Raw genomic sequence first — 56,555 nt, 5'->3', positions numbered from 1 at the left:
TATTGAATATACCATGGATTGCCAGAAGGAGGCACAATCCTGTTTTGGAAGAAGTATAGCCAGAAAGCTCCTTGGAAGCAAGGATGGCAAGACTTTGTCTCACATTCTTTGGACATGTTATCAGGAGGAACCAATCCCTGGATAAGGACATCATGCTTCGTAAAGTGGGTGAGCAATGTCTGCAACAATGGGCTAAAGCATACCAAAGATTTCGGGAATGGCACAAGTCTGGGCAGTGGTTCATAATATTGTAGGTAGGGTCACTTGAGTCAGAGCTGACTCAATGGCACACAATGATAACACACATTATTATATATTATTAATGTACTATGTTAGCTATGAACCACAGATATAACATTGGTATACTTAAGGAAGTTGAAATATTCCAGCTATTTTCATAGTATCAGTGCAAAGGAATGCCTCTTGTATTCCAACTCAGTGATTATTTTTGTCTTACAATGTGCTAGGTGAAAACTGCATATCACCATGGTTTTTAATTTGTCTTATAAAAACCTTCCAAATCCCAAGTTTATGCAAGAATTCATCTATATTTTCTCCCCATTATTCTAGTAAGATTCATATTTTGGAATGAAGTTTTTACACATTTAATCCTCTCAGGCATATTTTAGCTAAATTAGTGTTAGAGATCTAATATTATCATTATTTACAGCAGAATATCATTTGATCCATTAAATAATCTTTTTCTCACTGAATTGAAATGTCAGCTTCATGACATATTAAATTATCTTAGACATTTGTATTTCAAAGTTTGTCTCTTCCAGTGATACAGCTTCCAGGAATATAACCTGTGATTGCATATATCCATGCAAATTTTATACTTCTCTTCGTAGTGTTGCTTTTTCCATCTTAATAATCATATGACTATTGCCTTACAAAATTAATGTAGGCCCGTTCTCAGAATATTTAACTAGTTACTGTTTAACGTTGCATTGGATACCAAATACAAATGTTTGGTGGATGTGGGAACCTATATTTCTTCTGGTAATCATTAAAATTTTTCTAGCTTTTCTCAAATAAACATGGCAATAGAGCTTATTTTGAGGTAAATATTTTTTTTGTGTATAAGTTGCCTTATTGCTCCTTACTCTGCTTCAAATAGTTTTAAAAAATGACCCTCACCCTCCTTATCTTCCCTGAGTTATGACAGTAATTGTGCAGAATGAGTTGCTTATATTAACTCATCTTATTCTATTTCAAACCTCTGATGAAGTTATTATCTCCGTTTACAGATAAGGAAACTGAGATTTAGGTGTGTGAGCTGTCTCTTCTTTCAAAAGGAAGATTTGACAGTAGCAATGTGGAGAACCTAAAACCACAAGTACCTCCTATTAGTAATATATACTGGATTGAAATGGGGTGAGGTTTAGTATTATGGTTATGGTTAAAGACAATCATTTTAATGCATTTAATAAGAGATGAAGGAAAATAGAATATGCTGGAATTCTAGTTTCCAAATATCAGTATACAAAATGTAAAATTGATTAGATAATACTGTCTCTTTTTTACAAGTCTGAGAGGGAAGGTGGAAAGAGATAGGGAGCATGAGAGAAACAAGAGGGATTATGTGTTTATTCTTATAGGAGGAAAATACAAAATACTTATATCTATAACATGTAATTAAGGTGTTTTGCTACATTTATATCCATTACATTATTTTCCAGATAGGGTACACTGAATATTTATTACTTTTAAATGGAAATGAAGACAATAAGGCAAATAGTAATGATTTATCTTTAATTCTACATGCAAATTTAATTAAGATATTATGATACATCACATAATTATAACATTTAGTTTTCATGAAGTTTTGTGAAAAACAGCATAATGTCTGTTTACAAATGACTTATTTTTCCTTTCAAATTAGGTAACATTTAACTATTCAAGAAATGGTAAAAGCCTGTGGACTAACCACCAAATACAATAAATGTTAGCACTGCTTTGGATCTAAATCTGTTTTAAAAAGCAAAAAAATTACAGATACAGAAAAGTTCTCTTTGTATCACTCCCTAGTCCCATATTCTCACATGAATGGCAAAAGCAACTATTATGACACAAAAATTATATTTTTATAATTTTATTACACAAGAATATGTTCAAAAGTGATATATAGTAATGCTTTATAAGAAGCATTTATATGAATTACATAGTATATGAATACTTTATATGAATTATGTAGTATGTTTTGAAACTTTTTTTACTGCTCATTATCTTGTTGAGCTTAATCCATCTCCATAAATGCATCCTTAGTTTTTAAATCTGTTCTATACATGTTGTTTATGTTGTTGTTAGGTGCTGTTGAGTCAGTTCTGACTCATACTGACCCCATGTTCAATTTCTTCACCAGCCTGCTTATATATACATATTTGTGTGTATGCGTGTGGACATTCTTTTTCAAGAATATAGATTAAGAGGCAGGGCCAAGATGGCAGAATAGACAGATACTTCTGGCGAGCCCTCTTACGACAAAAACTGAAAAAAACAAGTGAAATGAGGATATTTATGACAAGCTAGGAGCCTTGAGCATCAAAGGCAAAGTAAGAAAGTGAACTGAGTGGGAAGGGGAGAAAGAGATGGTTCAGAAGCGGAGAGAAGTTACAGGAACTGAATCACTGGGAGTCCTGGGGCACCACCAGCTGCAGTGGGCCGATACTAGTGTTTGGCCACAGTTTCCTCAGGGAGAAGCAGCCAGCCACACAGCCTACTCACACCTCCGGAACCAGAGAAAAGCACTGCTCTTGGCAAAAGCTACGAACTTGTGTATATTTTACTGCACCCACCACCCCCAAGCCAGCTCCAGTGGCTGTTGATTTCCCTGGGCCTGACTTAGGCACTGTTGACTGCCTAGAGCCTTCCTCCCAGCCTTGGAGAAGGAACAAATTCACAATTAGGGGAAAAGATAATTTGCTAGCTCCACTAAACAGGGGAGCTCAGGAAAGAAGTGGCTCCTGTCCAGGCATAAAGAGTCCGTGGACTTTGAGTACCTTCCCTCCTGCATGGACCTGTGTGGGCCTATTTCAGGAGAATAGGCCCTTCTTGGAAGACTACAACTGTTTCAGCTGTGAGGTGGAGAGCTGGATGTTTGATGTTTGACATGCCGTGTCTATTAAACAGGGTCCTCGCCTACCCACATGAGGGACCTAAGGAATGGTGGCTCCATTCAGGTCACCCAGCCACCTGCGACAGGGGTCCAAGGATAACTGGTACCTCCCAGTCCTGACAAACAAAAACTTTGGGTGCCCATAGTCCATCTGCAGAAACCACCCACCTGTATGCTCTAGGGAAGAGGGACACGCTTTCCTCAGAGACACTTGGGGGATGATTCTCAGCACTCTGCCTTGTTCAGAGTGTGACCCCCTGCTGCAACCAGATACCAGTACCTACACCAATCACCCCTGCCCCTCTAAGACTGTAGGACAGAGCGGGTACCACACACTTGGTGATCAGCTACCTGGACATCTGAGCTGAAGTCATACAAGAAAACTGAATGGACTCGTAGGCTGATAATGCCTGAAAACAGCTCTAGCCATCTGGGGCCAGGAAGTCTGAGCTCCAAAGGCAAAAATTATTAAGGTAGCTCACTCAAGCAACCCATTTGGGCATATCTGAAGAAAACAAAGCAAGAAGCTATGACACAGTAAGCAAACATAAAATAAGTAATGTAATAACTTATAGATGGCTTGGAGACAACAGTCAGTATCAAGTCACATAAAGAAACAGACCATGGTTACCTCAACAAGTTCTCAAAACAAAGAATTTAGGGATTTTCTAGATGAAAGTGCCTTCCTGGAATTATCGGGTGCAGAACACAAAAGATTAATATACAGGACCCTTCAAGACATCAGGAAGAAAATGAGGCAATATGCAGAACAAGCCAAGGAACACAAAGATAAAGTAGTTGAAGAAATTAAAAAGGTTATTCAGGAACATAATGAAAAGCTTAATAAACTGGAAAAATCCATAGATAACAATCAGAAATTCAGAAGATTAACAATAAAATTACAGAAGAAGACAAGTCAGTAGAAAGTCAGAGGAGCAGAATTGACCGAGTGGGAGGCAGAATTTGTGAACTTGAAGATAAAGCACTTGGCACCAACATATTTGAAGAGAAAGCAGAAAAAAGAATTAAAAAAAATGAAGAAAGCGTAAAAATCATTGGGGATTCTATCAAGAGAAATAACCTATGAGTGACTGGAGTACCAGAACAAGGAGGGGTAACAGAAAATACAGAGAGAATTGTTGAAGATTTGTTGGCAGAAAATTTCCCTGATATTGTGAAAGATGAGAAGGTATCTATCCAAGATGCTCATCGAACTCCGCATAAGGTAGATTTTAAAAGACAGGCACCAAGACATATTATAATCAAACTTGCCAAAACCAAAGATAGAGAATTTTAAGAGCAGCTAGGGATAAAATGAAAAGTTCCCTACAAAGGAAAGTCAATAAGAATAAGCTCGGACTACTTGGCAGAAACCATGCTGGCAAGAAGGCAATGGGGGGATTTATATAAACCTTTGAAGGGAAAAAAATGCCAGCTAAGAATCATATACCTAGCAAAACTGTCTCCCAAATATGAAGGTGAAATTGGGACATTTCCAGATAAACAGAAGTTTAGGAAATTCATAAAAAACTACAAGAAATATCAAAGGGAGTTCTTTGGTTAGAAAATCAATAATATCAGGTATCAACTCAAGACTAGAACACTGGGCAGAGCAATCAGGTGTTAACCCAGACAGGGAAATCACAATAATAAATCAAGATTAAAACATGCTCAAAACAGGGAAACAGTGATGTTATTATGTAAAAGAAGACAAAATTAAAACAATAAAGAGTGACTAAGAAATGCAGTCATGGATCTTTCATATGGAGAGGAAGACAAGGCTATACAAATAAATAAAGTTAGGCTTAAATTTAGAAAAATAGGTGTAAATATTAAGGTAACCACAAAGGAGACCAACTATTCTACACATAAAAATAAAATAAAATAAAAAATTAGAGACTCAGCAGAAACAAAATCAACAATGAATATGAGGAAAGGACAATATATAAAGATGATCTACTCAGCACATATAATTAAGTGGGAAAAAGAAATTGTCGACAACACACAAAAAAAGGCATCAACATGATGGCACTAAATTCATACCTATCTACAATTATGCTGAATGTAAATGGAATAAATGCACCTATAAAGAGACAGAGAGTGGCAGAATGGATCAAAAAACACGATCCGTCTATATACTGCCTACAAGAGACACACCTTAGACTTAGAGACAAAAACAAACTAAAACTCAAAGGATGGAAAAATTATATCAAGCAAACAATAATCAAAAAGGAGCAGGAGTAGCAATATTAATTTCTGACAAAATAGACTTTAAAATTAAATCCAGCATAAAGGATAAGTAAGGACACTATATAATGATTAAAGGGTCAATATACCAGGAGGATATAACCATATTAAATATTTATGCACACAATGACAGGGCTGCAAGATACATAAAACAAACTCTATCGGCATGAAAAGTGAGATAGACAGCTCCACAATAATACTAGGAGACTTCAACACACCACTTTCGGTGAAGGACAGGACATCAAAAAAGAAGCTCAATAAAGACACGGAAGATCTAAATGCCACAATCAACCAACTTGACCTCATAGACATATACAGAACACTCCACCCAACAGCAGCCAAGTATATTTTCTTTTCTAGTGCACATGGAACAGTCTCTAGAATAGACCACATACTAGGTCATAAACCAAGCCTTAGCAGAATCCAAAACATTGAAATATTACAAAGCATCTTCTCTGAGCATAAGGCCATAAAGGTAAAAATCAACGAAGGGAAAAGAAATCAAACGCTTGGAAACTGAGCAATAATATGCTCAAAAAAGACTTGATTATAGAAGACATTAAGGGTGGAATAAAGAAATTCATAGAACCCAAAGAGAATGAAAACACTTCCTATCAGAACCTTTGGGACACAATGAAAACAGTGCTCAGAAGTCAATTTATATCAATAAATGCACACATGCTAAAAGAAGAAAGGGCCAAGATCTAAGAATTTTCCCTAAAACTTGAACAACTAGAAAGAGATCAACAAAGGAAACCTTCAAACACCAGGAGAAAACAAATAACAAAAAGTAAAGCAGAATTAAATGAAATAGAAAACAGAAAAACAATTTAAAGAATTAACAACAGCAAAAGCTGGTTCCTGGAAAAATTTAACTGAATTGATAAACCATTGGCCAAACTGACAAATAAACAGCAGATCCCATCATGCTGGTGATCACATATAAACACTGAGAATCAGGGCCCAACGAAGTTGACACACAACCTGACCGTCACAGTCCACCCCTTGTCAACTTGGTACTTCTACACATCTCCCCAAACCATCCATAATCTCTGTGTAAAGACAACTACAAAGTCATACTTGCTCTAAACATGGTACAACTAACATGCATACAACCAAAAACGCACTAGCCCCGTTTACATCTTATATTTTATAAATATAAGAAAAATATTTGGTGCACACATACAAAGCAGAAATTGTCATAACAATTACAGTCCTTGTTTCTACAACTGGTCATGTGAACGTAACTGATATTTAGAAAAACCTTCTTCCACCACCCATTCTGTATTCCCATTGCAAACACCAAGCACCTCAACTAGTTTTGGTTCTTTACCTGGTGGGGAGATCCAACCCTTCATTCCTGAAGGGTCTGGGCCATTAATAGTCATGTAGGAACTGAGTTGCTGTAGTGTTGCATTAGCTTTAGTCACAGTGCATTGTAGTACTTAGAATTTCCTGAATTCCAGACATACTCTTCTTTACCTCCATTAGGTAATATCAATCCAATTTCCTTTTGGTAATCAGGATCAATCACACCAGCCAGTATGGTAACTCCCTTCTGTGCCTATTGATCCAGAGGTGTAAGGAGCCTAAAGTGGCCAGGTGGCATCCTTAGCTTCCAGTTCAATGGAATCAGTGATGTGTCTCCAGGTGGGAGGAGTCCTTCCTTTGGAACTAAGACCTCTAGTTCGAAAGCGTAAAGTCATGAGGAAAGGAAGTAAAAATCTTGCAAGTGGGTTAGTAGCGGTAATACTGAGCAGTGCCACTCCCATTTCCACCCCTTGGTTCCTGGACCCAGGAATCCTGGCTATGGGAGGAAGAGCATCATACATTGAATGATAGCTTAGAGCATATACAGCCTCCTGGAGGGTATTGCCTCGACGCTGCGAGGTATTTCCACCTACCTGGCACCATAATTTTGTCTTTAGGAGGTGATCCCCATCATTCTATCAAGCCAGCTGCTTCGGGATGTTGGGCAACATGATAAGACCAGTGAATTCCATGAGCATTGGCCCACTGCCACACATCATTTGCTGTGAAGTGAGTCCCTTGATTAGATGCAGTGCTGTGTGGGATACCATGACAGTGGATAAGGCATTCTGTAAGTCCACAGATAGTAGTTTTGGCAGAAGCATTACGTGCAGGGAAGGCAAATCCATATCCAGAGTAAGGGTCTATTCCAATAAGGACAAAACACTGCCCTTTCCATGCTGGAAGTGGTTCAATGTAATCAACTTGCCACCAGGTTGCTGGCTGCTCACCTCAAGGGATGGCGCCATATGGGGGACTCAGTGTTGATCTCTGCTGCTGGTGGATTTGGCACTCAGCAGTGGCTGTAGCCAAGTCAACCTTGGTGAGTGTAAGTCCACATTGCTGGGCCCATGCATAACCTCCATCCCTACTACAATAGCCACTTTGTTCAAGACGGGGGTATCTGGCGAAAGAAGATGGCTGGTTTCCAGAGATTGATTCATGCTATCCACTTGATTGTTAAAATCATCCTCTGCTGAGGTCGCCCTTTGGTGAGCATTCACATGAGACACAAATATCTTCACTTCTTTGGCCTGTTCAGAGAGGTTTATCTATATACCTCTTCCCATAAATCCTTGTCTCCAATTTTCCAATCATGTTCCTTTTAAGTCCCTGACTATTCAGCCAAACCATTGGCCACAGCCCGTGAATTGGTATAAAATTTCATGTCTGAGCATTTCTCCTTCCAAGCAAAGTGAAAAACCAGGTGCACTGCTCGAAGTTCTGCCATTGAGAGGATTTTCCTTCACCGTTATCCTTCAGGAAGTCCCAGAAAGGGGCTGTAGTGCTGTTGCTGTCCAGTTTCGTGTGGTGCCTGCATATTGCACAGCACCACCCTTAAACAGGGCTCAAATTTTCTTTTCTTCAGTCAACTTCTCATAAAGAAATCCCCATGGGGCCACAGGTGCAGACTGGAAGATGGTAGGCAACGTGACAGGGGTGAATACTATGGGCATTTGGGTCACATCCTCATGCAACTTACTTACGCCTTCAGGTCCTGCTTGGGCCCAGTCTCGTATATACCACTTCCATTTAATGACGGAGTGCTGCTGTGCACGTCTAACTTTATGATTTTATATATATATATATATATATATATATATATATATATATATGCATAAACCCATTGCTGTTGGGTCAATTCTGACTCATAGCAACCCTATAGGTCAGAATAGAACTGCCCCATAGAGTTTCCAAGGAGTGCCTAGTGGATTCAAACTGCCTACATTTTGGTTAGCAGCCATGGCCTTTAACCAGTACACCACAGGGGTTTCCATAAATATATACAGAGATTTATATCCAGAAAACAGCTCACACGATTGTAGAGGTTGAAATGTCCTAAGTCCATGGATCAGGATAGAAGCTGCTCTTGATTCACATCGCTGCAGGGGCTAGTGAACCAATATCAACAGGTCAGAGGCTAGGGCTCTTTTTCACAGACTGTAAAGACTGATGAATTCCAAGGTCAGCAGGTAAGCTGCTAGCTCAAGTCCCATGGACTGGAGGAAGATGAACAGGAGGCAGCTGCAGGATCCAGATCAGGAAAAAGCCAGAAACTTCATTTATATACAGATGCAGGCCACACACCCGAGGAAACTCCCTTTCCAGTGATTGGCTACTCACAGCAGATCCCGTCACAGGGGTGATCACATATAAGCACTGAGAATCATGGCCCAGGAATGCTGACACACAATCTTAACCATCACAGTGATCCTGCTGGTATTTCAACACTGGTGGCATAGCCTCCAACACCACAGCAACACGCAAGCCCCAAAGGATGACAAACTGACAGACACCTGTTACTCTACATTAACTCTCATTCATTCACACATTCAACAATTTAAAATGTTTCCTATGATTGATTCAAGACAAACAGAAACCTAAAAGAGTTTAATATTTGCACTGAAGCTGCAACACCAAAAATAAAGATTTAAGAAAACATCTGTCTTAGCCTAGGTCTCAGGAAAGCAGAGTCAAAAACAAAGATTTAAATGATGATTGTTTATTTGGGAGGTGTAGGCAGGTACTGAGGATGAGGTATAAAAGGAGGTGTATGAGAAAGAAAAATGTGAAGCAATGTGAGGCAATGTTTTCCTGAGCTCAGGAAGCTGCTCAGAGGGCATGCTTATTTCATGTATGAGGCTTTCCTAGAAAATTTTCAAGGAGAAACAATCCCTCAAAACTGTACATAGAGAAGAAAAAGGAGAGGAGATATATCTATATAGTATCCTTTATTCTCGTGCTTCCTGTGCGCCAGGGTTTGCTTTGCTCTTGTTAGCTGCCATCAAGTTGACCTCAACACACAGCCACCCCATGCACAATGGAACAAATTGCTATTCGGTCCTGCACCATCCCCATGATTAGTTGCAGATCAGACAAATGTGATGCTTAAGGTTTTCTCTGGTTGATTTTTGGAAGTAGATTTCCAGGCCTTCCTTTCGAGGCCGTCTTAGTTTCAAAGCTGCACTGAAACCTGTTCAACATCATAGCAATATGTAAGTCTCCACTGGCAGACAGGTGGTGACTATGCATGGGAGGCAAATTCCCTCCCATTTCTGAGTTTCTTCATCCAATCTCTTGGCATGATGCTAGAATTCCGTGAAGAGAACGACATTTTATCAAGATCAAAAGTAAGGAGATGACATGGTGCAGGTGGGCACTGACCGAAAGAGAAAAAAAAAGGAGGCACTCAAGGAATCTAGAGGGATCACAAGGACTGTGTTCAATCCAAGGCCTAAGTGTGTGAACAGATATATCATTGACACAGACAAGAAGGCTTAATACTGGAAAGATGTTGTCTTCATCATCTAGTGCTGCTGTAACAAAATACCACAAGTGGATGGCTTTAACAAAGATAAATTTATTTCCTCACAGTAAAGCGGTCTAAAAGGCAAATTCAGGCCATCAGCTCCAGTGGAAGGCTTCCTTTCTGTCAGCCTTCTCATCAATCTTCCCCTGGACTAGGAGCTTCTTCGTGCAGGGACCCTGGTTCTAAAGGACACGCTCTGCTCCTGGCACTGCTTTCTTGGTGATATGAGATCCCCCCTCTCTGCTGGCTTCCCTTACCTTTTTATCTCTTGAGAGATAAAAGGTGGTGCAGGCCACACCACAGGGAAACTGCCTTTACATTGGATCAGGGCTCTGGCCTGGGTAAGCGTGTTATAATCCCACCTTAATCCTCTTTAACATAAAATTACAATCATAAAATGGAGGACAATCACACAATACTGGGAATCACAGCCTAACCAAGTTGACATATATTTTGGGGGTACACAATTCAGTCCATGAAAGATGTTAATACTAACGAATATGATTCATGAACTAGCAGTAGGACTTTTTTTTTTTTTCAGAAGCATACCAAACTAATCAATAATTTCAAAGGAAAGTACTAAGAGCTTGAAATACAAAATAGCCAAGATTACTTGAAGGAAAGATACAAGGAAGATAAAGGAGATGCAGTTTTTTATGTTAAGTCTAATTAGTAAATGTGCTTGGATATATGATTTAGTTATATGGAAGGAAATAAAATTCACATATTTGTGGATAAAAGAGCTAAACACAAAAACCTAAGTGTAAGATTTTGTGAAACATTGTAAGAGAAGGTTTTATGACAGCACAAAATCAAAACGCAAAACTTAAACAAAAATTATTTATGAATTTTATTGTTACAAAAAATTTTATATGTGATAGCACACAAAATAAGTGAACACAATGTCAATATGCAGACCTGTGACGAGTTACTCACATAACCAACCAAGAATAATTAGCTATAACATACGAAGAATTTCTAAAATTGTTCAATAGAAAAATGAGCCATGATAACAAAATTCAGTTCACAGAAAAGGAAAACTGCATGGCTAATAAACACAAGAAAAGAAAATTCAACTTCCTTGGTAATCAGTAAATTAGCAAAATAAAACAGCAATGGGATAAAATTTACACTCATCAGGCTGGTTTAAATAAATATTTAAAGTACCAGGTGTTTGTTCTGACATGGGAAAGGTTATTTCTTACATACCACTATTGAGGGTGTAAATTTATATGACCATTTTAGCAATTTGGCAATATTTAGAAAATATGTAAACATTCAAAACTCATGTCACAGAAGTCTATTCTATGTATGCATATATACATATATAAAAACCCATATATACATATGTATATATGAGAGAAACTCTTACACGTGATCACAAAACAAAAAATGCACAACCTGGAATGTTCTGATAAAAAATAACATTGGAAACAACCTGATACCTAAAGAAGGATTCATAGATTATTTGTTCTGCATTCTCTCTTTTTTTTAAATTTTTATTGTGCTTTGAGTGAAAGTTTACAAATCAAGTCAGTCTCTCATACAAAAATTTTTATACACCTTGCTATGTATTCCTAATTGCTCTCCCCCTAATGAGACAGCCCTCTCCTTCCCTCCACTCTCTCTTTTTGTATCCATTCCACCAGCTTCTGATCTCCTCTCATCTCCCCTCCAGATAGGAGATGCCAACATAGCCTCAAGTGTCTACTTGATCCAAGAAGCTCATTCTTCACCAGCATCTTTATGTATCCCATTGCCCAGTCCAATACCTGTCTGAAGATTTGGCTTTGGGAATGGTTCCTGTCTTGGGCTAACAGAAGGTCTGGGTGCCATGACCACAGGAGTCCTTCTAGTCCACTCAGACCATTAAGTCTGGTATTTTTATGAGAATTTGGGGTCTGCATCCCACTGCTCTCCAGCTCACGCAAGGGTTCTCTGTTGTGTTCCCTGTCAGGGCAGTCATTGGTTGTAGCCGGGCACTGTCTAGTTATTCTGGTCTCAGGCTGCTGTAGTCTCTGGTTTATGTGGCCCTTTCTGCCTCTTGGGCTCATAATTACCTTGTGTCCTTGGTGTTCTTCATTCTCCTTTGCTCCAGGTGGATTGAGACCAACTGATGCATCTTAGATGGCCACTTGCTAGCGTTTAAGACTCCAGATGCCACTCTCCAAAGTGGGATGCAGAATGTTTTCTTAATAGATTTTATAATGCCAATTGACATAGATGGCATAATAAAATTGTCCCCTGAAACCATGGTCACCAAACCCCTGCCACTGCTATGCTGGCCTTTGAGGCATTCAGTTTATTCAGGAAACCTTTTTGCTTTTGGTTTAGTCCAGTTGTGCTGATCTCTCCTGTACTGTGTGTTGTCTTTCCTTTCACCTAAAGTATCTACTATCTGATTAGTGAATACCCCCTCCGCCCCTCCCTTCTTCCACCCTCTCATAGCTACCAAAGAATATTTTCTTCTCTGTTTAAACTATTTCTCGAGTTCTTATAATAGTGGTCTTATACAATATTTGTCCTTTTGCAACTAACTAATTTCACTCAGCATAATGCCTTCCAGATTCCTCCATGTTATGAAATGTTTCACAGATTCATCACTGTTCTTTATCGATGAGTAGTATTCCATTGTGTGAATATACCATAATTTATTTATCCATTCATCCATGGATGAGCATCTTGGTTGCTTAGTCTTTTTTCTATTGTAAACAATGCTGCAATGAACATGGGTGTGCATATATCTGTTCCTATAAAGGCTCTCATTTCTCTAGGATACATTCCAAGGAGTGGGATTGCTGGATCATATGGTAGTTCTATTTCTAGCTTTTTAAGGAGGCGCCAAGTTGATTTCCAAGTGGTTGTACCATTTTACATTCCCACCAGCAATGTATAAGTGTTCCAGTCTCTCCACAACCTCTGCGACGTTTATCATTTTGTGTTTTTTGGATTAATGCCAGATTTGTTGGAGTGAGATGGAATCTCATTTTAGTTTTGATTTGCATTTCTCTAATGGCTAATGATCGCGAGCATTTCCTCATGTATCTGTTAACTACCTGAATGTCTTCTTTAGTGAAGTGTCTGTTCATATTTTCAGTCCATTTTTTAATTGGGTTATTTATCTTTTTGTAGTTGAGTTTTTGCAGTATCATGTAGATTTTAGAGATCAGGGGCTGATCAGAAATGTCATAGCTAAAAACTTTTTCCCAGTATGTAGGTAGTCTTTTTTACTCTTTTGGTGAAGTCTTTGGATGAGCATAGGTGTTTGATTTTTAGAAGCTTTTATCTAGTTTCTCTTCTGCATTGTTGGTAATGATTTGTATGCTGTTTATGCCATGTATTAGGGCTCCTAATGTTATCCCTATTTTCTCTTCCATGATTTTTATTGTTTTTAGATTTTATATTTAGGTCTTTGATCCATTTTGAGCTCTTTTTTTGTGCATGGTGTGAGGTATGGGTCTTGTTTCATTTTTTTGCAGATGGATAACCAGGTATGCCAGCACCATTTGTTAAACAGACTGTCTTTTCCCATTTAACTGCTTTGAGGCCTTCATCAACTATCTACTGCTCATATGTGAATGGATTTATGTCTGGACTCTCAATTCAGTTCCATTGGTCTATGTATCTGTTGTTGTACCAGTACCAGCTGTTTTGACTACCGTGGTGGTATAATAGATTTTAAAATCAGGTGGAGTAAGGCCTCCCAGTTTGTTCTTCTTTTTCAGTAATGCTTTGCTTACCCGGGGCTTCTTTACCTTCCATATGAAGTTGGTGATTTGTTTCTCTATCTCATTAAAAAATGTTGTTGGGATTTGGATTGGAATTGCATTAAATGTATAGATCGCTTTTGGTAGAATAGACATTTTTATAATGTTAAGTCTTCCTATCCATGGGCAAGGTATGTTTTTGAACTTATGTAGGTCTCCTTTGGTTTCTTCCTGAAGTGTTTTGTAGTTTTCTTTGTATAGGTCTTTTACATCTCTGGTAAGACTTATTCCTAAGTATTTTATCTTCTTGGAGGCTACTGTAAATGGTGTTGATTTGGTGATTTCCTCTTTGATGTTCTTTTTGTTGGTGTAGAGGAATCCAACTGACTTCTGTATGTTTATCTTGTATCCTGATACTCTGCTCAACTCTTCTACTAGTTCCGGTAGTTTTCTTGAGGATTCCTTAAGGTTTTCTGGGTATAATATCATGTCATCTGCAAATAAAGATACTTTGGTTTCTTCTTTGCCAATCTGGGTGCCCTTTATTTCTTTATCTAGCCTAATTGCTCTGTCTAGGACCTCCAACACAATGTTGAATAAGAGCGGTAATAAAGGGCACCGTTGTCTGGTTCCTGATCTCAAGGGGAATGCTTTCAGGCTCTCTTCATTGAGATTGATGTTGGTATTTGCTTTGCATAAATGCCCTTTATTATGCTGAGGAATTTTCCTTCTATTCCTATTTGGCCGAGAGTTTTTATCATGAATGGGTGTTGAACTTTGTCAAATGCCTTTTCTGCATCAATTGATAAAATCATGTGATTCTTGTCTTTTCTTTTATTTATATGATGGATTAAATTAATTGCTTTTCTAATGTTGAACCATCCCTGCATACATGGTATGAATCCCACTTGGCCATGGTGAATTATTTTTTTGATATGTATTGGCTAGAATTTTGTTGAGGATTTTTGCATCTAAGTTCATGAGTAGCTAAAGTAAACAGAAGAAATGATGAAGTAAAAGCGCAGGAAAGAAAATTTCAAAGGGAGTCTCGAGGAGACAAAGTAAAGTATTATAATGACATGTGCAGACACCTGGAGTTATAAAACCAAAAGGAATGAATGCAACTAGCAGCTGTGGCCTGGATCAGTAGTTTTGTGGGGTCCACAGTTCAGACAAAGCTAGAAGAACTGAAGAAAAAATTCGACCTTCGAGTTGCAATATAGAAGAACTCTGTGGGGAAAATGGAAACCCTGGTGCCATAGTGATTAAGTGCTACAGCTGCTAACCGAATGGTTGGCAGTTCAAATCCACCAGGGGCTGCTTGGAAACTCTATGGGGGTAGTTCTACTCTGTCCTATAGGGTTGCTATGAGTCAGAATCAACTCGGTGGCAATGGGTTTGGTTTTCCTTTTTTTAACGGGGAAAATATTAAACAACACTGAAATAATCAAAAGAAGATAGAAGAAATACACAGAGTCAGTATACCAAAAAGGTATATATGACATTCAACCATTTCAGGAGGTAGCATTGTGCTGCTGGCGAAAAATATTGACTATACCAGAATGCTCCTTAGAAGCAAGATAGCAAGACTATGTCTTACATACTTTGGATATGTTTTAAGGAGAGATAAGTCCCTGGAGAAGGACAACATGTTTGGTAAAGTAGAGGGTCAGTGAAAAATAGGAAGACCCTCAATAAGACAGATTGACACAATGTCTGCAACACTGGGCTCAAGGATAACAACAATTGTGAGGATGGCACAGAACGGGGCTGTGTTTTTTTCTTTGGTGCATAGGATGTTCATGAGTCAGATTTGACTGGACAGCACCTAATAACAAAACAACAACAGTGTGGAGTAGCTGAAATCACTAGAAGTTAAACATCATGGAACACAGTTCTGAATCCAAAAAGTTGCTTGGCCTTAGGCAAATAAATTAACATCTCAGATATCAAGTGTCCTCAACTTCTCATTGGTGTTACTTATACATGTGGCATTACACATGTAGCAGATTTTAAAGATCAAATATGATTAGTATAAAAGTAATATCAACTAAATGTAATTGAAAATGTTTTGTGGTAGAGATTGTTATTGTTGTTGAACATTAGTGATTAATTCAGAGAAATTATATTTAATTGAAAGATAGTATTGAAGTGAGCTATTCAGAAGTACTTGCTGAGAGTTGAAAACTAAGTATTAGAATGAGAGTCTGTTTCTCTGGTAGTTAGAGCTTAGAGCTAGAAAAAGCAATCTAAATTTTCACCCTGTGGGTCTTTTACTTCAACACTGATAAATTATTCTGAGCCCCTAAATGCATTTAACTCGAACTCAGTCATTTTCTAAATGTATTTGGGAGTGAAGTGAGATCAAGTTATAGATAATGAAAGCTTCAGAATAGTTTATAAATCACTAATTGAGCTGTTGATTCTGATTCAAAAGAAGGGCCAATATTTTCAATATTCTGAGTATACATTCCTTAAAGAGCATGTCAAGGGGGAGAGAAAAATTCACTAACCCAGATACCCTCCAATTATTGTGATGCTCTCTAAATCCAACTAAGAAAATTGTTAGCTTAGATTAAGGCCTTGCCTTCTGTGAAAATGTGTCATAGAAAATTGGTCTTATTAGCAGAATATGATGAGAATGAGTTTAACATATTCCATAAGAACTCTACTTTTTGGAAGGGAAGAGGGTCCAACTACTACCCTGGTCCAGAGCAAAAGGTCAACTAAAAATTATTTTGTTTCCTCAAGTATTTGCAGTAGTGGTAATTTAGTGCATGCACTGGTTACACACGTGATAGGGGAACTGAGGAACCACACAGTGCAATGTGAGTTAACCCTGAGATTAGAAACAGCAATAAAACACTACCACCCCTGGGCTGGAGAAGCAAAAGGAATGAAGGTACTAGAATTGCCTCAGGGAAGCCAGAACCATAGTGGCTCAGCCATGGAAACTGGATCAAAAGAGGAGATGCCATTACTGCTAGAGGAGCCTCTCACAGCATAGATGGAGGCAGAAATACACTGGCTTCCCCTTTCTACTTCATTCTGATCTCTTTGCCAGTGTCCCCCATTTAGGAGCCAGTTGATATGATAGTCTAGGCATAGCAACCTTCAGGGGTCAGTCCTCCTGTAACACAAACAGAGCTGGAAAAGGATAACAAATAGGTCTGAGGGCAAATGCAGGACCAGCACATCTGGCAAAAAATTTACCCTATTTTGGCGCTAAAGTTGGAAGAATAGGTTATAGAAGGAGGAGTGTGAAAGAGCCTATGCCACCATTGAATCTAAATGCTTACTATCATGTACTCCATTAGAAAATGTTTTTGGACAGTCTACCCTATGTCCAAATATAAATATTTTTATACTTCAATTATATGTGTGTGTCTTATGCTGGGTTCTCTAGAGAAGCAAAACTAGTAAGTATATAAAAATGTATAGAAGGATATTTATATCGAGGAAATGGCTCATGTGGTTGTACTGGCTGGAATGTTCCAAGCCCATGGGTCAGGATAGGGGCCTCTCCTGATTCACGTATTTGCAGGGGCTGGCAAACCCAAGATAGACGGGTCAGGGAACATGGCTCTTGCTCACAGGCTGTGAAAATCAAAGAATCCCAGGATCAGCAGACAAGACTACAGGTCAGCTGCCAGTGCAAGTTCCAAGAAAGAGGTCAGACGAATAGGAGCCAGCTGTGGAATCCAGAATGAGCAAAAGCCCATGAGCCTTGCCAGGATGTCCACTTATATTTGATGCAGGTCATACTCTCAAGGAAACTTCCTTTCAACCGGTTGGCTACTCAGAGCAGATCCCATCATGGAGGTGCTCACATTGTATCAAATCTCATCATGGAAGTGATCACAATTTCATACAACTGCCAAACTACATCATAACTGCCAAATCACTGAGAATCATGGCTCAGCCAAGTTGACACACAACCTTAACCATCACAGTAAATTATCACTGTAGGCACATGTTTGTACCCTTTGTGGAATATAAACTGAAAGAAAAGTCATAAGATCTTCAAAATAAATGTATATGAAATTTTTAGTATGTTCTTCCTGCTCCCTAATGGATCATTTCGCAAAAATCTTAGGGTACACACCATCTACTTTGGAAACTATTATAAAAATCATTGTCTATTTTTTAAGAAGTAATAGCAATACTGTCTGTCCAGCATGCTTACTTTGTAATATGGTTTACTCTTAAATATTTCTGAAAAGAGGTAATGAATTTGCAATTCTCCACTTTCATACTGGATATCAGAGTTAACTTTCTTCCCATCATTTCTTCTTTCCCAGCCAGTAATTGTGTTTTAACTTCATGTGTGTATACACAGATATGTACATATTTGCAAACATATGTACAACACACAGAAGTTCTATAAGAAGAAACTTTGAAGTAAAATAATTAAAAAATAAATCTATTAAGAAGCTATCAATAAAAAAATAATTTTAATAGCACATGTGATAGAAAGTGGGTGAATGACCTTAACTGTCTTTGCAAGTTCATTATGAGTAGAACTGAAGAACATTATCACTCTTGAAATTTCAACTGTACTTTTTGTTCTGAACACTTTTATAGCAACAATGCAAGTGCCCACATGTGTGTGTTTAGAAAATGGTATAAAATTGATTGCCTTCTAGTAGAAACAGAAGACAAGCCTCTGAGGTTTTTCTCTCTCTAGAGACCTGTCTCCCTCTCTAATATAGCAATGGGAAGTTGTCTAGGAAGGTGAGCTCCAGGGGCATGTGTTGAGTAAATAAGGTGAACACCATCCACTTGAAGACAGTCTGAGTAGAGAGATTACAGGAGAATGTGAATAACAGGTTACTCACACCTGGTTCCTCTACTGCCTGTCCTGGAATTGTGACAGAGATTGAATCTTCATCAAAACCACCAACCCAACGTCCCCATACCTGGATTGTCATTCTTCCTGCAAGGTAACCTTTCTTCCTCATGTTGTCAGAAAAAAAAAGGAAACATTTTTCTAAAATTTGAGGAAATCCAGAGCTTGTTCCCTTTTGAATTGAACAGAAGCTACTTTTCATATATAACCCAGTATTTGCTATATGGAAAATTGACTACCTTCTTCTGTTTGGAAACACGAATCCCCTTATCCTTATCTTGATTAAGAGGAATGCGAAAGGAAAAGGTAAGTATTTTAGGGTGAAGTCTCCTTGGAAAATGCTGGTTCTTTTTTGATATAATAATCCATTTGCCAAAGAATCATGGCAACATAGTTATATGATGCAAAATGTGTCCACATTGTTCTTCACCCAGTAGAAATCTACTCCTTCAACAGTATAGTTCTTTCTCCCTTTACCGTATAGTAGAGGAAACTTAGCCAGCTGAAGTCAATGTCAATCCCAGTGCATTACAGCATTGAGGGTTTTTATCACCAAATTACTTGGTGGGTTAGACAAATGCTAAACAATGTGACCATTAATGTTAGTTTCCTTTTGTAATTATAATTCTGGATGGAGGATTATCTTCCACTCAGAACACATAATAGTTTCACCTTGGCAAAATTTCGGAATGCAATTGATTATTACAATGAATGTCAAAGAAAATGTGTCACATACTCTCTTAATGACCTAGGAGTGTGTGAAGTAAGTTTTTGTTTCATGTTTTCTAGTTAAGATATTTGAGGGGAAATCAGACATTTTTCAAACTACACCTTTGAATTCTACACAATTTATAAAAGATCAGTGGATTGCATACCAAAAACAAAACAAAACAAAAACCCAAACCCACTTCTGTCGAGTCAATTCTGATTCATAGTAACCCTGTAGGATAGAGTAGAACTGCCTCAGAGGGTTTAGCAAGGAGCACCTGGTGGATTTAAACTGTCAACCTTTTGGTTAGCTGCCATAGCTCTTAACCACTACACACACCTCCAGGGTTTACCTGGATTATATAAGGTGACTGAATTCTTTTACTGTTGTCACAAAAGCATCTTAAAGCACGTGGACTATGGGTGTCACTGAGGGGGGGAAAAAAACCTTGCTAATTGGAGACTTGGAATTTGGTTCTTCCAGAGAGTAACATTTATAAAGAGAGTACACGAATGACTCACATAGGGAGATCACAGCAGTTTTTATGGTGCTGGTGAAGAATATTGAATATACCGGGGACTATGAGAAGAACAAACTAATTTGTCTTGGAAGTACAGCCAGAATGCTCCTTAGAAACAAGGATGGCAAGACTTCATTTCACATACTTTCAGTATGTTATCAGAAGAGACCAGTCCCTAGTGAAGGACATTATGCTTGGTAAAGTAGAGGGTCAGAGAAAAAGAAAAAGACCCTCAATGAGATGAATTGATACCGTGCCTGTCACAATGGGCTCAAACATAGCGACAGTTACGAGGATGGAGCAGGATCTGGTAGTGTTTTGTTCTGTTGGACATAGGGTCACTGTGAGTCAGAACTGACTTGACTTCATTGCACCTAGCATCAACAACAACCTTCAGTAGTGATTTTATTCATTGAAAAGCAAAGAAAGAAATGACTATTAGTGGTAGTCGTATCTAACTCTTCCTGTTCAAATATTTCTAACTATTTCTATTCTGTCTTTATGTCTCCAGCTGTATAAAACCTTTCTCATACTCTTGGTCACTCCATGCATCTTTCAGTTTATCTGTTCTACCTATTTCCTAACAATCATGTGTCTATATATGTAGCAAACATTTTATTTTCAAGGTCTTTGCCTTTCCACAGTATATACATTGTCAGTCTATGTAGTTCATCTTCAGGTAGTTTAGTATATATCTCAGATCTGTTTTCATATATGATTCTGATGTTAGTTCTATTTTTATATGTTTTCTTTCAATGCATTTGATGTTTTCATTGCTTTATGCATTTGTCTATCTATATAAAAAATCAATCGCTCATAATTTTTTGCATTATTTTATCTGCTGTTTCTCCCTATATTTACTGTCTTCAAAGCTCAAGTTTTATTTGGTTTCTAATTTTTCCATTGGTTATGATACCCTATTTTCTTCCTGCAGGAATAAAGTAGGGATGACCAAAAAAGGCGATTTGCAATGAAGAAGCCATGAAAGGGACAAATGTTAGCAACCCAGCAGGTTTCATCTTACTGGGTTTTTCTGACCAGCCTCAGTTGGAGATGGTTCTCCTTCCAGTCATCTCCATCATATACATTCTGACATTGATGGGGAACACAGCCATCATACTGGTCTCATACTTGAACCCCAAACTCCACACACCCATGTACTTCTTCCTCTCTAATCTCTCTTTCCTGGACCTCTGTTTCACTACCAGTGTTGTCCCACAGATGCTTTGGAATCTCAAGGGCCCTGAGAAGACCATTAGCTACACTGGTTGTGTGATCCAACTATACATTGCTTTGGGGCTGGGCTCCACGGAGTGTATCCTCCTAACTGTTATGGCCTATGACCGCTTCAGTGCTATCTGTCGACCCCTTCACTATGGTGTCATCATGCACCCCAAGCTTCTTTGGCAACTAGCATCTGTGGCCTGGATCAGTGGTTTCATGGGGTCCACAATTCAGACCATCCTTGTTTTCCAGTTGCCTCTCTGCAGCCACCACATGGTGGATGATTTTATGTGTGAGGAACCTGCCCTTGTTAAAATTGCCTGTGTGGACACAACCTTCCTGGAAAATGAGCTCTCCGTAGCTAGTGTCCTCTTTGTGGTTATACCTCTGGGACTTATTTTGGTCTCCTATGGCTGCATTGTGAGGAGTGTGCTGAGGATAAAATCAGTTGAAGGCAGAAGGAAAGCATCTGGAACCTGTGGGTCTCACATGGTTGTTGTGGTTTTGTTCTATGGGACTCTAATCTCTGTCTACATACAACCCAAGAGCAAGTACACACAGAAGCACAGTAAATTCCTCACTCTCTTCTATACTGCAGTGACTCCCTCACTTAATCCTCTAATCTACACCTTGAGAAACAAAGAGGTTAAGTGGGCTCTGAAAAGACTGCTGGCAAGTGACCCGAGATAGGGAGAAATGTGAAATATCCTTGCTCAGGAAAAGACAACTTTCATGGGAGTCAGTGAGACAGAGGCATAATATCCTGACCATGCTATCTCATTTAAATCTGGATTCTAGACTAACAGCTATATTTTTTGAGAAAAACATGTTTTTCTCAATGGTCAAAATCGGAATGTGAAAACATTTGCCTGGGGGGTCTTAACCAAGTGACTATCTACAGCCCTGAAAATACCAGTATTCCAAAAGAGTGCTGTCTGAGTTCTGGTGCTAGCAAGGTATTTTTTCTTTTTACAAGATAGATTTAAAAAAAAAAAAAAAAGCGTCTTGTGACCATGAATGATATAAGCATCCTGTGAAACTATATGTGATCATTTGCTGTACTATTAATAATCAGTAACCAATTAGACTGTGATTATTATAGCATTCTTTGATTTTCCTGTAATTGCCCTCTCTATTTTTTTTTTTTATGGTTTGACTCCTCTTTTTACCCCCATAAGAACACTTGCATAATGAAACTGCCTCGTTGCATTTTCGATCGGCTATGTGGTTCCCCAATTGCAATTGTTTTAAACTCATAGTAAATCTGTTTTAACTTGAAACAGCATTAAAGTTTTTTTCTCTACAGCATACTCATGTAATTCCTCGGTTACTGGGTGGGAATTTTTAGGTACATCTCATTATGGTTTCTCATTTCATGTAGGAGGAGCAGAGCTAAATCACCTAAATAAAAGAAGGTATGAACTATCCTTTTATTGACATCCTGAAGTTACCTACTCTAAATCCTTCATATTCTCTTTTCTGGAAATGTCATGTGTCTTCCTTTGCTCTACTTTGTAAATAGTCTGTGAAAAAAAATCTATAGGTATGTGCATGTATATATGTTTTGTATACTTTCATAATCCTAGAGTTCTTGCTGTAGGGACTGGCTAATAACATGACTGACGTAGTTATAAATATGCAAACACAAGTTTACATCTCATCATTAAATCTGAATATTTTAATTCGACAAAAGTAAACACATTGCTGTATAAATAATATGCATTTGTCTTTGTCATTTATATAATATTCATTTTTGTTAATATTGTAACTTGATATAATATACAAAGTTGTTTTCATATTGAGCATAACAATTTTATCTCTTCTAATAACATACTTAACACTGGGTAATACTTTACATTTAAAAACATTGGCCTTGTTTTCCATACATTCAAACTAGATATTTATTTACAGAAAATTATCAAGGTTTCTATTGTCTGTAATACTAGGCCCTGGTTAGGCATGCTTGTTGCAGGTTATATTTTACAAATGTAGTTTTTATAAAAAATAAATGCTTTAACAGAGATTATTCCTAAGGGATGACTTTAATACAAATAGTTAACTCTAGTTGAATATAGAATGGAGTTGAATGGGGTGATTAAAACACACACACATATTGGAGAAGAAAATCATGATCTAGTGTGAAGGACATTGTTAAGGTAACTTAAGTTTTGTCTCTGTAGCCCATGTATTTCTCTGTTCACAAAACATGATTCAATTGGCCTCAATAAAAGTGTCATTAATATACTAGTAAATGTGGGCACAATCAAATTAAATTTTTGTTCATTGATTAGGGCCACGAAATGCTTAATAATCAGTACAATTTCCTGAATCAATTGACATCTTCTTATAATATAAAACAAAAAATGAAGAAAATAATAATAATAATATCCTTATACATAGCACCTTTAGAAATAGTTTAATTTTTCAAAATTTACAAAGGATAAAAATTATATAATTTTTGATGAGTGTACTTCTTATTAACTCAAAATTAGAAATTAAATCAAAATCATGTGATTATTTCTCACCTATTTTTCTCTTACAATATTCTAAAATATTTGTAAAACCTTTAGATTACAAGAAGTCCTTCAAAGACGCTTTCCGCTCCTCCCCATTACTTAGCTTAATAGCTTTCTATCCTGATTATTTTGAAGATTTATTCTCTCCCAACCACTGGGAACCAGTTTATAAATTGTAGGTGAGGTTGGAGGCATTTGTCCTTCTCCAAGGTTCAAACCTGAAAGGTATGACCCAAAAGAGTGCCTTAACAGGATCTGAGAATGAGAGTGATCAGAGATTGAAATCTGAAAACATGCCTCTGTGTGTGTGTGTTATTTCAACCCCATAAAAGGATTTTAAAGCTATTTTTCCTTCCTGATATCTTTTCAAATCTGAAATATGAAAAAAAGAAAAAGACCATCAAGTTCTATTTGGAGGAAGAAGAATTCTCTTGGGGAAAATCTTTTTACTTTTGGCAAAAGAGATCAAGAACTTACTCTCCCCTGTATATTTTTCTAATTCTTCTTGTGAAACGAATAATTATGATATTTGAGAAAGATGCCTAGAGGTCAGATGTCAAAAATAACTTCTAAACAGGAATCTGAAGGAGAGACAAAGTAATTTAAGGAAGTAGCTGAATCAGTCAGTGTTGACTAGTGTAATTGCAAGTACCACAAAAGGGAGGAAGACGTGGTGATATGAGAAAATAAAACAGGTTACATACATTCACTAAGTTGCTCCCCTTCTTTCTTTTACCTTTGTTAGAGTGCAGAGAAGATAATTAGTGACTTTAGCATATTAGAGTTTCTACCCTAAAACCAAAATCACTACCCAGTACCCATGAGCTAGGTGAAAGTGATATTCCTTGAACAATAGTCCCTAAAGAAAATCAGATTAAAAAAAAAATGAAAAGTTATAGGTTCTCTCAAGAACTTGAGGATCTGTACCTCTATGTTATTAATTAGCATATGGAGTTGTTTAACGTCCCCAACTGGGCTTTTTCCAGGGAGAAGTATAAAGGAAGGAGTGTCCTAACTGGACATTTCCTGAAGGCCCAGTCAGACAACATTGCAGACAAATTCTCTGACTCACCCTGGCCTCCGTGTATGTTCCTATATTCAATTCTGTGAGTGAAGAAGAAAAAAAAAAGAAAAAGAAAAAGCAATACCTTTCTTATTAGCAGTTAGTTACATAACTGGGTCAATGACACTTGTTATTTTTTTCTAACCAGTTATTTCATTAAAAATCATAAAGATTTTTCCATTTCAATAAATGCTAACAATAACACCAGTGCCTGAATAATGCTTCATTATAAAGATATATCAAATTATTTCAATATAATTGATCATCAGATTTGTTTATAATTTTACTGCTAATGAAAACTGATGTGATTAATAGCTTTATAATTAGATATAATTACACATTATTAGCCCCACGTATCTGTCAATTCATCATACTGTGGAGGTTTGTGTGTTGCTGTGAGGCTGGAAGCTATGCTACCAGTATTTCAAATTACAAGCAGCGTCACCCATGGTGCACAGGTTTCAGTGGAGCTTCCTGACTAAGAAACGTTAGGAAGAAGGACCTAGCCTTCTGTTTCTGAAAAAAAAAAAAAAAAAAAAAAACAGTGGAAACCTTATGAATAGTAGCAGAACATTGTTTGGTATAGGGCCAGAGCCCCGCAGGTTATATGGTACTCAAAATACTACTGGGGAAGTGCTGCCTCCTTAAGTACAGTTGACCTTAATGACATGGATGAAGTTGAGCTTTTGAGACCTTCATTTGCGGAGGTGGCATAACTCAAAATGAGAAGAAATACTTGAAACATCCCTTAAAAATTGGAACATGGATTGTAGGAAGTAAGAATTTAGGAAAAATGGAAATTGTCAAAAGTGATAGCATAATGATTGATATCCTTCGTATTAGTGAGCTGAAATGGACTGGTATTGGACATTTTGAATCAGACAATCATATGGTCTACTATGATGAGAACAACTTAAAGAGGAATGGCATTGCATTCATTGTAAAAAATAACATTTCAAGGTGTGTCCTGAGGTACAATGCTGTCAGTGACAGGATGGTATGCATGCGCTTGCAAGTAAGACCAGTTAATACAAATATTGTTCAAATTTATGCACTCATAACTAATGCCAAAAATGAGGAAATTGAAGATGTTTACCAACTTCTGCAGTCTGGAATTGATCAAACATGCAATCAAGGTGCACTGATAATTAATAATGATTGGAATGTGAAAGTTGGAAAGAAAGAAGAAGGATCCATAGTTGGAAAATATGGCCATGGTGATATAAATGATGCTGGTGATAACATGACAGAATTTTGGAAGACCAATGACTTCTTCATTGCAAATACCTTTTTTTCAAAAACATAAATGGCAACTATACACATGGACCTTGCCAGATGGAATACACAGGAATCAAATAAACTGCATGTGTGGAAAGACACGATGGAGAAGCCCTTATCATCTGAGAGACAAAGGGCAGGGGCTGACTGCAGAACAGACCATCCATTGCTCATATGCAAGTTCAATTTGAAGCTGATGAAAATTTAAAGAACTCCATGAGAACCAAAATACAACCTTGAGTATTCTCTACCTAAATTTGGAGATCATGTCAAGAATAGATTTAATGCATTGAACACTAACGACCAAAGACCAGATGAGTTGTGGAATGACATCAAGGACATCATACATGAAGAAAGCAAAAGGCCATTAAAAAGAAAGGAAAGAAAGAAAAAAAGGAGATGTCAGAAAAGACTCTGAAACTTGCTGTTCAACATAGAGTAGCTAAACTGAGCAGAAGAAAGGATGAATTAAAAGAGCTGAACAGAAGATTTCAAAAGGCAGCTTGAGAAGACAAAGTGAAGTATTATACTGGAGAAAATATTGAATGTTGCAAGATGCATCAAAAGAAGATGGAAGGAATACACAGTGTCACTGTACCAAAAAGAATTGGTCTACCTTCAACCATTTCAGGAGGTAGCATATGATCAAGAGCTGATGGTATTGAAGGAAGAAGTCCAAGCTGCACTGAAGACATTGGTGATAAACAAGGCTTCAGGAATTTGAAGAATACCAACTGAGATGTTACATAAACTGAGGCGCGCTGGAGGTGCTCACTAGTCTGTGCCAAGAAATTTGGAAGACAGCTACTTGGCCAAGCCACTGGAAGAGAACCATATTTGTGTCCTCTCCAAAGAAAGATGATCCAATAGAATGTGGAAATTATTGAACATTTAATCATTAATATCACACATAAGTAAAATTTGGCTGAAAATCATTGAAAATCAGTTGCAGCAGTACATCCACAAGGAACTGCCAGAAGTTCAATCTGGATTCAGAAGAGGATGTGGAACAAAGGATAGCATTGCTGATGTCAGGTGGATCTTGATTGAAAGCAGAGAATACCAGAAAGATGTTCCCCTGTGTTTTATTGACTATGCAAATGCATTGGACTGTGTGGATCCCAACAAATTATGACTAATCTTATGAAGAAAGGAAATTCCAGAACACTTAATTGCGCTCACGAGGATCCTGTATCTAGGCCAAGAGGCAGTCATTCGAACAGAACAAGGGGATACTGCATGTTTTAAAGTCAGTAAAGGTGTGTGTCAGGGTTGTATAGTTTCACCATACCTATTCAATTTTACGCTGAGTAAATATTTCAGAAGCTAGACTATATGAGCAAGAACTCTGCATCAGAATTAGAGGAAGACGTCTTAACAACCTGCAATGTGCAGACGACACAACCTTGCTTGCTGCAAGTGAAGAGGCCTTGAAGCACTTACTGATAAAGAACAGACTATAGTCTTGAATGTAAATCGCACCTCATCATAAAGAAAACAAAAAGCCTCACAACTGGACCATAAGCAACATGCTGATAAACAGAGAATAGATTGACGTTGTCAAGCACTTCATCTTACTTGGATCTACACCCATGGAAGCAGCACTCAAGAAATCAGACAAAAACATATTGCATTCGGCAAATCTGCTGCAAAAGACCTCTTTAAAATGTTAAAAAGCAAGAATGTCACTTTGAAGACTAAGGTGTGTTTGAAACAAGTCATGGTATTTTCAATCACCTTATGCATGACAAAGCTGGGCAATGAATAAGGAAGGCTGAAGAATTGATGCCTTTGAATTATGGTGTTGACAGAAAATTTTGAATATACCCTGGATTGCCAGAAGGAGGAGCAATTCTGTTTTGGAAGAAGTAAAGCCAGAATGCTCCTTAGTAGCAAGGACGGCAAGACTTTGTCTCATATTCTTTGAACATATTATCAGGAGAAGCCAGTCCCTGGATAAGGACATCATGCTTGGTAAAGTGGACCAACAGTGTTTGCAACAATGGGCTCAAGCATAGCAAAGATTATGAGGATGGCACAGGTCAGGGCAATGTGTCCTACTGTTGTACATAGGGTTGCTGTAAGTGGGAACTGACTCAATGGCACCTAACAATAACACACATTATTATACATTGTTTATGTACTCTATTAGCTATGAGCCACAGATATAACGTTGCTATATTTAAGGAAGTTGAAATATTCCAGCTATTTTCATAGTATCAGTGCAAAAGAATGCCTCTTGTATTCTGACTCAGTGATTATTTTTGAGTGATAATCTGCTAGGTGAAAGACTGCATATCACCATGGTTTTTAATTTTTCTTATAAAAACCTTTCAAATCCCAAGTTTGTGCAAGCATCCTCCTGATTATTCTAGTAAGATTCATATTTTGGAATGAAGTTTTTACACATTTAATCTCCTCAAGTATTTTTTAGTTAAGTTAGTGTTAGAGGTCCAGTATTATCATTACTAATAGTTGAATATCATTTGATCCCTTAAATAATCTTTTTCTCACTGAATTGAAATGTCAGCTTTATGACGTATTAAACTATTTTAGACACTTGTATTTCAAACTTTATCTCTTCCAGTGATACATCTTCCATGTATATACCCTGTAATTGCATATATCCACGCAAATTCTATACTTCTTTTCTTAGTGTTGCTTTTTCCGTCTTAATAATCATATAACTATTGCCTTACAAAACTAATGTAGGCCCATTTTCAGAATTTTTATCTAGTTACTCTTTTACATTGCATTGGATACAAACTCCTGTAATTATTATAATTTTTCTAGCCTTTTGCTAATAAACACGGCAAAAGAGCTTATTTTTTTTTAATAACTTTTATTAAGCTTCAAGTGAACGTTTACAAATCCAATCAGTCTGTCACATATAAGTTTACATACATCTCACTCCCTACTCCCACTTGCTCTCCCCCTCTTGAGTCAGCCCTTTCAGTCTCTCCTTTCTTGACAATTTTGCCGGCTTCCCTCTCTCTCTATCCTCCCATCCCCCCTGCAGACAAGAGTTGCCAACACAATCTCAAGTGTCCACCTGATATAATTAGCTCACTCTTCATCAGCGTCTCTCTCCCACCCGCTGACCAGTCCCTTTCATGTCTGATGAGTTGTCTTCGGGGATGGTTCCTGTCCTGTGTCAACTGAAGGTCTGGGGAGCATGGCCGCCAGGATTCCTCCAGTCTCAGTCGGACCATTAAGTTTGGTCTTTTTATGAGAATTTGGGGTCTGTATCCTACTGATCTCCTGCTCCCTCAGGGGTCCTCTGCTGTGCTCCCTGTCAGGGCAGTCATCGATTGTGGCCGGGCACCAACTAGTTCTTCTGGTCTCAGGATGATGTAGGTCTCTGGTTCATGTGGCCCTTTCTGTCTCTTGGGCTCTTAGTTGTCATGTGGCCTTGGTGTTCTTCATTTTCCTTTGCTCCAGGTGGGTTGAGAGCAATTGATGCATCTTAGATGGCCGCTTGTTAGCATTTAAGACCCCAGACGCCACATTTCAAAGTGGGATGCAGAATGATTTCATAATAGAATTATTTTGCCAATTGACTTAGAAGTCCCCGCAAACCATGTTCCCCAGACCCCCACACTTGCTCCCCTGACCTTTGAAGCATTCATTTTATCCCGGAAACTTCTTTGCTTTTGGTCCAGTCCAATTGAGCTGACCTTCCTTGTATTGAGTGTTGTCTTTCCCTTCACCTAAAGCAGTTCTTATCTACTGATTAATCAATAAAAAACCCTCTCCCACCCTCCCTCCCTCCCCCCCGCTTCGTAACCACAAAAGTATGTGTTCTTCTCAGGTTTACTATTTCTCAAGATCTTATAATAGTGGTCTTATACAATACTTGTCCTTTTGCCTCTGACTCATTTCGCTCAGCATAATGCCTTCCAGGTTCCTCCATGTTATGAAATGTGTCAGAGATTCTTCACTGTTCTTTATCGATGCGTAGTATTCCATTGTGTGAATATACCACAATTTATTTACCCATTCATCCGTTGATGGACACCTTGGTTGCTTCCAACTTTTTGCTATTGTAAACAGAGCTGCAATAAACATGGGTGTGCATATATCTGTTTGTATGAAGGCTCTTGTATCTCTAGGGTATATTCCGAGGAGTGGGATTTCTGGGTTGTATGGTAGTTCTATTTCTAACTGTTTAAGATAACGCCAGATAGATTTCCAAAGTGGTTGTACCATTTTACATTCCCACCAGCAGTGTATGAGAGTTCCAATCTCTCCGCAGCCTCTCCAACATTTATTATTTTGTGTTTTTTGGATTAATGCCAGCCTTGCTGGTGTGAGATGGAATCTCATCGTGGTTTTAATTTGCATTTCTCTAATGGATAATGATCGAGAGCATTTTCTCATGTATCTGTTAGCTGCCTGAATATCTTCTTTAGTGAAGTGTGTGTTCATATCCTTTGCCCACTTCTTGATTGGGTTGTTTGTCTTTTTGTGGTTGAGTTTTGACAGAATCATGTAGATTTTAGAGATCAGGCGCTGGTCGGAGATGTCATAGCTGAAAATTCTTTCCCAGTCTGTAGGTGGTCTTTTTACTCTTTTGGAGAAGTCTTTAGATGAGCATAGGTGTTTGATTTTTAGGAGCTCCCAGTTATCGGGTTTCCCTTCATCATTTTTGGTAATGTTTTGTATTCTGTTTATACCTTGTATTAGGGCTCCTAGGGTTGTCCCAAATTTTTCTTCCATGATCTTTATCGTTTTAGTCTTTATGTTTAGGTCTTTGATCCACTTGGAGTTAGTTTTTGTGCATGGTGTGAGGTATGGGTCCTGTTTCATTTTTTTGCAAAGGGATATCCAGTTATGCCAGCACCATTTGTCAAAAAGGCTATCTTTTCCCCAGTAAATTGACACTGGTCCTTTGTCAAATATCAGCTGTTCATACGTGGATGGATCTATTTCTGGTTTCTCAATTCTGTTCCATTGGTCTATGTGTCTGTTGTTGTACCAATACCAGGCTTTTTTTACTACTGTGGCTGTATAATAGGTTCTGAAGTCAGGTAAGGTGAGGCCTCCCACTTTCTTCTTCTTTTTCAGTAGTGCTTTGCTTATCCGGGGCTTCTTTCCCTTCCATATGAAATTGGTGATTTCTTTCTCTATCCCCTTAAAATATGACATTGGAATTTGGATCGGAAGTGCGTTAAATGTATAGATGGCTTTTGGTAGAATAGACATTTTTACTATGTTAAGTCTTCCTATCCATGAGCAGGGTATGTTTTTCCACTTAAGTATGTCCTTTTGAATTTCTTGTAGTAGAGCTTTGTAGTTTTCTTTCTATAGGTCTTTTACATCCTTGGTAAGATTTATTCCTAAGTATCTTATCTTCTTGGGGGCTACTGTGAATGGTATTGATTTGGTTATTTCCTCCTCGGTGTTCTTTTTGTTGATGTAGAGGAATCCAAGTGATTTTTGTATGTTTATTTTATAACCTGAGACTCTGCCAAATTCTTCTATTAGTTTCAGTAGTTTTCTGGAGGATTCCTTAGGGTTTTCCGTGTATATAATCATGTCATCTGCAAATAGTGATAACTTTACTTCCTCCTTACAAATCTGGATACACTTTATTTCTTTGTCTAGCCTAATTGCCCTGGGTAGGACTTCAAGCACGATGTTGAATAAGAGCGGTGATAAAGGGCATCCTTGTCTGGTTCCCGTTCTCAAGGGAAATGCTTTCAGGTTCTCTCCATTTAGAGTGATATTGGCTGTTGGCTTTGCATAGATGCCCTTTATTATGTTGAGGAATTTTCCTTCAATTCCTGTTTTGGTAAGAGTTTTTATCATAAATAGGTGTTGGACTTTGTCAAATGCCTTTTCTGCATCAATTGATAAGATCATGTGGTTTTTGTCTTTTGTTTTATTTATGTGATGGATTACATTAATGGTTTTTCTGATATTAAACCAGCCTTGCATACCTGGTATAAATCCCACTTGATCAGGGTGAATTATTTTTTTGATGTGTTGTTGGATTCTATTGGCTAGAATTTTGTTGAGGATTTTTGCATCAATGTTCATGAGGGATATAGGTCTATAATTCTCTTTTTTTGTGATGTCTTTACCTGGTTTTGGTATCAGGGAGATGGTGGCTTCATAGAATGAGTTGGGTAGTATTCCGTCATTTTCTATGCTTTGGAATACCTTTAGTAGTAGTGGTGTTAACTCTTCTCTGAAAGTTTGGTAGAACTCTGCAGTGAAGCCGTCCGGGCCAGGGCTTTTTTTGGTTGGGAGTTTTTTGATTACCGTTTCAATCTCTTTTTTTGTTATGGGTCTATTTAGTTGTTCTACTTCTGAATGTGTTACTTTAGGTAGGTAGTGTTTTTCCAGGAATTCATCCATTTCTTCTAGGTTTTCAAATTTGTTAGAGTACAATTTTTCATAATAATCTGAAATGATTCTTTTAATTTCATTTGGTTCTGTTGTGATGTGGTCCTTCTCATTTCTTATTCGGGTTATTTGTTTCCTTTCCTGTATTTCTTTAGTCAGTCTAGCCAATGGTTTATCAATTTTGTGAATTTTTTCAAAGAACCAGCTTTTGGCTTTGTTAATTCTTTCAATTGTTTTTCTGTTTTCTAATTCATTTAGTTCAGCTCTAATTTTTATTATTTGTTTTCTTCTGGTGCCTGATGGATTCTTTTGTTGCTCACTTTCTATTTGTTCAAGTTGTCGGGACAGTTCTCTGCTTTTGGCTCTTTCTTCTTTTTGTATGTGTGCATTTATTGATATAAATTGGCCTCTGAGCACTGCTTTTGCTGTGTCCCAGAGGTTTTGATGGGAAGTATTTTCATTCTCGTTGCTTTCTATGAATTTCCTTATTCCCTCCTTAATGTCTTCTATAACCCAGTCTTTTTTCAGAAGGGTGTTGTTCATTTTCCAAGTATTTGATTTCTTTTCCCTAGTTTTTCTGTTATTGATCTCTAGTTTTATTGCCTTGTGGTCTGAGAAGATGCTTTGTAATATTTCGATGTTTTGGACTCTGCAAAGGTTTGTTTTATGACCTAATATGTGGTCTATTCTAGAGAATGTTCCATGTGCGCTAGAAAAAAAAGTATATTTTGCAGCAGTTGGGAGTTGGGTGGAGAGTTCTGTATAAGTCAATGAGGTCAAGTTGGTTGATTGTTGTCATTAGATCTTCCGTGTCTCTATTGAGCTTCTTACTGGATGTCCTGTCCTTCTCCGAAAGTGGTGTGTTGAAGTCTCCTACTATAATTGTGGAGGTATCTATCTCGCTTTTCAATTCTGTTAAAATTTGATTTATGTATCTTGCAGCCCTGTCATTGGGTGCATAAATATTTAATATGGTTATGTCTTCCTGATCAATTGTCCCTTTTATCATTATATAGTGTCCTTCTTTATCCTTTGTGGTGGATTTAAGTCTAAAGTCTATTTTGTCAGAAATTAATATTGCTACTCCTCTTCTTTTTTGCTTATTGTTTGCTTGATATACTTTTTTCCATCCTTTAAGTTTTAGTTTGTTTGTGTCTCTAAGTCTAAGGTGTGTCTCTTGTAGGCAGCATATAGATGGATCGTGTTTCTTTATCCAGTCTGTGACTCTCTGTCTCTTTATTGGTGCATTTAGTCCCTTTACATTCAGGGTAGTTATAGATAAATAAGTTTTTAGTGCTGTCATTTTGATGCCTTTTTATGTGTGTTGTTGACAATTTCATTTTTCCACATACTTTTTTGTGCTGAGATGTTTTTCTTAGTAAATTGTGAGATCCTCATTTTCATAGTATTTGACTTTATGTTAGTTGAGTTGTTACGTTTTTCTTGGTTTTTATCTTGAGTTATAGAGTTGTTATACCTTTTTGTGGTTACCTTATTATTTACCCCTATTTTTCTAAGTAAAAACCTAACTTGTATTGTTCTATATCGCCTTGTATCACTCTCCATATGGCAGTTCAATGCCTCCTGTATTTAGTCCCTCTTTTTGATTATTGTGATCTTTTACCTATTGACTTCCATGATTCCCTGTTATGTGTATTTTTTTTTTTGAATTAATCTTAATTTGTTTGTTTTTGTGATTTCCCTATTTGAGTTGATATCAGGACGTTCTGTTTTGTGACCTTGTGTTGTGCTGATATCTGATATTATTGGTTCTCTGACCAAACAATATCCTTTAGTATTTCTTGTACCTTTGGTTTGGTTTTTGCAAATTCTCTAAACTTGTGTTTTTCTGTAAATATCTTAATTTCGCCTTCATATTTCAGAGAGAGTTTTGCTGGCTATATGATCCTTGGCTGGCAGGTTTTCTCCTTCAGTGTTCTGTATATGTCGACCCGTTCCCTTCTTGCCTGCATGGTTTCTGCTGAGTAGTCAGAACATATTCTTACTGATTCTCCCTTGAACGAAACCTTTCTTTTCTCCCTGGCTGCTTTTAAAATTTTCTGTTTATCTTTGGTTTGGTGAGTTTGATGATAATATGTCTTGGTGTTTTTCTTTTTGTATCAATCTTAAATGGAGTTCGATGAGCATCTTGGATAGCTATCCTTTCATCTTTCATGATGTCAGGGAAGTTTTGTGTCAGGAGTTCTTCAACTATTTTCTCTGTGTTTTCTGTCCCCCCTCCCTGTTCTGGGACTCCAATCACCCGCAGGTTATCCTTCTTGATAGAGTCCCACATAATTCTTAGGGTTTCTTCACTTTTTTTAATTCTTTTATCTGATTTTTTTTCAGCTATGTTGGTGTCGATTCCCTGGTCCTCCAGATGTCCCAGTCTGCATTCGAATTGCTCGAGTCTGCTCCTCTGACTTCCTATTGCGTTGTCTAATTCTGTTATTTTATTGTTAATCTTTTGGATTTCTACATGTTGTCTCTCTATGGATTCTTGCAACTTATTAATTTTTCCAGTATGTTCTTGAATAATCTTTTTGAGTTCTTCAACAGTTTTATCAGTGTGTTCCTTGGCTTTTTCTGCAGTTATCCTAATTTCATTTGTGATATCATTAAGCATTCTGTAAATTAGTTTTTTATATTCTGTATCTGGTAATTCCAAGATTGTATCTTCATTTGGGAAAGATTTTGATTCTTTTGTTTGGGGGGTTGGAGAAGCTGTCATGGTCTGCTTCTTTAAGTGGTTTGATATGGATTGTTGTCTCCAAGCCATCACTGGGAAACTAGTTTTTCCAGAAAATCCGCTAAAAAAAAAATGCAGTCAGATCCCTATCAGAGTTCTCCCTCTGGCTCAGGCTATTCAGATGTTAATGAAGCCGCCTGGGGAGGGTGGGGGAGGGAACAGAGAGATAGGAGAGTAGCACGTCAGAATATAGCCAGAGTTGCTTGTCTTGCTTGGAATGACTGTTATATCTGAGACTCCCGCGGGGCGCGTCGCCTATGTGTGCTGGCTGTGTGGAGATTGCCCCCGGGGGGTCTGGCCCGCTGGAGTCACAGTCAGATCCTCCGCTTCCAGCCCCACGCCCAGCGTCAAGGCTCCCCTACTGGGACGGTGCACTCTCGACTCCAAAATCAGTCGCTGCCTCCCAGGGACTTCTCGTCCCTCCAGCCGCGTGGCCGTGCCACCTCTGAGAACCAGTTGGGCCTCCTCCCGGGGTTAGTTCAGATGGGTGGAGCAGGTCCCCGTGCTTGTGCCGTGACTGAGTGTCCCATCTGGGACGCTGTTCTCCCCGCTCCAATACCAGTTGCTGCCTCCCAGGGACTTCTCCTACCGGCTGCGTCCCACGCCGCCCACGCGACCCGGCTGGTCCCCTTCCCGGGGTTAGTTCAGGGGGGTGGAGCAACTCTCCGTGTTTATGCCGTACCTGCGTCCAGTCCAAATCCCTGCGGGACGGTTCCCCGGCTCGGACCCTGCTCTTTCTGCTCCAAGACCAGTCACTGCCTCCTGGGGACTTCTCCTACCGGCTGCGTCCCACGCCGCCTGCGGAACCGGCTGGTCCCCCTCCCAGGGTTAGTTCAGGGGGGTGGAGCCGCTCTCTGTGCTTGTGCCGTACCTGACTGGTACGCTGGCTCCAGGCTCTGGAAACAATCGCTGCTTCCCCGTGTTAGTTCGTTCTCCGTCTCTAAATCTGTGTTTGTTGTTTAGGGTTCGTAGATTGTTATGTATGTGATCGGTTCACTTGTTTTTCCGTGTCTTTGTTGTAAGAGGGATCCGAGGTAGCGTCTGCCTAGTCCGCCATCTTGGCTCCGCCCCCTCAAAAGAGCTTATTTTGAGGTAAATATTTTTGCTTCATCATTTAAAAAAAAAAAATCAGCTTCAGTCTCCTCATCTTCCCTGAGTTAGGTCAGTAATTGTGTAAAATGCTTTACTCATATCATCTCATTTTATTCTATTTTAAACCTCTGATGAAGTTATTGTCTCCTTTTACAGGTGAGGAAACTGAGATTTAGGTATGTGAGTTGTCTCTTCTTTCAAACGGAAGATTTGACAGTAGCAATGTAGAGAAACTAAAACCAAAAGTACATTTTACAGGTAATACATACTGGATTGAAATGGGGTGAGGTTTAGTAATATGGTTATGGTTAAAGATATTTTTTTTTAATTTTTTATTGTCCTTTAAGCGAAAGCTTACAAATCAAGTCAGTCTCTCTCACAAAAACTTAGATACAGCTTGCTACATATGCCCAATTGCTCTCCCCCTAATGGGACAGCCCATTCCCTCCCTCCCTCTACCCTCTCATGTACCCTTCAGGCAGGAGACGCCAACATAATCTCAAGTGTCCACCCAATCCAAGAAGCTCACTCCTCACCAACATCCCTCTCCATCACATTATCCAGTCCAATCCATGTCTGAAGAATTGGCTTTGGGAATGGGCCCTGTCCTGGGCCAGCAGAAGGTCTGGGGACCATGACCACCGGGGTCCTTCTAGTCTGAGACAGAACATTAAGTCTGGTCTTCTTATGAGAATTTGGGATCTGCATCCCACTGCTCTCCTGCTCCCTCAGGGGTTCTCTGTTGTGTTCCCTGTCAGGGCAGTCATCGGTTGTAGCCAGGGTCCTCTAGTTCTGGTCTCAGGCTGGTGTAGTCTCTGGTTTATGTGGCCCTTTCTGCCTCTTGGGCTCGTAATTACATTGTGCCCTTGGTGTTCTTCATTCTCCTTTGGTCCAGGTGGATTCAGACCAATTGATGCATCTTAGATGGCTGCTTGCTAGCATTTAAGACCCCAGACAGAACTCTCCAAAGTGGGATGCAGAATGTTTTATTAATAGATTTTATTATGCCAATTGACTTTGATGTCCCCTGAGACCATGGTCTCCAAACCCACTGCTACGCTGGCCTTCGAAGCATTCAGTTCATTCGGAAAACTTCTTTGCTTTTGGCTTAGTCCAGTTGTGCTGACCTTGCCTGTATTGTGTGTTGTCTTTTCCCTAAACTAAAGTACTTCTTATCTACTATCTAATTAGTGAATACTCCTCTCCCTCCCTCCCTCCCTCCCACCTCTCATAATCATCAAAGAATATTTTCTTCTCTGTTTACACTATTTCTTGAGTTCTTATAATAGTGATCTTATAAATATCTGTCCTTTTGCAACTGACTAATTTCACTCAGCATAATGCCTTCCAGATTCCTCCATGTTATGAAATGTTTCATAGATTCATCACTGCTCTTTATTGATGCACTGTACTCCATTGAGTGAATATACCGTAATTTCTTATCCATTCATCCATCGGTGGGCACCTTGGTTGCTTCCATCTTTTTGCTATTGTAAACAGCGCTGGAATGAACATGGAGGTGCGTTTATCTGTTCATGTAAAGGCTCTTCTTTCTCTAGGATATATTCCCAGAAGTGTGATTGCTGGATCGTATGGTAGTTCTATTTCTAGCTTATGAAGGAAGTAACAAATCGATTTACAAAGTGGTTGTACCATTTTACATTCACACAAACAATGTTCCAATCTCTCCACACCCTCTCCAACATTTATTATTTCGTGTTTTTTGGATTAATGCCATCTTTGTTGGAGTGAGATGGAATCTCATTATAATTTTGATTTGCATTTCTCTAATGGCTATTGATCATGAGCATTTCCTCATGTGTCTGTTAGCTACCTGAATGTCTTCTTTAGTGAAGTGCCTGTTCATATCTTCTGCCCATTTTTTAATTGGGTTATTTGTCTTTTTGTAGTTGAGTTTTTGCAGTATCATGTAGAATTTAGAGGTCAGGCACTGATTAGAAATGTCATAGCTAAAAACTCTTTCCCAGTCTATAAGTAATCTTTTTACTCTTTTGGTGAAGTCTTTGGATGAGCTTAGGCATTTGATTTTTAGGAGCTCTTAGTTATCTAGTTTTTCTCCTGTATTGTTACTAATGTTTTGTATACTGTTTATGCCATTTATTAGGGCTCCTAATGTTGTCCCTATTTTTTCTTCCACCGTCTTTATCATTTTAGACTTTATATTTAGGTCTTTGATCCATTTTGAGCTCTCTTTTTGTGCATGGCATGGGTTTTGTTTCTTTTTTTCTTTTTTTTTTTTGCAGATAGATATCCAGTTATGCCAGCACCGTTTGTTAAAAAGACTGTCTTTTCCCCATTTAACTGCTTAGGGCCTTTGTCAAATATCAACAGCTTGTATGTGGATGGATTTATGTCTAGATTCTCAATTCTGTTCCATTGGTCTATGTATCTGTTGTTGTACCAGTACCAGGCTGTTTGGACTACTGTGGTGGTATAATAGGTTCTAAAATCAGATAGAATGAGGCCTCCCACTTTGTTCTTCTTTTTCAGTAATGCTTTACTTATCCGGGGCCTCTTTCCCTTCCATATGAATTCGGTGGTTTGTTTCTCCATCTCATTAAAAAAATGTCGTTGGAGTTTGGATTGGAATTGCATTAAATCTATAGATCGCTATTGGTAGAATAGACATTTTTACAATGTTAAATCTTCCTATCCATGAGCAAGGTATGTTTTTCCTTTTTTGTAGTTCTTTTTTGGTTTCTTGCAGAAGTGTATTGTAGTTTTCTTTGTATAAGTCTTTCACTTCTCTGGTAAGATTTATTCCTAAGTATTTCATCTTCTTGGGGGCTATTGTAAATGGCATTGATTTGGTGATTTCCCCTTCGATGTTCTTTTTGTTGTTGTAGAGGAATCCAACTGATTCTTGTATGTTTACCTTGTGTCTCGATACTCTGGTGAACTTTTCTAGTAGTTTCTATAGTTCTCTTGAGGATTCCTTAGGGTTTTCTGTGTATAAGATCATGTCATTTGCAAATAGAGACACTTTTACTTCTTCCTTGCCAATCTGTATGTCCTTTATTTCTTTATCTAGCCTAATTGCTCTGGCTAGGATCCAGCACAATGTTGAATAAGAGTGGTGATAAAGGGCATCCTTGTCTGGTTCCTGATCTCAAGGGGAATGCTTTCAGACTCTCTCCATTTAGGATGATGTTGTCTGTTGGCTTTGTATAAATGCCCTTTATTATGTTGAGGAATTTTCCTTCTATTCCTCTTTTGCTGAGAGTGTTTATCATGAATGGATTTTGAACTTTATCAAATGCTTTTCTGCATCAATTGATAAAATCCTGTGGTTCTTTTTTTTTATATATATACAATAGATTACATTGTTTGTTTTTTTAATGTTGAACCATCCCTGGATACCTGGTATGAATCTCTTTTGGTCATGATGAATTATTTTTTTGATATATTGTTGAATTCTATTGGCTAAAATTTTGTTGCAGATATTTGCATCTAAGTTAATGAGGGATATAGGTCTGTAATTTTCCTTTTTGTGGCGCCTTTACCTGGTTTTGGCATCAGGGATATGCTGGCTTCATAGAATGAGTTTGGGAGTATTCTGTCCTTTTCTATGGTCTGAGATACCTTTAGTAGTAGTGGTGTTAAGTCTTCTCCAAAAGTTTGGTAGAACTGTGCAGCAAAGCCGTCCCGGCCAGGGCATTTTTTTGTAGGGAGTTTTTTATTATTACATTTTCAAACTCTTCTTTTGTTACAGATCTATTTAGTTGTTCTACCTCTTTTTGCTTTAGCTTTAGCTGCTCGACACTAAAGAGCAAGTTTCAGAGTCTCCTCTGACATCCATCTTGGTCTTTTCTTTCTTTCCTGTCTTTTCAGTGACCTCTTGCTTTCTTCATGAATGATGTCCTTGATGTCATTCCACAGCTCGTCTGGTCTTCAGTCACTAGTGTTCAATGCGTCAAATCTGTTCTTGAGATGCTTTCTAAATTCAGGTGGGATATACTCAAGGTTTTCGATCTCATGGACTTGCTCTGATTTTCTTCAGTTTCAGCTTGAACTTGCATATGAGCAATTAATGGTCTGTTCCACAGTCAGCCCCAGGCCTTATTCTGACTGATGATATTGAGCTTTTCCATCGTCTGTTTCCACAGATGTAGTCAATTTCATTTCTGTGTGTTCCATTTGGTAAGGTCCATGTGTACAGTCACTGTTTATGTTGGTGAAAGAAGGTATTTGCAATGAAGAAGTCGTTGGTCTTGCAAAATTCTATCATTCGATCTCCGGCATTGTTTCTGTCACCAAGGCCATATTTTCCAATTACTGATCCTTCTTCTTTGTTTCCAACTTTTGCATTCCAATCGCCAGTAATTATCAAAGCATCTTGATTGCATGTTTGATCAATTTCACACTACAGCAGCTGATAAAATTTTTCTATTTCTTCATCTTCAGCCCTAGTGGTTGGTGTGTAAATTCAGTCTGGTTTCTGAAGAGGATGTGGAACCAGGGATATCATTGCTGATGTCAGATGGATCCTGGCTGAAAGCAGAGAATACCAGAAGGATATTTACCTGTGTTTTATTGACTATGCAAAGGCATTCAACTGTGTGGATCATAACAAACTATGGATAACACTGCGAAGAATGGGAATTCCAGAACACTTAATTGTGCTCATGAGGAACCTTTACGTAGATCAAGAGGCAGTTGTTGAGACAGAACAAGGGGATACTGATTGGTTTAAGTCAGGAAAGGTGTGTTTCAGGGTTGTATTCTTTCAGCATACCTATTTAATCTGTATGCTGAGCAAATAACACGAGAAGCTGGACTATATGAAGAAGAACGGGGCAGCAGGATTGGAGGAAGACTCATTAACAACCTGTGTTATGCAGATGACACAATCTTGCTTGCTGAAAGTGAAGAGGACTTGAAGCACTTACCAGTGAAGATCAAAGACCACAGCCTTCAGTATGGATTGCAGCTCAACATAAAGAAAACAAAACTCCTCACAACTGGACCAATGAGCAACATCATGATAAATGGAGAAAAGATTGAAGTTGTCAAGGATCTCATTTTGCTTGGATCCACAATCAACAGCCATGGAAGCAGCAGTCAAGAAATCAAAAGACACATTGCATTGGGCAAATCTGCTGCAAAGGACCTCTTCAAAGTGTTGAAGAGCAAAGATGTCACCCTGAAGACTAAGGTGCACCTGACCCAAGCCATGATATTTTCAATCACATCATATACATGTGAAAGCTGGGCAATGAATAAGGAAGACCGAAGAAGAGTTGATGCCTTTGAATTGTGGTGTTGGCAAAGAATATTGAATATACCATGGACTGCCAAAAGAACAAACAAATCTGTCTTGGAAGAAGTGCGGCCAGAATGCTCCTTAGAGGCAAGGATGGCGAGACTGCGTCTTACATACTTTGGACGTGTTGTCAGGAGGGATCAGTCCCTGGAGAAGGACATCATGCTTGGCAGAGTACAGGGTCAGCAGAAAAGAGGAAGACCCTCGAAGAGGTGGATTGACACAGTGTCTGCAACAATAAGCTCAAGCATAGCAACGATTATAAGGACGGAGCAGGACTGGGCGGTGTTTCGTTCTGTTGTGCATAGGGTCGCTATGAGTCGGAACAAACTCGATGGCACCTAACAACATCAACAAACCTCTGTTTGTGTTAGTTTAGGTAGGTAGTGTGTTTCTAGGAAATCATCCATTTCTTCTAGGTTTTCAAATTTGTTAGAGTACAATTTTTCATCGTAATATGATATGATTGTTTTAATTTCAGTTGGATCTGTTGTAATATTGCCCATCTCGTTTCTTATTTGGGTTATTTGCTTCCTCCCGCTTTTCTTTTGTCAGTTTGGCCAATGGCTTATGAATTTTGTTGATTTTTTTCAAAGAACGAGCTTTTGTTCTTGTTAATTCTTTCAATTGTTTTCCTATTTTCTTTTTCATTTAGTTCAGCTCTAATTTCTATTATTTGTTTTCTTCTGGTGCCTGAGGGTTTCTTTTGTTGCTCTCTTTCTATTTGTTGAAGTTGTAGGGATAATTTTTTAATCTTGGCCCTTTCTTCTTTTTGGATGTGTTCATTTTTTGTTTTGATATGCCCACATAGGTTGCTTGAGTGAGCAATCTTGATTATTTTCAACTTTGGAGCTCTGACGTCCTGTCCCCAGATGGCTAGAGCTGTTATCAGGTATCCATCTAGGAGTCCGTTCACTTTTCTTGTATGAATTCAGCTCAGGTGTCCAGTAGCGAATCATCAAGTACATGGTCCAGGCTCTGTCCTACAGTCTGAGGGGGACAGGGGTGATTGGTGTAGGTACCGGTATCTGGTTGCAGAATGGGGTCACACTCAGAACAAGGCAGGGGGTTTAGAACTGACCCCTGACTGTCTCTGTGGAAAGTGTGTCCCTGTTCCCTAGAGCATGCAGGTGGGTGCATTCTGCAGACAGACCATGGGCACCCAATGTTTTTGGTTGTAAGGACTGGGAGGTACCAGTTATCTTTGAACCCCTGTCACAGGTGGCTGGGTGACCTGAGTGGAGCTACCAGTCCTTAGGCCCCTGATGTGGGTAGGTGAGGATCCTGTTTAATAGGCAAAGCAATGTCAAATGTCAAACACCCACCTCTCCAATGCACAGCTGAAATGATTGGAGTCTGCCAACAAGGGCCTATTCTCCTGAAATAGGCCCACAAAAGTCCATGCAGAGGGGAAAGATGCTCAAAGTCCACAGACCGGTTATGCCTGGACAGAAGTTGCTCTGTTCGGAGCTCCCCTGGTTAGTAAAGCAAGCAAATTATCTTTTTCCCCAAATGCAAATTTTTTCCTTCTCCACAGCTGGGAGGATGGCTCTAGGTACTCAACAGTGTCTATCTCAGGCCCAGGGAATTCAGCCGCTGAAGCCAGCTTAGGGGTGGGGGGTGCATTAAAATATACGCAAGTACTTACCTTTTGCTGAGAGCGCCATTCTTCTCAGGCTCCAGAGGTTTGAGCAGGCTGTGTGGCTGGCTGCTTCTCCCGGAGGAAACTGTGGCCGAATGCTAGTACCAGCCCGCCGCCACTACAGCCACTCCAGGAATGGTGCCTGAGGGCTCCCTGCAATTCAGGTCCAGTAACTCCTCTCTGCTTCTGAAGTGTCTCTTTATCCCCCCTGCCCCTCTGTTCATTTTCTAAGCTTGCCTTTGATGTTCAGGACTCCTAGCTGGTCATAAATACACTCGTTTCACTTGGTTTTTGAGTCTTTGTTGTAAACAGGGCTCGCCAGAAGCGTCTGTCTATTCTGCTATCTTGGATCTGACTCCTTTTTATTCTTAAAGGAGAAAAATACAAAATACTCTATAACATATAATTAAGGTGTTTTGCCCCTTTTTTATCCCTTACATTATTTTCAAATACTGTACACAGAATATTTACTACTTTTAAATAGAAACAAAGATAATAAGGCAAAAGAGCAATGATTTTTCCTTAATTCTACATGTGTTTAACATATTTATGATACGTTAGGTAATTATCACATTTAGTTTTCATGAAGCTTTGTGAAAAACAGCATTATGTCTGTTTACATGTGACTTATTTTTCCTTTCAAATTAGGTAACACTTAACTAATCAAGAAAGAGCAAAAGCCTGCGGACTAACCGGGAAATACAATAAATGTTAGCATTGCTTTGGATCTAAATCTCTTTTAAAAAGTAAAAAAATTACAGATACAGAAAAGTTCTGTTTGTATTACTCCGTAGTCCCATTTTCTCACATCAACGGCAAAAGCAACTATTATAACACAGAAATTATATTTTTATAATTTTATCACATCGGAATATGTTCAAAAGTGACATAATGCTTTATATACTATGTTTTGAAACTTTTTTTATTGCTCATTATGTTGTTGAGCTTAATCCATCCCCATACATATATACTTAGTTTTTTAATCTGGTCTATACATTTTGTTGTTGTTGTTAGGTGCTGTTGAGTCAGTTCTGATTCACAATGTCTACATTCAGTTTCTTCATCAGACTGGTCTTATATATATGTGTGTGTGTGTCTATGTAGCATTGTTTTTCAAGAATATGGAACAAATAATTTATGAATCCTTCTTTGGGTGTCAGGTTGTTACCAATGTTATTTTTATCAGAATATTCAAGGTTGTGCACTTTTTGTTTTGTGCTTACGTGTAGGAGTTTCTCTCATATACATAGAGAAGCCTCATATATGTAGGTATAAAAAATTAATTTTTTTTTACACACACATATATTAGACTTCTGTGATAAGAGTTTTGAACATTTACATATTTTCCAAATATTGCCAAATTGCTAATTTGGTTATACAAATTTATAACCTCAATAGTAGTATGTGAGAAATAACCTTTCCAATGTCAGAACAAACACTTGGTATGGTTAAATATTTATTTAAACCAGCCTGATGAGTGTAAATTTTATCTCCCTGCTATATTATTTTGTTCATTTACTGATTACCGAGGAAGTTGAGTTTTCTTTTCTTGTGTTTATTAGCCATTCTGTTTCCCTTTCCTGTGAACTGACTTTTCTTACCATGCCTCATTTTCCTATTGGATGATTTTAGAGATTTCTGGTATATTGTAGCTAGTAATTCTTGGTTGGTTATATGAGTAATTCCTCAAAGGTCTGCATATTGACATTATGTTCACTTATTTTGTTTGTTATCATATATAAAATTTTTTGTAATGTAATCACATCCATAAATAATTTTTCTTTAAGGTTTGTGTTCTGATTTTGTGCTGTGTCATAAAGCCATTCTGTTACAATCTTTCTCAAAATCTTACAGTTATGTTTTTATGTTTAGCTCTTTCATCCACAAATATGTGGATTTTATTTCCTTCCATATAACTAAATCAAATATCCAAGCATATTTACTAATTAGACTTAATATAAAAGGCATCTCCTTTATCTTCCTTATATTCTTCCTTCCATTAATCCTGGCTATTTTATATTTTGAGCCCTTAATATTTTCCTCTGTAATTTATGATTAGTTCACTATGCTTCCGAAAAAAAAAAAAAAAAAAAAAAAAGGTCTATTCATAGTTCATGAATCACATTGGTTAGTATTGACTTCTGCCATGGATTGAATTGTGTCCCCCAAAAATATGTGTCAAAGTGGTTAGGCCGTAATTCCTACTATTGTGTGATTGTCCTCCATTTTATGATTGTAATTTTATGTTAAAGAGGATTAGGATGGGATTGTAACACCCTTACCCAGGCCATAGCCCTGATCCAATGTAAAGGCAGTTTCTCTGTGGCGTGGCCTGCACCACCTTTTATCTCTCAAGAGATAAAAATGGAAAGGGAAGTGAGCAGACAGGGGGATCTCATACCACCAAGAAAGCAGTGCCAGGAGCAGAGCATGTCCTTTGGAGGTGAAATCCCTGCAGAAAAGCTCCTAGTCTGGGGTAATATTGATAAGGAGGCTGACAGAGAGCAAAAGTGTTACCCTGGAGTTGAGGCCCTGAATTTGGACTTTTAGCCTACTTTACTGGGAAGAAGTAAACTTCTCTTTGGTAAAGCTATGCACTTGTGGTTTTCTTGTTATAGCAGCACTAGATGACTAAGACAATGTCTTTCCAGTATTAAGTCTTCTTATCCATGTGAATGGTACATCTATTCACACACTTAGGCCTTGGATTGAACACAATCCTTGTGAGCCTTCTCGAATTCCTTGGGTGCCTCCTTCTTTTTCTCTTTTGGTCAGTGCCCACCTGTGCCATGTCAGCTGTTCACTTTTGACTTTGATAAAATGTCATACTCTTCATGGAATTCTAGCAGCATGCCAAGAGATTGGATGACAAAACTCAGAAATGGGAGGGAATTTGCTCCCCATGCATAGTCACCACTTGTCTGCCAGTGTAGACTTGCGTGTTGCTACGATGTTGAACAGGTTTCAGTGGAGCTTCAAAACTAAGATGGACTAGAAGTGAAGGCCTGGAAATCTACTTCCAAAAACTAGCCAGTGAAAAGCCTATGCATCACAATTGTCTGGTCCGCAGCCAATCATGGGGATGGTGCAGGACTGAGTAGCATTTTGTTCCATTGTGCGTGGGGTGGCCATGAGTTGAGGTCAACCGGATGGCAGCTAACAACAACAAAGTAAACCTTGGCCCACAGAAGCTCAAGAAGAAAGGATACTATGTAGATACATCTCTCCTTTTTCTTCTCTATGGACAGTTTTGAGGGACAGTTTCTCCCGGCAAATTTTCCAAAGAAGCCTCATACATGAAACAAACATGCCATCTGAGCAGCTTCCTGAGCACAGGAAAATTTTGCCTCACATTGCTTTACATTTTTCTTTGCCATACACCTCCTTTTATACCTCATTCTCAGTACCTGCCTGCACCTACCAAATAAAAAATCATCATTTAAATCTTTGTTTCTAGTTCTGCTTTCCTGAGACCTAGGCTAAGACAGGTGTTTTCTTACATCTTTATTTTTGGTGTTGCAGCTCTATAGCGCAGAGTGGAACTGCCTCAGAGGGTTTACCAAGGAGCACCCAGTGGATTCCAACTGCCAGTGTTTTGGTTAGCAGCTATAACTCTTAACCACTATGCCACCAGGGTTTCCATGGATTTTATAAGGTGACTGAATTCATGTAATGTTGTACATAAAAACATCCTAAATCATGTGGACTATGGGTGCTACTGGGGGGGGGGGGGGAACTTGCTAATTGGAGACTTGGAATTTGATTCTTCAAGAGAGTAACATTTATAAAGTTAGTAGATGAATGACGCAAATAGGGAGATCACAGCAGTTTGTATCGTGTTGGTGAAGAATATTGAATATACCATGGAGTGTGAAAAGAACAAACTAATTTGTCTTGGAAGTAGAGCCAGAAACCTCCTTAGAAATAAGGATGGCAAGACTTCATTTCATGTACTTTGGACATCTTATCAGAAGAGACCAGTCCCTGGTGAAGGACATTATGCTTGGTAAAGTAGAGGGTCAGCGAAAAAGAAAAAGACCCTCAAAGAGATGAACTGAAACAGTGGCTGCAACAATAGGCTCAAACATAGCAACAGTTATGAGGATGGTGCAGGATTGGGTAGTGTTTAGCTCTGTTGGACATAGGGTCACTGTGAGTCAGCACTGAATTGACTTGATTGCACCTAGCTTCAACAACAACTTTCAGTAGTTATTTCCTTCATTGGAAAGCAATGAAAGAAATGAGTATTAATGATAGTCGTATCTAACTCTTCCTGTTTAAATATTTCTAACTATTCTTATTTTGTGTTTATGTATCCAGCTGCATAAAACCTTTCTCATACTCTTGTTCACTGCATGCATCTTTCAATTTATCTGTTCTACCTATTGCCTAACAATTATGTATCAATATATGAAGCAAACATTTTATTTTCAGGGTCTTTGCCTTTCCACAGTATATATATAGTCAGTCTATGTATTTCATGTTCAGGTAGTTTGGCATATATCTCAAATCTGTTTTCAGATATGATTCTAATGTTAATTCTATTTTTTATCTGTTTTCTTTCAATGCATTTGATGTTTTCATTGCTTTATGCATTTGTCTATCTATATAAAAAATCAATCTCTCATAATTTTTTGCATTATTTTATGTGTTGTTTCTCCCTATATTTACTGTCTTCAAATACTCAAGTTTTATTTGCTTTCTAATTTTTCCATTGGTTATGATACCCTATTTTCTTCCTGTAGGAGTAAAGTAGGGATGGCCAAAAAAGGCAATTCACAACGAAGAAGCCATGAAAGGGACAAATGTTAGCACCCCAGCAGGTTTCATCTTACTGGGTTTTTCTGACCAGCCTCAGTTGGAGATGGTTCTCCTTCTGGTCATCTCTGTCATATACATTCTGACACTGATGGGGAACACAGCCATCACACTGGTCTCATACTTGAACCCCAAACTCCACACACCCATGTACTTCTTCCTCTCTAATCTCTCCTTCCTGGACCTCTGTTTCACTACCAGTGTTGTCCCACAGTTGCTTTGGAATCTCAAGGGCCCTGAGAAGACCATTAGCTACACCGGTTGTGTGATCCAGCTATACATTGCTTTGGGGCTGGGCTCCACGGAGTGTATCCTCCTAACTGTTATGGCCTATGACCGCTTCAGTGCTATCTGTCGACCCCTTCACTATGGTGTCATCATGCACCCCAAGCTTCTTTGGCAACTAGCATCTGTGGCCTGGATCAGTGGTTTCGTGGAATCCACAGTTCAGACCATCCTTGTTTTCCAGTTGCCTCTCTGCAGCCACCACATGGTGGATGATTTTGTGTGTGAGGAATCTGCCCTTATTAAAATTGCCTGTGTGGACACAACATTCCTGGAAAATGAGCTCTCCGTAGCTAGTGTCCTCTATGTGGTTATACCTCTGGGACTTATTTTGGTCTCCTATGGCTGCATTGTGAGGAGCGCGCTGAGGATAAAATCAGTTGAAGGCAGAAGGAAAGCATCTGGGACCTGTGGGTCTCACATGATTGTTGTGGTTTTGTTCTATGGGACTCTAATTTGTGTCTACATACAACCTAAGAGCAAGTACACACAGAAGCACAGTAAATTCCTCACCGTCTTCTATACTGTAGTGACTCCCTCACTTAATCTTTTGATTTACACCTTGAAAAACAATGAAATTAAGTGGGCTCTGAAAAGACTGCTGACAAGTGACCTGAGATAGGGCGAAATGTGAAATATACTTGTCTCAGGAAAGGACAATTTTCATTGCAGTCGGTGAGACAGAGGCATAATATCCTGACCATGCTATCTAATTTAAAACTGGATTCTAAACTAATAGGTATGTATTTTTTTTATTAACTTTTATTAAGCTTCAAGTGAACGTTTACAAATCCAATCAGTCTGTCGCATATATGTTTACATACATCTTAGTCCGTACTCCCACTTGCTCTCCCCCTAATGAGTCAGCCCTTCCAGTCTCTTCTTTCGTGACAATTTTTCCAGCTTCCAACTCTCTCTATCCTCCCATCTCCCCTCCAGACAGGAGATGCCAACACAGTCTCAAGTGTCCACCTGATATAATTAGCTCACTCTTCATCAGCATCTCTCTCCTACCCACTGTCCAGTCCCTTTCATGTCTGATGAGTTGTCTTCGGGGATGGTTCCTGTCCTGGGCAAACAGAAGGTTTGGGGACCATGACCGCTGGGATTCCTCTAGTCTCAGTCAGACCATTAAGTATGGTCTTTTTGTGAGAATTTGGGGTCTGCATCCCACTGATCTCCTGCTGCCTCAGGGGTTCTCTATTGTGCTCCCTGTTAGGGAAGTCATCGATTGTGGCCGGGCACCAACTAGTTCTTCTGGTCTCAGGATGATGTAGGTCTCTGGTGCATGTGGCCCTTTCTGTCTCTTGGGCTCTTAGTTATCTTGTGACCTTGGTGTTCTTCATTCTCCTTTGCTCCAGGTGGGTTGAGACCAATTGATGCATCTTAGATGGTCGCTTGTTAGCATTTAAGACCCCAGATGCCACATTTCAAAGTGGGATGCAGAATGTTTTCATAATAGAATTATTTTGCCAATTGACTTAGAAGTCCCCTTAAGCCATGGTTCCCAAACCCCCGCCCTTGCTCCGCTGACCTTTGAAGCCTTCAGTTTATCCCGGAAACTTCTTTGCTTTCGGTCCAGTCCAGTTGAGCTGACCTTCCATGTATTGAGTATTGTCCTTCCCTTCACCTAAAGCAGTTCTTATCTACTAACTAATCAGTAAAAAACCCTCTAACATCCTCCCTCCCTCCCCCCCTCGTAAGCACAAAAGTATGTGTTCTTCTCAGTTTATACTATTTCTCAAGATCTTATAAGAGTGGTCTTATACAATATTTGTCCTTTTGCCTCTGACTCATTTCGCTCAGCATAATGCCTTCCAGTTTCCTACATGTTATGAAATGTTTCAGAGATTCGTCACTGTTCTTTATCGATGCGTAGTATTCCATTGTGTGAATATACCACAATTTATTTACCCATTCGTCCGTTGATGGACACCTTGGTTGCTTCCAATTTTTTGCTATTGTAAACAGAGCTGCAATAAACATGGGTGTGCATATATCTGTTTGTATGAAGGCTCTTGTATCTCTAGGGTATATTCCGAGGAGTGGGATTTCTGGGTTGTATGGTAGTTCTATTTCTAACTGTTTAAGATAACGCCAGATAGATTTCCAAAGTGGTTGTACCATTTTACATTCCCACCAGCAGTGTATGAGAGTTCCAATCTCTCCGCAGCCTCTCCAACATTTATTACTTTGTGTTTTTTGGATTAATGCCAGCCTTGCTGGTGTGAGATGGAATCTCATCGTAGTTTTAATTTGCATTTCTCTAATGGCTAATGATCGAGAGCATTTTCTCATGTATCTGTTCGCTGCCTGAATATCTTCTTTAGTGAAGTGTGTGTTCATATCCTTTGCCCACTTCTTGATTGGGTTGTTTGTCTTTTGTGGTTGAGTTTTGACAGAATCATGTAGATTTTAGAGATCAGGCGCTGGTCTGAGATGTCATAGCTGAAAATTCTTTCCCAATCTGCAGGTGGTCTTTTTACTCTTTTGGTGAAGTCTTTAGATGAGCATAGGTGTTTGATTTTTAGGAGCTCCCAGTTATCGGGTTTCTCTTCATCATTTTTGGTAATGTTTTGTATTCTGTTTATACCTTGTATTAGGGCTCCTAGGGTTGTCCCAATTTTTTCTTCCATGATCTTTATCGTTTTAGTCTTTATGTTTAGGTCTTTGATCCACTTGGAGTTAGTTTTTGTGCATGGTGTGAGGTATGGGTCCTGTTTCATTTTTTTGCAAATGGATATCCAGTTATGCCAACACCATTTGTTAAAAAGACTATCTTTTCCCCAATTAATTGACACTGGTCCTTTGTCAAATATCAGCTGCTCATACATGGATGGATCTATGTCTGGGTTCTCAATTCTGTTCCATTGGTCTATGAGCCTGTTGTTGTACCAGTACCAGGCTGTTTTGACTACTGTGGCTGTATAATAGGTTCTGAAGTCAGGTAAAGTGAGGCCTCCCACTTTCTTCTTCTTTTTCAGTAGTGCTTTGCTTATCCGGGGCTTCTTTCCCTTCCATATGAAATTGGTGATTTGTTTCTCTATCCCCTTAAAATATGACATTGGAATTTGGATTGGAAGTGCGTTATATGTATAGATGGCTTTTGGTAGAATAGACATTTTTACTATGTTAAGTCTTCCTATCCATGAGCAGGGTATGTTTTTCCACTTAAGTATGTCCTTTTGAATTTCTTGTAGTAGAGCTTTGTAGTTTTCTTTCTATAGGTCTTTTATATCCTTGGTAAGATTTATTCCTAAGTATCTTATCTTCTTGGGGGCTACTGTGAATGGTATGGATTTGGTTATTTCCTCCTCGGTGTTCTTTTTGTTGATGTAGAGGAATCCAAGTGATTTTTGTATATTTATTCTATAACCTGAGACTCTTCCAAACTCTTCTATTAGTTTCAGTAGTTTTCTGGAGGATTTCTTAGGGTTTTCCATGTATATGATCATGTCATCTGCAAATAGTGATAGCTTTACTTCCTCCTTACGAATCTGGATACACTTTATTTCTTTGTCTAGCCTAATTGCCCTGGGTAGGACTTCAAGCACGATGTTGAATAAGAGCGGTGATAAAGGGCATCCTTGTCTGGTTCCCGTTCTCAAGGGAAATGCTTTCAGGTTCTCTCCATTTAGAGTGATATTGGCCGTTGGCTTTGCATAGATGCCCTTTATTATGTTGAGGAATTTTCCTTCAATTCCTATTTTGGTAAGAGTTTTTATCATAAATGGGTGTCGAACTTTGTCAAATGCCTTTTCTGCATCTATTGATAAGATCATGTGGTTTTTTTCTTTTGTTTTATTTATGTGATGGATTACATTAATGGTTTTTCTGATATTAAACCAGCCTTGCATACCTGGTATAAATCCCACTTGATCAGGGTGAATTATTTTTTTGATGTGTTGTTGGATTCTATTGGCTAGAATTTTGTTGAGGATTTTTGCATCAATGTTTATGAGGGATATAGGTCTATAATTTTCTTTTTTTGTAATGTCTTTACCTGGTTTTGGTATCAGGGAGATGGTGGCTTCATAGAATGAGTTGGGTAGTATTCCGTCATTTTCTATGCTTTGGAATACCTTCAGAAGTAGCGGTGTTAACTCTTCTCTGAAAGTTTGGTAGAACTCTGCAGTGAAGCCGTCTGGGCCAGGGCTTTTTTTTGTTGGAAGTTTTTTGATTACCGTTTCAATCTCTTTTTTTGTTATGGGTCTATTTAGTTGTTCTACTTCTGAATGTGTTAGTTTAGGTAGGTAGTGTTTTTCCAGGAATTCATCCATTTCTCCTAGGTTTTCAAATTTGTTAGAGTACAATTTTTCATAATAATCTGAAATGATTCTTTGAATTTCATTTGGTTCTGTTGTGATGTGGTCCTTCTCATTTCTTATTCGGGTTATTTGTTTCCTTTCTTGTATTTCTTTAGTCAGTCTAGCCAATGGTTTATCAATTTTGTGAATTTTTTCAAAGAACCAGCTTTTGGCTTTGTTAATTCTTTCAACTGTTTTTCTGTTCTCTAATTCATTTAGTTCAGCTCTAATTTTTATTATTTGTTTTCTTCTGGTGCCTGATGGATTCTTTTGTTGCTCACTTTCTATTTGTTCAAGTTGTCGGGACAGTTCTCTGTTTTTGGCTCTTTCTTCTTTTTGTATGTGTGCCTTTATCGATATAAATTGGCCTCTGAGCACCGCTTTTGCTGTGTCCCAGAGGTTTTGATAGGAAGTATTTTCATTCTCGTTGCTTTCTATGAATTTCCTTATTCCCTCCTTGATGTCTTCTATAACCCAGTCTTTTTTCAGGAGGATATTGTTCATTTTCCAAGTATTTTATTTCTTTTCCCTAGTTTTTCTGTTATTGATCTCTAGTTTTATTGCCTTGTGTTCTGAGAAGATGCTTTGTAATATTTCGATGTTTTGGACTCTGCAAAGATTTGTTTTATGACCTAATATGTGGTCTATTCTAGAGAATGTTCCATGTGCGCTAGAAAAAAAAGTATATTTTGCAGCAGTTGGGTGGAGAGTTCCGTATAAGTCAATGAGGTCAAGTTGGTTGATTGTTGTCATTAGATCTTCCGTGTCTCTATTGAGCTTCTTACTGGATGTCCTGTCCTTCTCCGAAAGTGGTGTGTTGAAGTCTCCTACTATAATTATGGAGGTATCTATCTCACTTTTCAATTCTGTTAAAATTTGATTTATGTATCTTGCAGCCCTGTCATTGGGTGCATAAATATTTAATATGGTTATGTCTTCCTGATCAATTGTCCCTTTTATCATTATATAGTGTCCTTCTTTATCCTTTGTGGTGGATTTAAGTCTAAAGTCTATTTTGTCAGAAATTAATATTGCTACTCCTCTTCTTTTTTGCTTATTGTTTGCTTGATATACTTTTTTCCATCCTTTGAGTTTTAGTTTGTTTGTGTCTCTAAGGTGTGTCTCTTGTAGGCAGCATATAGATGGATCGTGTTTCTTTATCCAGTCTGTGACTCTCTGTCTCTTTATTGGTGCATTTAGTCCATTTACATTCAGCATAATTATAGATAAATAAGTTTTTAGTGCTGTCATTTTGATGCCTTTTTATGTGTGTTGTTGACAATTTCATTTTTCCACATACTTTTTTGTGCTGAGGCGTTTTTCTTAGTAAATTGTGAGATCCTCATTTTCATAGTGTTTGACTTTATGTTAGTTGAGTCGTCACGTTTTTCTTGGCTTTTATCTTGAGTTATAGAGTTGTTATACCTTTTTGTGGTTACCTTATTATTTACCCCTATTTTTCTAAGTAAAAACCTAACTTGTATCGTTCTATATCGCCTTGTATCACTCTCCATCTGGCAGTTCAATGCCTCCTGTATTAAGTCCCTCTTTTTGATTATTGTGATCTTTTACCTATTGACTTCCATGATTCCCTGTTATGTGTATTTTTTTTTTGAATTAATCTTAATTTGTTTGTTTTTGTGATTTCCCTATTTGAGTTGATATCAGGACGTTCTGTTTTGTGACCTTGTGTTGTGCTGATATCTGATATTATTGGTTCTCTGACCAAACAATATCCTTTAGTATTTCTTGTAGCTTTGGTTTGGTTTTTGCAAATTCTCTAAACTTGTGTTTTTCTGTAAATATCTTAATTTCGCCTTCATATTTCAGAGAGAGTTTTGCTGGCTATATGATCCTTGGCTGGCAGGTTTTCTCCTTCAGTGCTCTGTATATGTCGTCCCATTCCCTTCTTGCCTGCATGGTTTCTGCTGAGTAGTCTGAACTTATTCTTATTGATTCTCCCTTGAAGGAAACCTGTCTTTTCTCCCTGGCTGCTCTTAAAATTTTCTGTTTATCTTTGGTTTTGGTGAGTTTGATGATAATATGTCTTGGTGTTTTTCTTTTTGGATCAATCTTAAATGGGGTTCGATGAGCATCTTGGATAGATATCCTTTCGTTTTTCATGATGTCAGGGAAGTTTTCTGTCAGGAGTTCTTCAACTATTTCCTCTGTGTTTTCTGTCTCCCCTCCCTGTTCTGGGACTCCAATCACCTGCAGGTTCTTCTTCTTGATACAGTCCCACATAATTCTTAGGGTTTCTTCATTTTTTTTAATTCTTTTATCTGATTTTTTTTCAGCTATGTTGGTGTTGATTCCCTGGTCCTCCAGATGTCCCAGTCTGCATTCGAATTGCTCGAGTCTGCTCCTCTGACTTCCTATTGCGTTGTCTAATTCTGTAATTTTATTGTTAATCTTTTGGATTTCTACATGTTGTCTCTCTATGGATTCTTGCAACTTATTAATTTTTCCACTATGTTCTTGAATAATTTTTTTGAGTTCTTCAACAGTTTTATCAGTGTGTTCCTTGGCTTTTTCTGCAGTTATCCCAATTTCATTTGTGATATGTTTAAGCATTCTGTAAATTAGTTTTTTATATTCTGTATCTGATAATTCCAGGATTGTATCTTCATTTGGGAAAGATTTTGATTCTTTTGTTTGGGGGCTTGGAGAAGCTGTCATGGTCTGCTTCTTTAAGTGGTTTGATGTGGATTGTTGTCTCCGAGCCATCACTGGGAAACTAGTTTTTCCAGAAAATCTGCTAAAAAAAAATGCAGTCAGATCCCTATCAGAGTTCTCCCTCTGGCTCAGGCTATTCGGATGTTAATGAAGCCACCTGGGGAGGGTGGGGGAGGGAACAGAGAGATAGGAGAGTAGCACCTCAGAATATAGCAGAGTTGCTTGTCTTGCTTGGAATGACTATTATATCTGAGATTCCCGCGGGCGCGTCGCCTATGTGTGCTGGCTGTGTGGAGATTGCCCCCGGGGGGTCTGGCCCGCTGGAGTCACGGTCAGATCCTCCGCTTTCAGCCCCACGCCCAGCGTCAAGGCTACCCTACAGGGACGGTGCACTCTCGACTCCAAAATCAGTCGCTGTCTCCCGGGGACTTCTCGTCCCTCCAGCTGAGTGGCCGTGCCACCTCCGAGAACCAGTTGGGCCCCCTCCCGGGGTTAGTTCAGATGGGTGGAGCAGCTCCCTGTGCCTGTGCCGTGACCGAGTGTCCCGGCTGGGATGCTGTTCTCCCCACTCCAATACCAGTTGCTGCCTCCTGGGGACTTCTCCTACCGGCTGCGTCCCATGCCACCTGCGTGACCTGGCTGGGCCCCTTCCAGGGGTTAGTTCAGGGGGGTGGAGCAGCTCTCCGTGTTTATGCCGTACCTGCGTCCAGTCTAAATCCCGGCGGGACGGTTCTCCGGCTCGGACGCTGCTCTTTCTGCTCCAAGACCAGTCACTGCCTCCCGGGGACTTCTCCTACCGGCTGCGTCCCACGCCGCCTGCGGAACCGGCTGGTCCCCCTCCCAGGGTTAGTTCAGGGGGGTGGAACAGCTCTGTGCTTGTGCCATACCTGACTGGTACGCTGGCTCCAGGCTCTGGAAACAATCGCTGCTTCCCCGTGTTAGTTCATTCTCCGTCTCTAAGTCTGTGTTTGTTGTTTAGGGTTCGTAGATTGTTATGTATGTGATCGATTCGCTTGTTTTTCTGTGTCTTTGTTGTAAGAGGGATCCGAGGTAGCGTCTGCCTAGTCCGCCATCTTGGCTCCACCTCCTTGGATCTATCTTAAATGGGGTTCGATGAGCATCTTGGATAGATGTCCTTTCATCTTTCATGATGTCAGGGAAGTTTTGTGTCAGGATTTCTTCAACTATTTTCTCTGTGTTTTCTGTCCCCCCTCCCTGTTCTGGGACTCCAATCACCCGCAAGTTAACCTTCTTGATAGAGTCCCACATGATTCTTAGGG

General features: G+C 38.8%; 2 protein-coding genes across 2 annotated transcripts; both read left to right on the top strand.

Annotated features, from left to right (window-relative positions):
- Positions 1–20,971: 20,971 nt before the first annotated feature.
- On the top strand, positions 20,972–21,904 carry LOC126064916 (olfactory receptor 2G3-like). Its single transcript, XM_049864460.1, has one exon. It carries the CDS (start codon positions 20,972–20,974, stop codon positions 21,902–21,904), a length of 933 nt encoding a protein of 310 aa, XP_049720417.1.
- Positions 21,905–47,981: 26,077 nt separating this feature from the next.
- LOC126064889 (olfactory receptor 2H2-like) lies at positions 47,982–48,914 on the top strand. The gene has a single exon (XM_049864373.1). It carries the CDS (start codon positions 47,982–47,984, stop codon positions 48,912–48,914), a length of 933 nt encoding a protein of 310 aa, XP_049720330.1.
- Positions 48,915–56,555: the final 7,641 nt, after the last annotated feature.

The sequence above is a fragment of the Elephas maximus genome, chromosome 1 (assembly GCF_024166365.1).
Source record: "Elephas maximus indicus isolate mEleMax1 chromosome 1, mEleMax1 primary haplotype, whole genome shotgun sequence".
NCBI lineage: Eukaryota > Metazoa > Chordata > Mammalia > Proboscidea > Elephantidae > Elephas > Elephas maximus.
The sequence above is the reverse complement of the archived record's forward strand: the minus strand, read 5'-3'. Positions and strand labels throughout refer to the sequence as shown.

Excerpts from the sequence above, each read along its gene's own strand:
- LOC126064916 (XM_049864460.1), top strand. The coding sequence starts at position 20,972 with ATGAAAGGGACAAATGTTAGCAACCCAGCAGGTTTCATCTTACTGGGT.
- LOC126064889 (XM_049864373.1), top strand. The coding sequence starts at position 47,982 with ATGAAAGGGACAAATGTTAGCACCCCAGCAGGTTTCATCTTACTGGGT.